The sequence below is a fragment of the Equus caballus genome, chromosome 15 (assembly GCF_041296265.1).
Source record: "Equus caballus isolate H_3958 breed thoroughbred chromosome 15, TB-T2T, whole genome shotgun sequence".
Classification (NCBI taxonomy): Eukaryota; Metazoa; Chordata; class Mammalia; order Perissodactyla; family Equidae; genus Equus; species Equus caballus.
The window spans coordinates 32,020,487-32,092,575 of NC_091698.1; the positions used below are offsets into that span (position 1 = coordinate 32,020,487).

The 72,089-nt window shown below is 37.0% G+C and overlaps 1 gene segment (V, D, J or C); it reads left to right on the forward strand.

Moving 5' to 3' along the window:
* The first annotated feature begins 27,148 nt into the window (after positions 1-27,148).
* On the forward strand, positions 27,149-35,767 carry LOC102150142 (immunoglobulin kappa variable 2-28-like). The segment is given in 3 exon segments: positions 27,149-27,221; positions 27,625-27,750; positions 35,412-35,767. Coding segments are annotated over 3 exon segments (507 nt in total).
* The last annotated feature ends 36,322 nt before the right edge of the window (positions 35,768-72,089 follow it).

Below are 72,089 nucleotides of genomic sequence, written 5' to 3' on the forward strand. Positions count from 1 at the left end.
CCTGGATCAGGCATGCTGATTCAGACCCTGGTGGGTGCCATTGAGATTCATCCCTTGGCCTGTTAGCCCAGGGGTCTGCCACACTCACTAGAGCACAGATTTAATCCAGTTCAGCCAGGAAAGGCAGGCTGACCTAGGGACCAGCCCCAGCAGCAAGCCCTCAGGCTCCTTTTTGGCCTGCATTGACTGGGTGCCTTGATCATCTACAAGCAGTTGAGTGTGTCCACCTCTGTGGGGCAGGGCCTGTGTAAGGACCAGGTGAACTGTGGGAGGCATTGGTGGAGAAGTGGGGGCCTCTGCAGTGCAGTGTTGGGGTATGCTCCAGGAGGTTGGGAAGTGTGCACAGACCAGGACTGTGTTGATGGTGTGTGTGGTCCTGTGGGGGGTGAGGCTTATCAGAGGCAGAAGACCTGTGCTTCACAAATAGTCATAAAAAGGATCAGCCCCACCTTCCAAAGTCTGAAACAATTGAGTACTCCCATGCCTAGGGCCAGCCCCACTCAGCTGCACTCCTAAGAGAACTGACAACAGCCTTGTAGGCCTGAGGCCTATTGCAACTATAAGCCCCCGAGCCTAGCAACCAGCTACACTGCATACCAACCCAACTAAGAGGAAAATTGCAACAGGCCTGTGCTGATAGACTTTGTAGCCAATGGTGCTGAGGCTCCCAAAATCGGATTTACAAACAGCTGGCCAGGGAAGGAAAGACTAGATTCCCTGGGTACCTTCAGTAAGAGCAACCCTGCCACAGCAGAAAGGCACAAGTACCTCACAAAGGGGTCACTCCTGGATCATTTGGACTGGTGAGGAGAGAGAACCACACTGCTGGGATTCATAAGACATCTCATACATAAGGGCACTTCTCCAAGATCAGGAGACTTGGCTGACTCACCTAACACATAGAAACAAGCACAGAGAAAGAGGCATAATGAGGAGACAAAGGAATACTTTCCAAGCAAGGGAACAGGACAAAACCCCAGAAAAAGGACTAAATGAAACAGAAATAAGCAATCTACTCGACAAAGAGTCCAAACAAAATATCATAAGGATGCTCACAGATATTGGAAGAAGACTGGATGAACACAGTGAGCTCATCAGCAAAGAACTGGAAAATATAAAAAAGAACCAATCAGAAATGAAGAATACAATACTGGAAATGAAAAATTCACTAGAGGGACCCAATAGCAGAGTAGAGAATGCAGAAGAATGGATCAGCGAGCTAGACGAAAGACTAGAGGAAATCACCCAAGCTGAACAGAAAAAAGAAAAAAGAATTAGACAGAATGAAAACAGTACCAGGGAACTCTGGGACGATATCAAGTGCACTAACATTTGGATTATAGGTGTCCCAGAAGGAGAAGAGAGAGACAAAGGGGGAGAAAACTTATTTGAGGAAATAGTAGATGAAAATTTTCCTAACCTAAGGAAGGAAACAGACATTCAAGTATAGGAAGCACAGAGAGTGCCAAACAGGATAAGCCCAAAGAAGCCCACAACAAGACATATTATAATTAAAATGTCCAAAATTATAGAGAAAGAGAGAATCTTAAAAGCAGCAAGAGAAAGGCCACAAATGACATACAAAGGAAAGCCGATAAGGCTATCAGATTTCTCAGCTGAGACCTACAGGTGATAAGAGAATGGCACGACATATTTAAAGCACTAAAAGAAAAAAATCTACAGCCAAGAATACTCTATCCACCAAGGTTATCATTCAGAATGGAAGGAGAGATAAAGAGCTTCCCAGACAAGCAAAAATTAAAGGAGTTTATCACCAAGAAACCAGCTCTACAAGAAGTGCTGAAGGGACTTATTTAAGTGGGAAAGTGATGACCACAAATAGAGATTTAAAAAATTATCAAAAAAAAAAATCCAGGCAATAAAATCACTTGTAACTGTAAAAATATAGTAAAGGTAGCAGATCAAGTACCTGTGAAGATAATGTGAAGATTAAAAGACTAATGTACTAAAATCACCTATTTCAATGATAAGATGGTAGCAGGTAGACACACACTAAGCAAGAGCCTATATGATTTGAAAAACATAAAATGTGGGAGTAGAGGAGTGAAAAAGTAGAGCTTTTAGAAAGAGTTCAAGCTAAACAGTCTATCAACTCGATATAGACTGTTATGTAAATAGAATATTAAATAGGATCCTCATGTTAATCACAAATCAGAAACCTATAATAACTAAGCAAAAAAGTAAGACAAAAGATGTCAAACATATTATTAAAGAAAGCCATCAAACTACAAGGGAAGAGAGCAAGAGGAGAAGAAAGGAAAAGAGAAGAGCTACTAAAACATCCAGAAAAAAAGTTTAAAAAAGTAACATAATGGCAATATATATTCATCAATAGCTACTTTAAATGTCAATGGACTAAATGCTCCAATCAAATGCCATAGGGTGTCCAATTGGATAAAAAAAACAAGACCCATGTATATGCTGCATACAAGAGATACACTTCAGACCTAAAGACACTCAAAAACTGAAAGTGAAAGGATGGAAAAAGATATTCCATGCAAATGGCAAAGAAAAGAAAGCAGGAGTAGCAATACTTACATCAGACAGAATAGACTTTAAAACAAAAACTGTAACAAGAGACAAAGATGGGCACTACATAATGATAAAGGGAACAATCTAACAAGAAAGTGTAACACTTGTAAGTATCTATGCACCCAACACAGGAGCACCTAAATATATAAAACAATTATTAACAGACATAGGAGGAGAAATAGACAGTAACACAATAAGAGTAGGGGACTTTAACACTCCACTTACACCAATGAATAGATCATCCAAACAGAAGATCAATAAGGAAACAGTGGCCTTAAATGACACATTAGATGAGATGGACTTAGTAGATATATATAGAACATTCCACCCCAAAACCACAGAGTACACACTTTTCAAATGCACATGGAACATTCTCCAGGATTGATCACATATTAGGCCACAAAACAAGTCTCAATAAGTTTAAGAAGATTAAAATAATACCATGTATCTTTTCTGACCACAAAGGTATGAAACTAGAAATCAACTACAGGAAGAAAACCAGAAAAGCCACAAAAATGTGGAGATTAAACAAAATGCTACTGAACAACGATTGGGTCAATGGAGAAATAAAAAAATTCCTGCAGACAAAGGAAAATGAAAATACGACATGCCAAAGTCTATGGGATACAGCAAAAGCTGTTCTAAGAAGGAAGTTTATAGCAGTTCAGGCCTACCTCAACAAAGAAGATAAATCCCAAATAAACAATCTAACAGCACATCTAAAGCTACTGGAAAAAGAAGAACAAACAAAGTCCAAAATTAGCAGAAGGAAGGAAACAATAAAAATCAGAGCAGAAATAAACGAAATAGAGAATACAACATAATAGAAAATATTAATGAAACCAAGAGCTGGTTCTTTGAAAATATAAACAAAATTGACATACCCTTAGCTAGACTCACCAAGAAAAAAAGAGAGAAGGCTCAAATAAATAAAATCAGAAATGAAAGAGGAGAGATTACAACGGACGCCTCAGAAATACAAAAGATATTAAGAGAATACTATGAAAAGCTATACGCCAACAAATTGTATAATCTAGGAAGAAATAGGTAAATTCTTAGAAACATACCACCTTCCAAAACTGGACCAAGCAGAAGTAGAAAATTTGAATAGACTGATCACCAGTAAGGAGACCAAAACAGCAATCAAAAAAACTCCCAAAAAATAAAAGTTCAGGGCCAGGTGGCTTCCCTGGTGAACTACCAAACATTCAAAGACTTAATACCTATCCTTCTCAAACTCTTCCAAAAAATTGAAGAGGATGGGACGCTTCGTGACTCATTCTATGAAGCCAACATTATACTGATAAAACCAGACAAGGACAACATAAAAAAAGAAAATTACAGGCCAATATTATTGATGAACATCGATGCAAAAATCCTCAACAAAATACTAGCAAATTGAATACAACAATATATTAAAAGGATCATACATCATGATCAAGTGGGTTTCATTCCAGGGATGCAGAGATGGTTCAACATCCACAAATATACCAACATGATACACCACATTAACAAAATGAAGAATAAAAATCACATAATCATCTCAATAGATGCAGAGAAAGCATTTGACAAGATACAGCATCACTTATGATAAAAACTTTAAATAAAATGGGTATAGAAGGAAAATACCTCAACATAATAAAGGCCATATACGACAAACCCACAGCAAATGTCATTCTCAATGGAGAAAAACTGAAAGCTACCTCTTTAAGAACAGGAACCAGACAAGGATGTCCACTGTCACCACTCTTATTTAACATAGTGTTGGAAGTTCCAGCCAGAGCAATGAGGCAAGAAAAAGAAATAAAAGGGATCCATATTGGAAAAGAATAAGCGAAACTTCACTATTTGCAGACGACATGATTTTGTATATAGAAAACTAAAGAACCCACTAAAAAACTTTTAGAAATAATAAATGAATACAGTCAAGTCACAGGATACAAAATGAACATACAAAAATCGGTTGCGTTTCTATACACTAACAACGAAGTAGCAGAAAGAGAAATTAAGAATACAATCCCATTTACAATTGCAACAAAGAGAATAAAATACCTAGGAATAAACTTAACCAAAGAGGTGAAAGATCTGTACACTGAAAACTATAAAACATTGTTGAAAGAAATAGACAAAGACAAGAAGAAATGGAAAGATATTCTATGCTCTTGAATTGGAAGAATTAACATCGTTAAAATGTCCATACTTCCTAAAGCAATCTATAGATTCAATGCAATACCTATCAAAGTTCCAACAACATTTTTCACAGAAATAGAACAAAGAATCCTAAAATTTACATGGAACAACAAAATCCCCAAATAACCAAAGGATTCCTGAGAAAACGGAACAAAGCTGGAGGTATCACACTTCCTGATTTCAAAATATACTACAAAGTCATAGTAAGCAAAACAGCATGGTACTGACACAGAAACAGACACATAAATCAATGGAACAGAATCGAGAGCCCAGAAATAAACCCACACATTTATGGACAGCTAATATTTGACAAGGGAGCCAAGAGCATACAGTGGAGAAATAGTGTTGGGTAAACTGGACAGCCACATGCAAAAAAATGAAAGTAGACCATTACCTTACACCATGCACAAAAATCAACTCAAAATTGATTAAAGACTTGAATGTAAGACCCGAAACCATGAAACTTCTAGAAGAAAACGTAGGCAGTACGCTCTTTGATATCGGTCTTAGCAGCATATTTTCAAGTCCCATGTCTGACTGGGCAAGGGAAACAAAAGAAAAAAAGAACAAATGGGACTATATCAAACTAAAAAGCTTCTGCACAGCAAAGGGAACCATCAACAAAGTGAAAAGACAACCTAACAATTGGGAGAAGATATTTGCAAACCATATACCAGATAAAGGGTTAATATCCAAAATATAGAAAGAACTCATACATCTCAAAAACAAAAAACTAACAAACCAATTAAAAAATGGGCAAAAGATCTGAACAGATATTTCTCCAAAGAAGATATACAGATGGCCAACAGGCATATGAAAAGATGTTCAACATCATTAGCTATCAGGGAAATACAAATCAAAACTACAATGAGGTATCACCTCACACCAGTCAGAATGGCTGTAGTTAACAAGATGGGAAACAACAAGTGTTGGAGAAGATATGGAGAGAAGGGAACGCTTGTACACCGCTGGTGGGAGTGCAAACTGGTACAGCCACTGTGGAAAGCAGTATGGAGCATCCTCAGAAAATTAAGAATAGATCTTCCATATGATCCAGCTATCCCACTGCTGGGTGTTTATCCAAAGAACTTGAAAACACAAAGGCATAAAGATACATGCATCCCTATGTTCATTGCAGCCTTATTCACAATAGCCAAGACTTGGAAGCAAGCTAGGTGCCCATGAAGGGACGAATGGATAAAGAAGATGTTGTATATATACATAATGGAATACTTAGCCATAAGAAATGATGAAATCCAGCCATTTGTGACAACATGGATGGACTTTGAGGGTATTATGTTAAGTGAAATAAGTTAGAGGAAGAAAGTCAAATACCATATGATCTCACTTATAAGTAGAATATAAAAATGACGACAAACAAACACATAGCAACAGAGATTGGATTGGTGGTTACCATAGGGACAGGGAGGGGAGAGGGCAACAGGGGTGATTAGGCTCACATGTGAGGTGATGGAGTATAATTAGGTTTTGGGTGGTGAACATGATGTAATCTACACAGAATCTGAAATATATTACGATGTACATCTGAAAGCTATATAATGTTATAATCCAATGTTACTGCAATAAAAAAAGTGTAAAAAACAATAACAATATACTACTTCACAGGTAGTCCGAAAACCTTATAATAATCCTAAATCTACTCCTGTCCCTTTAATCAATGCTGTCACTCACTTCACTTATATTAAGCATACATAAGTACACATATATGTGCATGTATTATGTACATTTTTGTTTGTGTTACGTATATATATTATGTAAATGTGCATATATGATATATATATAAATTTACATAAACAAGTGCAACGAATTGTTGATATTATTATTTTTTCTTTTTTTATTGAGTTATTGATAGGTTACAATCTTGTGAAATTTCAATTGTACATTAATGTTTGTCAGTCATGTTGTAGGTGCACCACTTCACCCTTTGTGCCCACCCCCCACCCCACCTTTCCCCTGGTATCCACTAAACTGTTCTTGGTCCATAGTTTTACATTCCTCATATGAGTGGAGTCATACACAGATTATCTTTCTCTTGCTGGCTTATTTCACTTAACATAATTCTCTCAAGGTCCATCCATGTTATCGCAAATGGAATGATTTTGTTCTGTTTTGCAGCTGAGTAGTATTCCATTGTATATATGTACCACATCTTCTTTATCCATTCGTCTGTTGATGGGCACTTAGGTTGCTTCCACGTCTTGGCTATTGTAAACAGTGCTGCAATAAACATTGGTGTGCACAGGACTTTTGGGATTGCTGACTTCAGGCTCTTTGGATAAACACCCAGTAGTGGGATGGCTGGATCGTATGGTAGTTCTATTTTTAGTTTTTTGAGGAATCTCCATACTGTTTTCCATAGTGGCTGCACCAGTTTGCATTCCCACCAGCAGTGTATGACGGTTCCTTTATCTCGCAACCTCTCCAACATTTGTTGCTATTAGTTTTAGATATTTTTGTCATTCTAACGGGTGTGAGGTGATATCTTAGTGTAGTTTTGATTTGCATTTCCCTGATGATCAGCGATGATGAGCATCTTTTCATGTGCCTATTGTCCATCAGTATATCTACTTTGGAGAAATGTCTGTTCATGTCTCCAGCCCATTTTTTGATTGGGTTGTTTGATGTTTTGTGATTGAGTTGCGAGAGTTCTTTATATATTAAGGATATTAAGCCTTTGTCAGATATATGACTTGCAAATATTTTTTCCCAGTTAGTGGGTTGTTTTTTTGTTTCAATCCTGTTTTCATTTGCCTTGAAGAAGCTCTTTAATCTGATGAAGTCCCATTTGTTTATTCTTTCTATTGTTTCCCTTCTCTGAGAAGGCATGGTGTCCGAAAAGATCCTTTTAATACTGATGTCAAAGAGTGTACTGCCTACATTTTCTTCCAGAAGCCTTATGGTTTCAGGTCTCACCTTTAGGTCTTTAATCCATTTTGAGTTTATTTTGGTGAATGGTGAAAAAGAATGGTCAATTTTCATTCTTTTACATATGGCTTTCCAGTTTTCCCAGCACCATTTGTTGAAAAGACTTTCTTTTCTCCATTGTATGCACTCTGCTCCTTTGTCGAAGATAAGCTGTCCATAGATGTGTGGTTTTATTTCTGGGCTTTCAATTCTGTTCCATTGATCTGTGCACCTGTTTTTGTACCAGTACCATGCTGTTTTGATTACTGTAGTTTTGTAGTATGTTTTGAAGTCAGGGATTGTGATGCCTCCCGTTCTGTTCTTTTTTCTCAGGATTGCTTTAGCAATTCGGGGTCTTTTGTTGCCCCATATGAATTTTAGGATTCTTTGTTCTAATTCTGTAAAGAATGTCATTGGGATTCTGATTGGGATGGCGCTGAATCTGTACATTGCTTTAGGTAGAATGGACATTTTAACTATGTTTATTCTTCCAATCCATGTACATGGAATGTCTTTCCATCTCCTTATGTCGTCATCCAATTCTCTCAGAAAGGCCTTGTAATTTTCATTATATAGGTCCTTCACTTCCTTAGTTAAATTTACCCCAAGGTATTTTATTCTTCTTGTTGCAATTGTGAATGGTATTGTGTTCTTGAGTTCTTTTTCTGTTGGTTCATTACTGGCGTATAGAAATGCTACTGATTTATGCAAATTGATTTTATACCCTGCAACTTTGCTGTAGTTGTTGATTACTTCTAACAGTTTTCCAATGGATTCTTTGGGGTTTTCTATATATAAGATCATGTCGTCTGCAAACAGTGAGAGTTTCACTTCTTCCCTCCCTATTTGGATTCCTTTTATTCTTTTTTCTTGCCTGATTGCTCTGGCCAGGACCTCCAGTACTATGTTAAATAAGAGTGGTGATAGAGAGCATCCTTGTCTTGTTCCTGTTTTCAGGGGGATAGGGTTCAGTTTTTGCCCATTGAGTATGATGTTGGCTATGGGTTTGTCATATATGGCCTTTATTATGTTGAGGCAGTTTCCTTCTATGCCCATTTTGTTCAGAGTTTTTATCATAAATGGCTGTTGGATCTTGTCAAATGCCTTCTCTGCATCTATTGAGATGATCATGTGGTTTTTATTCCTCAGTTTGTTGATGTGGTGTATCACGTTGATTGATTTGCGGATGTTGAACCATCCCTGTGTCCCTGGTATGAATCCCACCTGATCCTGATGTATGATTCTTTTGATGAATTGCTGAATTCTGGTTGCCAAAATTTTGTTTAGAATTTTTGCATCTATGTTCATCAGTGATATTGGCCTGTAGTTCTCTTTTTTCGTAGTGTCCTTGTCAGGTTTTGGTATCAGCGGGATGTTGGCCTCATAGAATGTGTTAGGAAGTGTTCCATCTTCCCTAATTTTTTGGAATAGCTTGAAAAGGATAGGTATTAAATCCTCTCTGAAAGTTTGGTAGAATTCCCCAGGAAAGCCATCTGGTCCTGGGGTTTTATTCTTTGGGATGTTTTTGATTGCTGTTTCAATCTCTTTCCTTGTGATTGGTCTGTTCAAATTGTCTGCCTCTCCTTGAGAGAGCTTTGGGAGATTGTAAGAGTCCATTAATTTATCCATTTCCTCTAGGTTATCCATTCTGTTGGCATATAGTTTTTTGTAGTATTCTCTTATAATCTGTTGTATTTCTGCAGAGTCTGTTGTTATTTCTCCTCTTTCATTTCTGATTTTGTTTATTTGAGCTTTCTCCCTTTTTTTTCTTTGTAAATCTGGCTAGTGGTTTCTCAATTTTATTTATCTTCTCAAAAAACCAGCTCTTTGTCTCATTGATCCTTTCTACTGCCTTTTTCGTTTCAATAGTATTTATTTCTGCTCTGATTTTTATTATTTCTCTCCTTCTGCTGACTTTGGGCTTCATTTGTTCTTTTTTCTCTAGTTCAGTTAGGTGTGCTTTAAGGTTGCTTATTTGGGATTTTTCTTGTTTGTTAAGATGTGCCTGTATTGCGATGAATTTTCCTCTTAATACAGCTTTTGCTGTATCCCATATGAGTTGGTATGGCATGCTATCATTTTCATTTGTTTCCAGGTGTTTTTTGATTTCTTCTTTAATTTCTTCAATAATCCATTGCTTGTTCAGTAGTGTGTTGTTTAGTCTCCAGATCTTTGTGCCTTTCTCAGCTTTTTGCTTGTAATTAATTTCTAGCCTTATAGCACTATGATCTGAGAAGATGCTTGTTATTATTTCAATTTTTTTAAATTTGTAGAGGCTTGCCTTGTTTCCCAACATATGGTCTACCCTAGAGAATGTTCCATGTACACTTGAGAAGAGTGTGTATTCAGCTCCTTCAGGGTGGAGTGATCTATATATGTCTATTAAGTCCAATTGTTTTAGTTTTTCATTCAGCTCCACGATTTCCTTGTTGATTTTCTGTCTGGATGAACTGTCTATTGATATGAGTGGGGTGTTGAGGTCTCCTACTATTATTGTGTTGTTTTTAACATGTTCCTTTAGGTCTGTTAATAGTTGCTTTACGAATCTTGGTGCTCCTGTGTTGGGTGCATAGATATTTATAAGCATTATTTCTTCTTGACGAAGTGTCCCTTTGGTCATTATATATTGTCCCTGTGTGTCTCTCTTTACCTGTCTTATTTTGAAATCCACTTGGTCTGATATGAGAATTGCAACACCTGCCTTTTTTTCCTTGCTATTTGCTTGAAGTATTGTCCTCCACCCCTTCACCCTGAGTCTGTGTTTGTCCTTGGGGCTGAGGTGTGTTTCCTGGAGGCAACAAATTGTTGGATCTTGTTCTTTAATCCATTTTGCCACTCTGTGTCTTTTTATTGGAGAGTTCAGTCAGTTCACATTGAGAGTGATTATTGATGCATGTGGACTTAATGCTGTCAATCTGTCGCTCATTATCTTGTTTTCCTGTGTTTCTTTTCCTGTGTGCTTTAGACTACCCATTTAAAACTGCAATTTCTTATGCTGGGTTTCTTAGATTTTTCCTTATCTATGATTTGTGACTCTCTTCTGTACTTTATTTTAGTGTCTACCTTGAAGTTTGTATTTAGAATCTCGTGTATAATATAGTCTATTCTCTGGTGGTCTCTTACTTACTCGACCAATACTGATTTAGACCCTTTGCTCTTCCCCTCCTAACTAATTATTTTCACTTTTTATTCCAACTCATCTTATTAATTTGTAGTTAGAGTGCTAAGATCGTCCTTGTTTTGGTAGTTTCCTTATTTTTACCCTAATGCTATAGTTGAATATTTGCTATCCTGTTCTGGTTCTATCCATCAGTCTCCCTAGTCTGTGGCTTGTGTCCCCTTTCTCCCTTTTTTCTTTTTTCAAGTATGAGAGCCTTCTTGAGGATTTCTTGTAATGGAGGGCTTTTAGTTACAAATTCCCTTAACTTTTGTTTGTCTGGAAAAGATTTAATTTCTCCCTCATATCTGAAGGAAATTCTTGCTGGATAGAGTATTCTTGGCTGAAGGTTTTTATCCTTTAAAGCTTTGAATATATCACTCCATTCTCTCGTAGCTTGTAGGGTTTCTGTAGAGAAATCTGCTGACAGTCTGATAGGGGCTCCTTTATAGGTTATTCTCTTTTTTTTTCTTACTTCCCTGAGTATTCTTTCCTTATCATTCCTATTTGCCAACTTTACTATTATGTGCCTTGCGGTGGGTCTTTTTACATTGACAAATCTAGGAGATCTAAAACCCTCCTCTACACACATTTCTCTGTTGATCCCTAGATTTGGGAAGTTCTCTTCAATAATTTCATTAAGCACACTTTCTGCTCCATTTTCACTTTCCATATTCTCGGGAATTCCTATGATCCTTATGTTCTTACTCCTCATTGAATCCATTATCTCTCGGAGATTTTCCTCATTTTTTTAAATTCTTAGTTCTCTTTCTTCCTCTGTCTGGTGCCATTCAGCCTGTCTGTCCTCGATTATGCTGATTTGCTCCTCTAGGTTGTCTACACAGGCATTCAGGGAATCCGTATTCTGTTTTATCTGGTCCATTGTGTTTTTCATCTCAAGTAATTCTGTTTGATTCTTCTTTATGATTTCAATGTCTTTTGTGAAGTAACTCCAGAACTCGGCTTGTTTCTCTATCTTTCTCTCTACCTCATTGAGTTTTTTAATTATAGCTGCTCTGAATTCATTATCACTTAGTTTACCTAATTCCAAGTCCTCAGGACTTAATTCTGTGTTTTTATTGTTTTCCTTCTGGTCTGGGGCTTTTATAAATTGCTGGATGGTAGAGGAGCGGTTTTTTCGCATGGTGGTAGAATTCAGTTGCAGTTACAGCCTGTCGCCACTAGATGGGGATCGAGAGCGGCGTGTTAGCTCTCCGCCTTGGGGCAAGATGGCTGCACCCACTGGCTTTGTTAGGGGGGAGGGGCTGTTACTCAGACGCGCTGGTCTGGGTTCAGATCAGTTCTGTTCTCTGGTCTCCCAAGGCCCTTGACTTATAGGGTCCCCCGGACAGAAGCTTTCCCCCCTGCCAGCAGGTCTCCACTGAATCAGCGGCAGGAGGCCTGGATGATCCCCCGGTCGCGCGGCCCCTCCCCCGCTCCTTCCCGACCCATGCTGCAGTCATCGCAGACTCTAGGGGAGGGAGCGATGTTCTCTCCTACCGTTCCAGCGCCTCTGAAGGTGTAAGCAAGGTTATGATCTCCGCCTTCTCCGTATTGTAGGTCTCTAACGAGCTGGCATTATGTTTATTCTCTGAAATTCAGTTCTTCCAATCTTTTGTTGTATTTTGGAGGGGAGAGAATCCCGGGTCAGCTCACCCCGCCATTTTGCTCCGCCCACTCTGTTGTTGATATTATTTTTAACCAACTGTTTTCTGTTAGTTCAATTAAGAATAAGAAAAATAAATGTTCTTATTTTACCTTTGCTTATTCCTTCTTCAAGCGCTCTTCCTTACTTTATGTTTATCTGAGTTTCTGACCTACATTATTTTCCTTCTCTGTAAATAACTTATTTCAACATTTCTTACAAGGCAAGTTAAGTGACATCAAATTTCATCAATCGTTGATTGAAGAAGTCTTTATTTCTTCTTCATTTTTCAAGGATAATTTTGCAGGGGAGAATTCTAGTTTAGTGTTCTGTTTTTTCTTTCTCAAGTATTTTGCTCCATTATCTTCCTGCTTGCAGCTCTCCTTAGGAGAAGTTAGATGTAATTCTTATCTTTGCTGCAGTAAGGTGTGCTTTTCTTCTGGCTTCTTTCAGGATTTTTTTCTTTATCTTTGATTTTCTGTACTTTGAGAACTATATGCTTGGTATAAATTTTGTTTTGTCATTCATCTTCTTGGTGTTGTCTGAGTTGCTGGATCTGTGATTTGGTGTCTGTTATTGTTTTGGAGAAATTCTCAGTTATTATCATTTCAAATATTTTTCCATTCCTTTCTTCCTTTCATCTCCTTCTGGTATTCCTATTAACATTATGTTACACTCTTTGTGGTGTCCCATAGTCCTTAGATATTCTGTTCTCTTTTTTTCAGTCCTCATTCTTTTTGCTTTTTGGTTATTCAGGATTCTATTGATATACCCTCTAGTTTAGAGATTTTTTTTTTTATCAGCCATGTCCAGTCTACTAATAAACCTATCAAAGTCATTCTTTCTGTCAGTATTTTTTAACTCTAGCATTTCCTTTTTGTTCTTAGGATTTCCATCTCTTCGCGTACATTGTCCATCTGTTCTTGTATGCTTTCCACTTTATCCATTAGAGTCCTTAGCATATTAGTTATAGTTGTTTTAAATTCCAATCTTCTAATTCCAACATCTCTACCATGCCTGGTTCTGATGCTGCTCTGTCTTTTTAAATTATGTTTTTAGCCTTTTGGTAGGCTTTGTATTTTTTCTGAATAGCAGGATGCGATGTACCCTGTAAAAGAAGCTGCCACAAATAAGCCTTAGTAATAATAGTAATCATCTCACCACCAATTACTTCCCCTTGTTGGGGGAGGGGAAGCGTTCTATAGTCCTCTGATTAGTTCTCAGTTTGTGAACCTATTCCTCTGGACTGTGAACCTCACAAGCATTTCTCAGTTTTTTTCTCCCCCTTAGGATGGCTACAGTGGGCTACGGTTGGGTAATTTTTTGCCCCCAAGTCAAGCTCCCCTCTAATAATAGTTTAGCAGGTTAGGGTCTGGTTAACTAGTCTTGCCTCAAGGCAGACCTTAAGAAAAACAGATTTCTCTGGCATATAAATAGTTCTTTTTCTGCTCCCACTGCTAAAAGCAGGAGGTGATTTTCTCTGATATTTACTGTAGGAATCTAGTTGAGCTCATGAGGTAAACCTCACAATATTGTAGGGGCTCCTCCTAATACAGCATCTCCCTGGAATTTTCAACTCTCAGACTTGTGCACACTGAGCCTCCAGCAATTTGTCAGTTGAACTTCAGGTGTTACACTGGCACCGACCTCTGTGGCAGATTCTTCTCCAGTAAAAGCTGAGACGCCCTGGATTCGCCTGTTTGACTCTCTAATATGAAGCAGAGCTTTTCCCTGAATCCTCCTCTCTGTGACTGATCCATGAACATTTTTGGTTTTTCAGTCTCTTCAGCTTTTTACCTGTTGTTGGATCAGAGTGGAGACTTTCAAGCTCTTTACTTGCAGAACTGGAAAGCAGAAGTCAGGTTTTGTTTTTGATGGTGCATGTAGAGTATCATTTTTCTTATGTGACAGCAGAAGTGATAGATCTACACTTACATTTTCAATCATGACATAATTTTGTTCCATTTGCCTCCTGAGTTCTGTTTTTTCTTCAGTCTATGAATTATGCAAAACACTATGCAGAAATTTTCTTCTGGAATCTGTATGACATTTTGTTGTATTGTTGCTTTGTTTCTTATTTTCATTTCTTTCTCTGTTTTTCTTTTTTCTTTCTTTCCTTCCTTCTCTTCCACTTTTTCATGGAAGTCTCATTCATTAATGGATTGTAATTAATAGTAATAATCAATGATGATAAATTACTTACGATTTTTGGTCAATGTCCATGACGTACTTTCATTATTAGTCCATCCATGGCTCTTTCTTATTTACTCACACACTCACTAATTCATTTATTTATTAGTTTTAGCAAATGTAATAAGCTCCTGTGACTCTATCAAAAAGATATGTTAGGACAATAACTTATATCTGGTTTAAGGTTGTCCACATCCATTATGCCTACCTCTCCACCATCAAGTTAATCACTATTCTGACTCGTATGTTTTTAGCTCTGCAGTTTCTTTCTTCTATATAGATTCATCAAAAAATACTTGTTATTTGCTTTACATTTTATAAAAATGAAATGGTAATAACAAGATCTAGTTTATCTTTTTCTTTATGCTTAATACTTTGTTTACCTTTTTTAAGAAGTCTTTTCCTATCTCTAGTGTCATGGAATATGTTTCTGTATTATTTCCTAGAAGCTTTATTTTTTTTTTGTCTTTCATATTTAGGTTTATGATTCGTTTAGAATTGATGTTTGTATATGGTAAATAGAGTAAGTTTCATTTTGCTGTAATATAAATATCCAATTTGTTCCGTCCAATTAATTTACCTTAAAAATGTCTACTACACCACGGTGGCAATTTCATTGTAAATCAGATGATTATATATGTGTGGATCAGTTTCTAAATTTTGTAACTCATTACACTGGCTTATTTGTCTAACTCTTCATTAATATCATACTATTTTAATTACTGTTAGTTTTTATAGGCTTTCATATTGGATAGTGTTAGTCCTCCACCTTTGTTCTTCTTATGCAAGATTATGTTGACTATTTTTAGCTTTTTGAATACATGTCCATATATATTTAAGAAATATTTTTCTAATTTCAACAACAATCTTCTGGAATTTTGATTGTGAAAGCATTAAACCAATTTGGGGATAATTATCATTTTTATAATATTAAGTCTCTCAATTTATGAACATGATATAAACTTCCATTTATTGAGGTTTTCTTTATTTTCTTTAATAACATTTTGTAATTTCTCTTTTTTTCTTAACCATATTTTATATAAATTTTTATTTTGGCATAATTTCAAAATTAAAAAAATGTTGCAAAAATAGTATAAGAAACTCTCATATACACTTTACTCAAATTCATTTAACATCAATAAATAATTTCCACTTCCATGTTTCTTTTGTATTTGTTAATTGACATTCAAGTTACTATTGATTCACAAAAAAATGATCCAAATTTTAATGGCATGTGAAAACCATTATTATTTTACCATTATCTCTATGGTTCTAGGTGTTTCGTGGGCTCACCAAGGTTTCCGCTGGGGTTTCTTACAATGATGCAGACAGGTGGTGACACAACTGGAGTCATCTCAAAGGTGGCTGATGCTGAAAGTAGGCCAAAACACTCCACATTCCTCCCATTTGCAAAATACACTAATTCTCACTCCAACACCCACAGCTGTTTTTCCATAATGGCAACAGGTCAAAGTCCAAGATCTCATTATCTAAATCAGGTCCTGGATGGATTAGTCTCCTTGCCCATAGTTCCTGTATAGAGTTTCTCAACGACTGTGATTAATGGTGAGACAAGAATAGGCTCTAGACACTGATGTAGACATTCCCATTTGAAAATAAGGCATGTAGCAGGCAATATCTCATGGACCATATAACAAAAACTTTCTCTTTGGACTTCCTGCTTCCAGTCTTTTTTCCAGGTTGTACTTCTTGTCCCTTTAAATATTTCAGCAAATAAAACCACAAATCATGAGTCTTCATGAATATCTCTATTGATGTAAGCTCTCATTCTGCTTTGAGGCAGTTGAAATTAAACTTCCTTCATGAATACTTTGCTGTTTTCACTTTATTCTGATTTTTTCTCCTGAATTTAAACTACACAGTATTATTATCCTCAAATATGGAAGGTAAGGCTGTTGTAAAGAATTTTCTAATTTCTTCTATGTTATTTCCCTCAACTCTGAATTCTCAAGTTCTGTTACTAAGGCAACCGACCTCACAATCTTGATCTGTCTACAACAGAACATTCCCAGGGTTAGGATCATAGCAGGAAAAGAGCTGTGTATTCAAGGAATTTGAACTCAAATCCAATTAAAAACTGTGTATATTCAATTATTATTCCTGATGAGCACTGCTTCCTAAGTTTCTTATAACATGGTTGTGGTCATTCACAGTAGTCACCATCAGAAAAAGATCATCTGTAACTGAGAACTGAGGAAATGTTCTAGTAATTTGGACAATTATGTGAGGAGCTCCACATAATTCCCTTACTAACTGAAGACACTAGGGGAGGACTTCCCTGTGTGAAAATTGTGAATTTATCTGCTCTAGAGCTGGAACACTCAAACTATTTCAACATAGGACAACTGTGCACATTTTCCCAGGAATACCCCGCCACATAACAAAGCCTTTATCCATGGGATCTTTCCAGGCTAAGAGTGTGTATCTACTTCAGCCATGGACAGAATGGACATTAGGAACTCAATTCCTCTTCCTGCAGCTGCTCTGGATCCCAGATGAGGTAGAGATTACAAGGAGGTGCCATGTGATGATAAAAATTGTTTTCTTCTCATTATAAGATGAATTATGACAACTCTTTAGGGTCTGTGACGTGCTACTTCTCACAGAACATTCACAGTCTTAAGTAACATGAAAAGATAATAGAGTGTGATATGTTTAACTTTAATGATATTTGTGTTTAAGTGCTTTTTTAAAAATTTCAGATGCCGGGGCTGGCCCCGTGGCCAAGTGGTTAAGTTCGCGTGCTCCGCTGCAGGCGGCCCAGTGTTTCGTTGGTTGGAATCCTGGGCGTGGACATGGCACTGTTCATCAAACCACGCTGAGGCAGCGTCCCACATGCCACAACTAGAAGGACCCACAACAAAGAATATACAACTATGTACCAGAGGGCTTTGGGGAGAAAAAGGAAAAAATAAAATCTTTAAAAAAAAAAATTTCAGATGCCAATGGGGACGTTGTGCTGCCCCTATTTGCAACTTTCAGTCAAGGCTTCAGGAAAGGGAGTCACCATCAGCTGCAAGTCAAGGCAAGGCATCAATAGCTATTTGAACTGGCACCAATAAAAACCAACAGGCTCCCGAGCTTCTCATTTACATTTCTTCTGTGCCCTTGACTCCCTGCCTGGTTTAGTGATGGTGGGTCTGGGATAGATTTCACCCTCACAATCAGCAGCCTGGAGGCTGAAGATGCATCGCATATTATTACTGTCAACAACACAAGAACATGGAGAACTCTCAAGTGTGACAATCCTAAACTGAGAGTATACTGACCCATCTATTTCCTCTAGTCCAGGTCACTGATTTATAGTTGGGAAAATCTGGTAGGAAACTCAGTAAAAGGGATTTTGAAACACTGCCTTCTCCCACCACAGAAGACAGAGATTGAAGCTACACACCCTTGATTGGAATTTTGTCTCTTCTGTCTAATAGATTTGTGAATTTGGGAAGCTATTTAGATCTTCTCTTCTTGGTTTTTCCATTCATAATAAAGGAAAATAAAGGAGTGACTACATCAGAAGGCTGTTAGAAAAATTATATGAATGAATACTTATAAGGTATTTATAATATTGACTGATGTAGCAAGCACTCAATACATATTATCATCATTTTGCTTCATTTCATATTTATGTAAATCCAATTTTTTCCACAATACTTTTTTCTTTCAAATTATTCAGTAAATTGAAGATTCTTTTTCTGAAACTCCTGTTTTATTAAATTGTGGAACAGTTGACTTCATACCAACCTGCCAAGAACAACTATAAAATGCTGGACAGAATATAAAAACAAAACAAGAACAAAAGACACATATATTTGAAGACAACAGAGCAGGGTCATGTGATACAAAGTCTGGCTCCACTTTTGATGTTTGATCATCCACAGCTTTCATCCACATCCCACTTGGGGGATATGGCATTCCCTTCTGCCCTAAATTTGTGCAACTGCCAGTGGGACATTCAAACATCTCAAATCCCCAGCACATCCAAGGAAACTTTTCTCCATTCCCAACTTGTTGCCACTATAAAAAACCAAACCTTCGCCTCTCTCAACCCAGTCTGGACCAGCTTGTGCACACCCTGCTTTCCCCAGGATTTCCTCACGTGAGTAATAAATTTTCTGCCAAATTCTCTTATATGTAGTGTGTCAACAGCCTCAACATAATACCTATTAATTAACAAAGGACGCACTGTCATGGCATGACAAGAAAGTATGCATTTGAGGAGTCAAGAAAAGAAGAAGAAAATCTGTTATGGACAGAATATTTAAGTCCCCCAAGTTCGTATGTTGAAGCCCTAACTCCCTGTGTGGCTGTATTTAGATATGGTGCCTCTAAGGAAGTAGTTGAGGTTCTATGACATCATAAAGGTGAGGCCCTGAGGGTTAGTGTCCTTATAAGGAGATGCCAGAGAGCTTGCTCCCTCTCCACTACATGAGGACACCGGAAACCGCCCATGCAGATACCCAATCTCAGACCTCCTGCCTCCAGACCTGCGAGAAAATCAATTTCTATTGTTTAAGCCACTCCGTCTGTGGTATTTTGTTCGAACAGCTTGAGCACACTAATAACAGAAATTCAGATAGATGAGCCCTATTTTTTTCTCTTCAATGTACTTTGAAGCATTTGCTGGCTCTAAAACAGCTGCTCAGATAAGCTGAAAATCTGAAAGAAAGGAGATGATGAGACCCTCAGAGGTAAGCAGAGCTTTCAGTAATCTCATATGGTCATTGCCAAGAATCTTTCTCCAAGGACTGCAAAGAAGGAGGGATCCTGACAAACACCAAGGTCTTCAGATGGATGTTGGTAGAGCTATACCCAAGCAGGAGGGATGAATCAGGAATAACAAGGCTTCATCTGTATTGAAGCCTAGACTCAAAGTAGTGCAATCCCTAATTGAATGAAGACTAAATATGGCTAGTGTTTCAGTCTGCCAGAATCAAAAGTAAACCCTTTCTGGAGGAGAAAAATCTCCTAGAATCATCTCCAGATGTTTTAGGGAAAATATGTGCATAAACCTACATAACTATTAAGTATATAAAACATAGACTGACTTTCAGTAAAAATAGTCAGATAATACCAAGGGGAAAACAGGCCATTGAAACAGACAAATACTTTGGTATTTGCAGATATTGGAGTAATCAGACAATATATGATTAATACGTTAAGTGACAAGATGAATAAGTTTAACGAAGAGCCAGCACATATTAAAAGTAAGAAGTAAAAATTCAAGAAATAATATATATATAAAATAAAGAACTCAAATAAGTTTAGCAGAAAATTTCACAGAGCTGAAAAGTGAAATGGTAAAGAGGAAGATAAATATACATCAGAAGCTTGGAGCAATAAATAGATGAAAAAAACTATTCAAGTCTGCAGGGCATAAAAGATATAATGAAAAAATCAAATGTATGTATAACTGGAGTTCAAGAAAATGAGAGAATAGAGACAGAAGATAATATTTGAAGACTAAAAGGTGGGAAATTTCCAAAACTAATGATAGGTTGAAGTACTGTAAAAATCCTAGAGAAGATGAAAACCAAAAATAAATAAACTGATAAAATAACATCTAGGACCCTCTTAGTCTCAATCTTTAAAAGATACAAACAAGGAAAACCAGACAGGGAGGTGGGCAAGAGAGAGCAACAATAAAAATAGGAATAACTTCTTAATATTCACAGTAGGAGCCAGAAGACAAAAAATATATACTCTAAGTATGGAAAGAGAAGAGCTGCCAATTCAGTACTCTCTGTAAGAATAAACTTCATACTGAAGGCAAAATAAATATATTTCAGAACAACGAATGCATAAAAAATTAAACATCAGTGGATTTCCACAGATAGAAATTTTATACGGGGATTTTCAAGAAGAAGAAAATTAATTCCAGATATAAAGTCAGAGATTTTAAAAGGAATGAAGAGGAATAGAAATAATAACTATGTGGGAAATCTTACATAAATTTTGACTGTATAAATAATAATATTATCTTGTGATATTTAAATATACGTAGAATTAAGATATATGTTCAATTAACATTTTTTAAAAATACAAAAATGGCAGATGGGGATGTAATTTGGGTTAGAGTTTTCCTGATCAATGCATTGTCTGCAAAGCAGTAAGATACTAAGTTATATAAGACATGACAAGTGACGGATGCGTGTTGTAATTTTCTAGGGTACTCAAAGTATAACAAAATAATATATAACTAAACAACTAATAAGAAAATGGACCAATACTGGAACCATATACCAAATCAGTTCCTGGTGAATTTTATGAACAAGATTAGATAAAAGTGAATAAAATTCCTGGAAAAAAGAGACAAACAATAAACAAAATCAAAAGATAACTGAGAACTAGGAGAAATTATCATTAATATGTTATACAATTTATACAATTTAAAGGTTAAAATTCTAATATATAAAAATTCTTTAAAATATGTAAGGCAAAAGATAAAAAAAAATCCAGTAGAAAAATGAGGAAATACAGAACTCACAAATCACCAAAGAGGACATAGAAACAGTCTTCGAATTCATGCGAAGAGGTTAAACCTCACTAATAATTAGAGAATGCAAATCAAAACTACTCTGAGATAGTATTTCTCATCTATTAGTTTTGAGAAAATTAAAAAATTTTGCAGCACATTTTCAGACAAGGTTATGGAGAAACAAGCACTCTCAGTGATAGCTTGTGCGAATGGAAGAGACTATGACATTCTCTACAAAACAATGTAAGTGTTTAGCTATTGGCCACAATCCTGTTTCCAGGAATCTCTCTGAAGGTACACCTCCAACACTGTAAGTACTTATGCACAAGGCTATTTATTGCAGAATAGTTTGTAACTATTTGCAAAATATTGACAACATAGAAAATGCCCATATATTAAAATGTGGTTGAAAAAACTATGGTACATCCACACAGTGGGATTTGTCTACACTGTAAAAGGAGGAAGATCTCCCCAACCTGATATGGAGGGACTTCCAGAACGTACTGTGAAATGTAAAAAGAACAGTGCAAACACATATCTATAGTGTGTTACCTTTCATGGTGTTAGCACATGCAGAGGAGATTAAAAAAAATAACAACACACCCAAATTGGGAGGATAAATCAGAGTGGGATTGGTTACTGGGGAGGGTAAGGTAACAGGGAGGATACACCAAAAGGACACTTGCATCTAAAGAATGAAGGTTCCTTGTGTTTTGCGGAACCAGAGAGCAAAGCAGAGAACAAAGACACTTCTCTCAGCCTTCAGACTCTGTATTCCATACTGTTTGAAACAATAATTTGAAGCTTCCTATATATTAGCTTAAAAACTTGGCTAGGGAAGATAGAAGAGAGTGTTCCCTCTCTCCATAATCATCTGGAAGGCACCCTGTGCTCCCGTGAGATTACTAAAAGGAGTGAAGCTGAGATCTAATCAAAACTGAGAACTTGGAGACCAATTTTCCTGTGCAGCCATCACTGTACCCATCCCAGGGGAGCTGAGGGATGTCAGTAGGACAGAGAAGAGAGAAATTGCCCCAGAGATTAATGCTGAGAGTGTGATGTAAGCACAGAATAACTGAACTGCTGTGGACCCCAATCCTGATCACACCACAGTAACTCCATTGCTATTAGAGAATGTTTAGCAGCAAATATTGAGTGACCTCTACAGCATTTGGATCCCAGATATGGGGGGTAAATACTAGTTCATAGACCATTGACGTCTAACTGTCTATCTAATGTGGCCAAAATCTTACATAGTACCTGGAAACCGATTATGATTTGTTATAGGCATCAGAAATAAAACATGTTTGAAAATTTGCAAGAAAAAAGTACACATTACTACAGAGAAGATGTTGACAAATAGGAAAAAACCTCAGAGTGTCTCCCCACAAGTGGCCACGAGAGGGAGGACGTGCAACACAGTGATCCAAGGAGGGGCTCTGAGTCTTTCTCTTGTAATAATGACCAAGAATCCAGACTGATTTTAGGTATCATCATCATCATCATCATCATCATCATCATCATCATTATTATCATCATCATCACTATCACCACCACTTCTTTATTCCATTTCAGAGCTTACCATTCTCATCTAGGAATAATTTCACAACTCCTCTTGTTGCCCATTCTTCCAGCAGACTTCGTGACCATAGAGAAAATAACACCTACACAACATTCAGAAAGGACATAATCAATGCTCTCCTTCGGAGGCCCGGGGTTCACTAGTTTGGATCCCAGCCATGGACATACACACCACTTGTCAAGCCATGCTGTTGTGGCATCCCACATACAAAATAGAGGAAGACTGGGACAGATGTTAGCTCAGGGACAATCTTCCTCACCAAAAAAAACCCCCCAAAACACGTAATCCTATTGACTAGTCAGATCAGAAATGGAAAACTTGGAAAAATACCTATTTCTAAAAATAAGTGCCAAATAGTTAGAGTAACACATGTAATCTTCAGTTGAGACACCACAGACTCAAGTTTGCAGAAATACGGTCACAGCCATGTGAATCCTAATATGGGATCAATGCTACCTCAATCTCCCCCGTTAGAAGTATCTCAGAGTGTGTTCTACATTTCCATTTGATTTCTGCAACCTTCTAAGTGGTACAAAATTCTACTTATTTTTCCAAATAGTTCACTCAGTAACAGTCATCCATTATGTTTTAATCTCATTTTAATAAATCTCATGTTTTAATAAATCTATTCTTCTTTTCCTTTCATCAGGCTATCAATATCCCAGTTGTAAATGGCCATATAGAAACATGTGTCATCTAAGAGTGAACATAATTTACTTCTTCAGTATTCTCTATTGGGCAGCAGAGTTTAAAAGTATGAAAATCTAAAAAAAAATAAATAAATGAAGGCAGGCTCAGATAGAGTAGACTATTTCTAACAAAGTCAGTATTTAATCAAATAAGAAGAGTGTTAAAAGGAACCATCTTGGTTATCTTTGCTGAATACATTCTTTAAAAAAGTATTTCATTACTTACATTTATTTATCATCCCCAATAATAAGATATATTGACATCATGTAACTCCAGATATAATACACAAAGAAGGATATACTCTTTCTTCTTGCCAAAAATGAAAATCTGATTCTAATCAATAGAAAACATCAAACAAATCTCATTAGAGGGACATTCTCCAAAGTTATTGTCCAATATACTTAAAAAGTTTCAAGAGGATAAAAGATACACAAAAACTAAAGAACTGCCAGGGATTGGAGATTAGGGATACATAACAACTAAATGCAATATAGGATCCTGGATTTTATCCTGGAACCTAAAAAGGGCATTGGAGGAAAAATCAGTGAAATCCAAACATAGATTGCTAATTAGTTAAAATTATTGAATTAATGTTAATTATCTGGTTTTGTTAACTATAGTATGGGTGTGTAAGATGTTAACATTAAGGAAAGCTGAGAGAAAGAAGGTATAGGAACAATCTTTATATTTTTGAAACTTTTTGCAAGCCTGAAATTATTTCAAAGTAAATTAAAATACATAAAAAATAATTAAAGCAGGAAAGTATATGAGTTCTTATTGAACAATTCCACAAGTGTCTTTCCATTTACCCTCCTTTACCTATTCGTAATTCTCGTCTCTTGTAGTGACAATCTTGGCTCTCAGTACCCACAGTATATTGACTTATTTGCTCAACCTTATAATATGCATAAAGTGTTTTGAAAATGCTTAGTGCACTAACTCTGAGAACAAGAAATCTAGTGACTAGAGTTCCATATTTGTTTAGAGGTCTGTTTCTCTCTATCCTGTGGGCATAGAGTTCAAATTCTCCAACTAAGTTTCCTCGTGTTAATCCATACTTTCATCCACTTTCAGTGTGTCTGTCATGTTCATTTATATTGATTCAGTTTCAGAAGGTATTTCTGGATATCCTTCCATGAAGAGTATCCTCTCTGAAAAACAAACTATGATTTGAAAACTTTCTGAAAAACTACTTCAAAGCCCTGTAATTTGCCAAAGGCATAAAACAAATCAAAAATGTTTATTCTTGAAAAGTACTAGAACTGTGTGTAAGGATAGGAGAGTCTGTGTCCTTTTTCCTGAGATGGTTTCCTTCTACTTCCAGCTCAGTCATCAAGAACTGTAGTTTTACCAATAGGAGAATGATAGGAAAACTAGCAACTAGCTGACAAAGGGAGTGGACTTGATTTGGTGGTGAAGCAAGATTCTTCAGTGTTTGCAGCTAAAGGGGGTCAACTCTGTCAGAAATAAACAGGGAAAACTTACAGCTTTGTTAGCCAAACATGATGGCCACAACTGGTGCAAGTATAGAACAGCCAGAAAGTTAATGGTGAAATCCTAGAAGTAATGCAGCCACAGAATTTCTGAGCTAACCTCTCTATTCATCATTGGCTGATGTAGAAGCTGCAGGTATCTATGGCAGAGACCCAAGACTGATCAATAAAAAGTAAAAATGAAGAAAGTTAAGAACTGATTCACTTTTACCACACTCCTGAGACCATGCAGGTACATTGGTAGAAGACACAAGCTATATGTGCTCAAAGTGTTTAGCAAAACTACTGCCCAAATCATTGGTGAAAACTAAGATATACAGATAGAGGGGCACTTCCTAGAAATCCAAGCTCAAAATAAAAAATAAGACACATTGAAACAGAACAGAGACATCAGTGGTCAAACACCAAGTGGTAGATAGATTCTGCAGTATAAGTTAAGGCAAGTTACCAAAAAGAAACCCAATAATCCTCAGAAAAATAAAACAGAATCCAGAGGTGCAAGACTATCATGTCTAACGTGTCCAGTTTTTAATCAAACACTCCAAAGAAATGGACCCATATAGAAAGGGGGGAAAAAGAATAAACAGTCTTTGGAAGCTGACTCTGACTATCCTAAATACTGAACTTAGCAAACAAATACTTCAAGGCAGCTACTATAATGATGCTCAAAAAATTTTTAATAAAACGACTATGCTTAAAGAGTTATAAAGGAAAATATGAAGACAATAACTCAATAAACAGAGACTTTAGAGAAATAAAAAATATTTGAAAAGACCAAATTTAAATTTTAGGACTAAGAAGTACAACGATGTAATTGAAAAACTCACTTGATAGTTCAAGCAGTAGTTTGAGATGACATAAGAAAGAACAAGTGTACCAGAAAGAACCAGTATCTTTATAGATAGATCAAAGGAATTATCTGACTTAAAATTGAAAGAAAAAAATTGAAGAAAAAATGAACAAGGCCTCAAATGAACAAGAACATTTATAGGTCAATGTGAAGAATTCCAGTATATGTGTAGTGGGAAACACAAAGGAGAAGCAAGAGAGAAAGAGATTGAAACATATTTGGAGAAATAATGGTAAAAACTTTTTTTCAAATGTAACAAAACACATTAGTCGATAGATCAAAGAAACTCAATGAAACTCATTCATGATAAACACAAAGAAATACATAACTACACACATTATAGTTAAAATGCTGAAAGACAATGACAAAGAGAAAAGCAACTAGATCAAGAAAAAAGACAAACATTATACACAGAGAAATATTAAAGCTGTTTGTTAACTTTTTCATTATGACCAACGGAGACTAGAACACAGTGGAATGAAATGTTTAAAGTGCTAAAGAAAACAAAATGTCAACCAAGAATTATGTATCCAGTGAAACTATCTTTAAAAACTAATGGCAAAGTAAAGACAGTTCTTGATAAACAAAATGAAGACAAGTCATTACCAGAAGATATGCCCTATAAGAAATTCAAGACGAAATCATTCAGCATCACAGGAAAGGGTAGCAAACAGTAACTCAAATAAACAGGAAGGAATAGAGGCCTCAAGAATAGCAAAGAAAAATGAAAGAAGCTAGAAACAAACAAAAACAGTGTTTATGTCAATTTATATGATGTTGAAATCCAGGAAAAGCAAACTATTGTAAGTGATCAGCATAACAGTTGCCTTGGTTGTATTAAGGGGCCCAGTTATTGACTAGGAAAGCCCCTGAGGGAGACGTGAAGAATTTGAAATATGGGTTTATATCTGGATAGTAAATAAGCATAAAACTTTATTTAGTTGCACATTTAAGATTTTTTCCCTTTACTTTGTATGTTTTTTATCGTAATTAAAAAATAAAAAAGACCAACCTAGGCTCTTAAACATGAACAAACAAATAAGAGGCACCATATATTCATGGAAACAACTCAACCTTACTAAAGAGAAGTGTAAAATATGCCTGGGAAAGTGCTGTAGAACTAGAATGGTGGTAGAGGAAAACAGAAGGAACCATTTAATATGTTCCTTTTCCCACTTAGGCAGCATAGATTTTATCTCCTTCATTTTCATTCCAAACATTGAACATATTTTATGTCACTTTGTATACAGGAGAGGCCCCCACCCTCCTGTTGGCTCTTTCCACACTGCTGCACCCACCAGGGGATTTGCATATTGTTCCCTAGGGAGGATCTTCCCTTGTGAGTCTGAGATAAAAGGTCAGCTCTAGTCTTATCAGGACTCATCAGTTCAACTTCTCAAAATGATGTTCGCTGCTCAGCTCCTGGGGCTGCTAATGCTCTGGATCCCAGGTAAGGACAGAGGGGAGATGAGAAAAGGAGCATAGGGTAAGAAACGTAGGAAGGGTGAGCTCTGGGGCGCCACTGATTCCCACGTAAATTGTATCTGCATATTATGTGGATATGTCCCTCTCTTCAGGATGCGGCATGAGATATTTAGACCTGTGATAGTGAGGAAGATTCCAGAAGGAGAAATGTGACGATGAACACAGAAAACGGGGGTTGGTGTAGGTGACTTCTAAGGACCCATAATGCCTTGCAATCAAGGGTATTTGTTTGAAATTGGATAGTTTTGGGGTATGAATCAAAATTACAGAAAACATGATTTTGCCTGAAATAAATAGCAAAAAATAAAATTATGAAAATTTCTTGCAATGTTTGTAACTGATTTTTTACCCTTCTCTCATTATTTTAGGATCCTGTGGAGACATTGTGATGACCCAGAGTCCACTCTCCCTGCCCGTCACCCCAGAAGAGCCGGCCTCCACCTCCTGCAGGTCTAGTCAGAGCCTTCTCCATAGTAATGGATACACCTATTTGGGTTAGTACCTGCAGAAGCCAGGCCAGTCTCCACAGCTGCTGATCTATTTGGTTTCCAGCCGGGCCTCTGGAGTCTCAGACAGATTCGGTGGCAGTGGGTCAAAGACAGATTTCACCCTTAAAATCAGCAGAGTAGAGCCTGAGGATGTTGGAGTTTATTACTGCATGCAAGGTATACAAAATCCTCCCACAGTGGTGTAGACCTGAACATAAACCTCACTGCCTGGTGTGGCCCAGCTGCCCGCAAATGTTGTTTGTCTGGGGAGCAGGCACAGCAGATTCTTTGAGTCTGTATAAGAGGAGATGTTGGAGAATTCAGAGGAATTGGTCACTGTGGAAAGATCTGTCCCCTGGGTGCCTTGGCTATAACTCTGGTGTCACCTGTTTATGGCCTTGTCAGTCCCTGCAGCTTTGGCATGACATAAGCAGCAGGGAGAAAGGAGAGTGTCCCATAAGCTCTGAGCCACTATTCATGACAAATGGGAGAACTGAAAACTTCATTCTAATCCTCTCTGCCTTGTGTCCAGTTGTACACTTAGGACAGCCAGAGGACTGAGCCAGATTAGTGGCAATGGAGATTAAATATACGTTTAGATTTAGCAGTTTTTCATATATATTTATGAGCATATTTGGTAATATGCAGAATTCGGCACTTTCCCACTTTCTCAACTCCTTACTTCTCCTTTTTATTACTTATCTCCCCACTCAATAAAGATGGTCTGGATAGCATTGTCCAGACAAAATATCCTCAGGGAAATCATGGCTGAGAACAATTAGAAAAAGTCTTGGTATTTGAGTGTTCAATTAAACTTTTGTAAATTCATAGCAGATGAAAAATCATAACACTAAAAGCCTTGATTCATCTCAATTACTTTTCACTGGAAGAAAATGTAATTTCCTGAAATTCCAAAAGTTGGGTTTCAAAAATAAAAACCATAAATTGAAAGATGTAAGGTACAGAATTTATCCCACATAGACCTGGAAGAATACAGATGACATGAGATTTTCAAAAGATATATTGAAACATTTTCATTGTGGAAATAAATCCCATTTGATCATGGTTTATAATCCTTTAATATATTAGTGAATTCAGGTTGCTAGTATTTCCCTGGGGATCAGTGCATCTATATTTATGAGGGATATTGGTCTGCGGTTTTCTTTCTTTGCGGTGTCTTTATCTGGCTTTGGTATCAGGGTAATGCTGGCCTCATAGAACTAGTTAGGAAGTGTTCCTTCCTAGTGGGTATTTATAAGATTTTTAGAAAGATTGATGTCAATGTATTTTTTTAAATGTGTGGTGGAATTCACCCTTGAACCCATCTGGGCCAGGACTTTTCTTGTTGAGAGGATTTTGACTCAATCTCTATAATAGTTATAGTCTCTGTTCTTCTATTCTTCTATACTATCTGTTCTATTTCTTCACTGTTCATTCTTGTTAGGTTCTGTGTTTCTAAGAATTTGCTCATTTCATCTAGGTTATTTAATGTGTTGGTATACAATTGTTCATAGTACTCTTTTAAATACATTTATTTCTGTAAAATCAGTAGCAATATCTCCATTTTCATTTCTGGTTTTAATAATTTGACTCTTCTGTCTTTTTTCTTGGTCGAGCTAAAAGTTTGTCAATTTTGCTGATTTTTTCGAAGAACAACTTTTGGTGTCATTGATTTTCTCTACTTTTAAAATTCTCTATTTTGTTAACATCTGCTACAATATTAATGATGTCTTTCCCTTTCCTAGTTTTGGGTTTAGTTAGCTCATCCTTTTCTAGATCCTTAAGGTATGAAAGTAGGTTATTGATATAAGAGCAATGATGAAATTCTAATCATCGAATTGAATATTCATCTGTAAGATAATATTTGAGTCCTTTGGTGTTTACATAAGACATTTTCAGTTGGAAAAAATAGCTGTACATCTTTCTGTCTCCTCATTGAAATAGGAAACAAGTGGCCATGTTCTACTGACCCAGTCCCCAGCTTCCATCTCTGCACTTTCAGGAGAAAATGGCACCGTGATGTGCAAGCCCGTGGAGACCCTTCTACCCTGCAGTGGACACATGGCCACCTGTGTTTCCAACAGAAACCAGGACAACCACGTCAACTGCTCTCACATGAAATTTCAACACTAACCCCTGGGAACACTTCAGTAGTTGTGGGTCTGGGACAGTTTCATCCCTATAATTACTGGAGTGGAGGCTAGAAATGCTACACATACTCCTGTGGGCAGGACACTCACTGGACCCTGCAGTGTGAAGGCCCCAAACACAAACTTCCCAAGGAGGCTCAGCCTCTCAGGGCAGCAGGAGCAGCTGTGGTTACCAGAGGACAAGATGATACCAGGCTGGGCTCAGGTGGAAATGGCTGTAGAGCCTTAAGGAAGAGACCATGGAAGCCTCAGTCGCAGCCACTGGACAACTCTTCTAGGTAAACAGAGGCCAGGGCATCTCCAGGACAGCCTCCCAAAACCTCCTTCTTCCTCCCCACATAGGATGCTCAGCCCCCCACACACTCCAGGGAATGGCAGCCAGGTCCTCCCTGGAGCACCCACTCAGGTTCTCTGCTGACCTCATGGCCATATGGAAGCTCAGTCATGTCATTGGGAGGAGACTCTAGTGAGGTCCTGACATCATTTGCTGCCACTTAATCCCTTAGGGTCCTGCTTCATGCCTTTGCCCAGTGATCACCACTCTCTCTAACCTTCAGAAGAATGGAGAGCTGACTGCACTGTACGATGTTTGGCTTTTGAGCAAGTCAAAGCAAACAAGAGTTTCATGTACAGGAAGCACCATAATAATATTGCCTAATATTTGACTTCCTTGTCACTGAATTCTGTCTTGGCAGTTGCTCAATGTGACCTTCCACTCGCAAACTTTTCTCTTGTGAAGATGTTAACAGACATTTATTTTTCTTAGAGATTGATTCCAATGCTAGAAGTCTAAACATGTGTGTTCATCACATTCTCACATTTCTATGAATGCAAAGCACTGTCTTATTTTTTTTCTTCTCTTACTAGTATGCGGAGATGAAAGCTGGTTTCATTATTTCAGAGCTTTTTTGCTAGTAGACATTTTTAGTGGTGTAAATTCAGGACTATATATTCATTGCTTTCTTGCATCTCACAAATTTTAGTATGTCATGTACTTGAAAAATGCTTTCTGATATTCCATTTTATTTCTTCTGTGACCAAAGTTTTACTTGGCAGTATGTTATTTAATTTCTAAATATTTGGGGATCTTTTCTAATAACTTTCTGTTATTGATTTCTAATATAATTCCCTTGTTTTCAGAGAATGTACTTTGTATGATTTGAATCCATTTAATTTTATTGACCTATCTTGTGGCACACCATATGGTCTATCTTAGCAAATGTTTTGAAAGAAATATGTATGTTTCTGCATTTGGTTGATTTTCTCTAAGTGTCAAAGATGTTGACATGGTTGATGGCATTTTTCAAGTCTTCTATGTCCTCATGGCACTGAGAGACGGAGCTGCTGGCACTGCAGGCTGCACCTGGTACAGAGCCCTTTGCCTCTTTGGGTCCCATCAAACCTGCCAGATTCCCACGTCACCTGGTCCAAAGGCCAGACCAGGACTCTTACACGTGGCATGCGTTATCTTCAGAAGGCAAAGGGGCCTGTCAGGTGATTCCTTCCTTTAAAGAAAGAACACCCATTAAACACACTGGAATGGAATGTATACCACCCCTCCCCACCCCAACCTATTTATGGGTCACTTGTGAGAGCTCTCTTGTCATTGAGGGAAAATATTTCATTTGATTTGATGTCAGATGTAGAGAGGAGTTACCAGAAATTCAAGCTGCATAGCACTTCCCTCTTGGGGAATTCAGCGACCAGACCACAGCTACAATGTTATCAGACAATCCAGAAAGAGCTCTCATGTTCACTTTTAGATGATTTTGTTTGTCTTGATACAATCTCTAGACTAGTGCTTAGTTAGGACATTCTAAAATTTGAAAGTGCTATTTCTGTATCTACTTCAATCTGGTGCTTTTGTCTATAGCGCACCTTGGGGGCTCAAGTCAAATTCTCAATAGACGTATTTATCCTGTTTCATGTTTTCATGTAAAGTTCGCTATATTTGTCTATCTCATTGAAGGTTTGAATGTTATGATGATGGTTAATCAAACTTTTCCTCCCTGTCTTTCCTTTGGTAGAGAGAGAGAAACAAAAATAGACTCTATAGGAATAATCTTTATACTTTTTTAAACTGTAAGTCTGAAATTATTTCAAAATAAATTAAAATATATAAATAAAAATAAATTAAGAGTATGAGTTCTTATTGAAGAATTCAACAAGTGTTTTTCTATTTTCCCTTCTTTACCTATTTATAATTTTCATCCCAGGTAGTGACAATCCTGGCTCCCATTATCCACAGTATATTCACTTATCTGCTCAATCTTAGAATACGCATAACGTGTTTTGAAAATGTCTAGTGCATTAACTCTGAGAATATGAAATCTGGTGACTAGAGATCGATATTTGTTTAGAGTTCTGTTTCTCTGTATCCTTTGGGTGTAGAATCCGAATTCTCTACTCAAAAGTTACTTGTGTTAATTCAGGTTCTCATCCCCTTTCACTGTGTCTGTTATTTTCATTTAAATTTGGCTCAGAATGTATTTCTGGATATGGTGCATGAAGAGTTTGGTTAATCCTCTCAAACAAACAAACCATAATTTGAAAACATTATCAAAAGCAACTACTTCAAAGACCCAGAATTTGCCAAAGGCATAAAACAATTGAAAAATTTTTAATCTTGAAAAGTACTAGAATTTTGTGTAAGGACAGGAGAGTCTGTGTCCTTTTGCCTAAGATGGCTCCCTTATACTTCCAGCTCAGTCATGAAGAACTGTAGTTTTACCAACAAAGGGTGACAGCAAAAACTAGTAACTAGCTGCCAAAGGGAGTGAACTTGATTTTGGGGTGAAGCGAGATTCATCAATGTTTCCAATTAAATGGGACGAACTCTGTAGGAAACAAAGAGGGAAAACTCACAGCTTTAAGAGCCAAAGATGATGGTCACAGACCATAAAGTTAATGGTGAAATCTTAGAAATAATAGAGCCATAAAATTTTTGAGTTAATGTCTCTACCCACTGCCGGCTGACTTAGAAGCTGTAGGTATGAATGGGAGAATGCCAAGAATGACCAATATAAAGTAAAAATGAAGGAAGTTAAGAACTGACTGCACCTTGACCACCCTCCTGTAACCACACAGAGGCCTTGGCAGAAGATACAAGCTTTACGGGCTCCAGGTGTTTGAGCAAAACTACTGCCCAAATCATTGGTGGCAACTAAGATGTACAGATCCAGGGGCAGTTCCTAGAATTCAAAGCTAAAAATAAAAAATAAGAAGAATTAAAAAAGAACAGAGACATCAATGTTCAACACCAAGTGGTAGATAGATTCTGCAATATAAGCTTAGGCGACTTACTAAACAGAAACCCAGCAATCTTCAGAAAAATAAAGCAGAATTCAGAGGTTCAAGACTATATTACCTAAAGTGTTCAGTTTTTAATCAACCACTCTTGAAAAGAAATAGAAAAGTGTGACCCATATGGAAGGGGAAAAAACAATAAACAATCTACGGAAGCTGACTCTGATTGATCCTAAATACTGAATTTAGTAACAAATACTTCAAGGCAGCTATTATAATGATGCTCAAAAAATTGAAAAAAAAGAAAACAAAAACTATGCTCAAAGACTTAAAAAGGAAACTATGAAGACAATGACTAAATAAACAGAGACCCTGAATAGAGAGATAAAAAGCATGAAAAAAGATCAAATGTGAATTTTAGGACTGAGAAGTGCAATAAGGCAATTGAATAATTCACTAGATAGTTCAAACAGTAGCTTGAGATGACGTAAACAAGAATCAATGTACATAAAGATAGATAAATAGAAATTATCTTACTTGAAAGAAAAAATATTGAAGAAAAAATGAACAAGGCCTCAGATATTTACAGATCAATGTGAAGAATACCAACATTTGTGTAAGGAGAGAGACAAAGGAGAAGAGAGAGAAAGGACTGAATCATATTTGGAGAAATAATAGGAAAAGCTTTTCAAATGTAATGAAATACATTAGTCTATAGATCAAAGAAACTCAGTGAAACTCATTCATGATAAGCATAAAGAAATACATAACTACACACATTACAGTTAAAATGCTGAAAGATAATGACAAAGAGAAAACCTTGACTACATTAAAAAAAAGACTTATTATATACAAAGAAATATTAAAGCCACTGATTAAATTTTTGATTATGGCCAACGGAGACTAGAACACAGTGGGATGATATGTTTAAAGTGCTAAAAGAAAACAAAAAAGTCAACCGAGAATTATATATCCATGAAACTATCTTTAAGAAATAAAAGCAAGTAAAGACAGTCCTTGATAAACAAAAATGAAGACAAGTCATTACTAGAAGATATGCCCTATAAGAAATTCAAGAGGAAAACATTCAAAATCACAGGAAAGGATGACAAACAGTAATTCAAATACACAGGAAGGAAGAGAGGCCTCAAAAATAGCAAAGAAACAAGAAAGGAGCTAGAAACAAAAAAAAAACCCACTTCAATTTATTTGATGTCGAAATCCAGGAAAAAGCAAACTATTGCGATAGATCAGGATAACAGTTGCCTTGGTTGTGAAAGGTGGAGCAGTTATTGACAGGGAAAATGCATGAGGGAGACGTTAAGAATTTGAAATATACTAGGTTTATATTCAGATAGTGAATAAACAAAACTTTACTCAGTTGCACATTTAAGATGTATCCTTTCATACTGTGTTTTATCCCAATTAAAATATTAAAAAGACCAAACCTAGGCTCTTAAACAAGCACAAACAAACAAATAAGAAGCACCCTATATTTATGGAAACAGCTCAACCTTGTTAAAGAGAAGTGTAAAATACACCTGGAAAAGTGCTGTAGAACCAGTAATGTGATAGAGGAAACAGAAGGAAACATGTAATATGCCCCTTTTCCCCCTTAGGCAGCGTAGATTTTATCTCCATTGTTTTCACTCCAAACATTGAGCATATTTTATGTCATTTTGAACACAGGAGAGGCCCCCAGGCTCTTGGCTGTCTCCACACTGCTGCACCCACCAGAGGATTTGCATATTGTTCCCTAGGGAGGATCTTCCCTTGTGAGTCTGAGATAAAAGGTCAGCTCTAGTCTTATCAGGACTCATCAGTTCAACTTCTCAAAATGAGGTTCCCTGCTCAGCTCCTGGGGCTACTAATGCTCTGGATCCCAGGTGAGGGTAGAGGGGAGAGGAGAAAGGAGAATGAGGTGAGGAGGATGAGCTCTGGAGGCACAAAAGCTTCCCACGTAAATTGTTTCTGCATATTAGATCGATATATCCTGCTCTTCAGGACATGAGATATTTAGAGCCATGAGAGTGAGGAAAATGCCAGAGGGAAAAATGTAGAGACTGACAGAAAACGGGGGACTGTGTAGTTGACTTCTAAAGACTGCAAGTGACTTGAAATCTCAGAGGTTTTTTGAAATTGGATAGTTTTGGGGTATAAATCAAAATTACACAAAACATAATTTTGCGTGAAATAAATAGCAAAAAGAAAATTATGAAAATTGCTTGCAATGTTTGTACCTGACCTTGTACCCTTCTCTCATTATTTTAGGATCCAGTGGAGATATTGTGATGACCCAGACTCCCCTCTGCTTGGCCGTCACCTTGGGAGAGCCAGTTTCCATCTCCTGCAGGTCTAGTCAGAGCCTCCTCCGTAGTGATGACTACACCTATTTGGATTGGTACCTGCAGAAACCAGGCCAGTCTCCACGGCTGCTGATCTATGAGGTTTCCAAGCTGGTCTCTGGAGTCTCAGACAGGTTCAGTGGCAGTGGGTCAGGGACAGATTTCACCCTTCAAATCAGCAGAGTGGAGGCTGAGGATGTTGGAGTTTATTACTGCATGCAAGGTTCACAAAGACCTCCCACAGTGGTACAGGCCTGAACATAAACCTCCTTGCATGGTGTAGCCCAGCTGCTCAGATGTGTTGTTTGTCTGGGGAGTAGGCAAGGCAGAGTCTGTATAAGAGGAGATGTCGGAGAATTCAGGGGAATTGGTCACTGTGGAAGGACCTGTCCCCTAAGTGCCTTGACTACACCTCAGGTGCCACTCATTTATGGCCCTGTCAGCCACAACAAGCCTTGGCATGACATAAGCAGCAGGAAGAATGGAGAATGGACCATGAGCTCTGAGTCACTATTCATGATGAACAGGAGAGCTTAAAAGTTCATGCTAACCCTCCTTGCCCTGTGTACAGTTATAAATTAAACTTAGCATAGCCGGAGAATTGAGCCAGATTAGTGGCAGTGCAAACAGAATACATGTTGAGATTTAGCAGTTTCGATGTAGATTTACGAGCATATTTAGTAATATTCAGAAATTGGTACCTTCCCACTTTCTCAACTTACTTCTCCTTTTTATTACTTATCTCTCCACTCAATAAAGATAGTCTGGATAGCACTGTCCACAAAATATCCTCAGGGAGAGTATAGCTGGAAACAATTAGTAAAAATCTTGGTATTTAAGCTCCCAATGAAATTTTTGTGATTCATAGCAGATGAAAAATCCTCATACTGAAAGTCTTGATTCACCTCAATTACCTATCTCTGAAAGAAAACGTAAGCTCCTGAAATTCCAAAAGTTGGGTTTCAAAAACAAAAAGCATAAACTGTGGATCGTAGAATTTATTCTGTATAGACCTGGAAGAATACAGGTGGCACTAGATTTTATGTATACATAAGCAAATTTACATTCCGGCAATAACTTTCACTTGACGTTGCTGTATAATCCTCTTATTGTTGTGGAATTCAGTTTGCTAGTATTTTCCTGAGGATTTTAGGATCTAAATTGATGAGGGATATTGGTCTGTAGTTTTCTTTCCTTGCAGTATCTGTGTCTGGCTTTGGTATCAGGGTAATGCTGGCCTCATCGAATGAATTAGTAAGTGTTCCTTACTCTTAAATTTTTTGTAAGATTTTTGGAAATATTGTTGTTAATGTAATTTTTTAAATGTTTGCTGGAATTCACCATTGAAGCCATCTGGACCAGGACTTTTCCTGTTGAGAGGTTTTTGGTTCAATCTCTATACTAGCTATAGCTGTTATCTGTTCTTCTGTTTCTTCGTTGTTCATTCCTGTTAGGTTATGTGTTTCTAGGATTCTGTTCATTTCACCTAGGTTATTTAGTGTGTTGGTATAGAATTGTTCATAGTACTCTTTTATAATCCATTTATTTCCGTAAAATCACTAGTAATATCCCAAATTTCATTTCTGATTTTAGTAATTTGAGTCTTCTCTCTTTTTTCTTAGTCTGTCAAGGTAAAGGTTTGTAAATTTTGTTGACTTTTTCAAAGAACCAACTTTTGGTGTCATTGATTTTCTCTACTCTTAAAATTCTCTATTTTATTAATATCTGCTATAATATTTATGATTTCCTTCCTTTTCCTAGTTTTGGGTTTAGTCTGTTCATCTTTTTCTACGTCTTTAAGGTATAAAAGTAGGTTGTTGATTTAAGAGCAATAATTAAATTTTAAAAATTCAGTTTAATATACATTTGTAGGATGATATTTGAGGCTTTTTAGTGTTTGCATAAGACTTTTTCAGTTAGAAAAATAGCTGTAAACCTTTCTGCCTCCTTATTGGATTTGCAAACCAGTGACCATGTTCTACTGACCCAGTCGCCAGCTTCCATCTCTGCACCTTCAGGAGAAAATGGCACCATGATGTGCAAGTCCAGGGAGACCCTTCTACCCTGCAGTGGACACATGGCCACCGGTGTTTCCAAAAGATACCAGGGCAACCACCTCAATTCCTCTTACATAACATTTCAGCCCTAATCCCTGGGCACCCACCCAGTTCAGTGGCTGTGGGTCTGGGAAAGTTTCATCACCGTAATTACTGGAGTGGAGGCTAGAAATGGTACACGTACTCCTGTGGGCAGGACCCTCACTGGACCCTGCACTGTGATGGCCCCAAACACAAACCTCCAAGGAGACTCAGCCTCTCAGAGTGCCAGGAACAGCTGTACTGACCAGAGGACAAGATGATACCAGGCTGAGCTCAGGTGGAAATTGCTGTAGAGCCTTGAGGAGGAGGCAATGGAGGCCTCAGTCACAGCCTCCAGACACCAATTCTGGGTAATCAGGGGCCAAGGCATTGTCAGGACAGCCTCCCAGAAACTCTTTCTTCTTCCCCATTTAGGTCTCTCATGCCTCACAGACCATCCAGGGACCCGTGGCTGTGTGCTCCCTGGAGCAACCACTCAGGTTCCCTGCTGACTTCATGGCCATATGGAAGCTCAGTCATGTCACTTGGAAGAGACCTTAGTGAGGTCCTGACATCACCTGCTGCCTTCAGGGCCCTGCTTCATGCCTTTGTCCAGTGATCACCACCCTCACTAACCATCAGCAGAATGGAAAGCTTCCTGCTGTGTATGATGTTTGGCTTGTGAGCAAATCAGAGCTCAGTGGAGTCTATTATATGTACAGCATCATAATAATATTGTCTAATATTTGACTTCCTTGTCACTGAATTCTCTCTGAGCAGGTGCTCAGTCTGTCTTTCCACTTTCAGACTTTTTTTACTTATGGACTGATTCTAATGATGGAAATCTAAACGTGTTCATCATATTCCCACATTTCCGTGAATGCAAAGCCCTGTTTGTTTTATTTTGTTCTTCTTTTCCTAGTATGTGGAGATGCAAATTGATTTCAAAATATCTTTGCTAGAGTACCTTTTCAGGGTGTAAATGCAAGACTATATATTCATTACTTTCTTGCATCCCACAAATTTTGATATGTCATATATTCTTTGTATTCAAAATGCTTTCCAATTTCCCATTTTATTTCTTTTTTGACCCAAGTTTTACTTGGCAGTGTGTTATTAGGTTCTAAATATTTGGCTATTTTTTTGATAACTTTTTGTTACTGATTTCTAATATAATTCCCTTGTTTTCAGAGAAGTGCTTTGTGTGACGTGAATCCATTTAATTTTGTTGACATATCTTGTGGCTCACAATATGACCTATCTTAGCAAGTGTTTTTTAAATTTTTTATTTATTTTTTTATTTTTTTAAGATTTGCACCTGAGCTACCATCTGTTGCCAATCTTTTTTTCTTCTTCTTTTTCTCCCCAAAGCCCCCCAGCACCTAGTTGTATATTGCAGTTGTGGTCCTGCTGGTTGCGCTATGTAGAACACTACCTCAGCATGGCCTGATGAGTGGTGCCATGTCCGTGTCCAGCATCCGAACCGGCAAAACCCTGGGCCACCAAAGCAGAGCGGGAGAACTTAATAACCACTCGGCCAGGGGGCCCGCCTCTCTTAGCAAGTGTTTTGAAAGAAATATGTATGTTTCTGCATTTGGTTGATTTCCTTTAAGTGTCAAAGATGTCGACATGGTTGATGGAATTTTTCAAGTCTTTGATGTCCTCACGATCCCTAGAGACAGGGCTGCTTGCCCTGCAGGCTGCACCTGGTTCAGAGCCCTTTGCCGCTCTGGGTCCCAGCAAAGCTGGCAGATTTTCATGTCACCTGGTCCAAAGGCCAGACCAGGACTCCTAGATGTGGAATGTGTTGTCTTCAGAAGTCAAAGGGGCCTGTCAGGTGATTCTTTCTTTTAAAGAAAAAAAGACACGTTAAACACACTCGTAGGGAATGTACACTCCCCTCCTCCCCATGCTATTTATGGGGCATACGTGAGAGGTCTCTTGTCATTGAGGTAAAATATTTGATTTGATTTGATGTCAGATGTAGAGGGGTGTGCCAAGAACATCAAGCTGTATAGCGCTTCAATCTTAGGGAATTCAGCAGCCAGACCACAGCCACAACATTACCAGACAACCCAGAATGAGCTCTTGGGTTACTTTTAGTTAATTTTGGTTATCTTGACGCAGTCTCTAGATTGGTGCTTAGTTTGGACATTCTAAAACGTGAAAGTGTTATTTTTGTACTACTTTGATCTGGTGCTTTTGTCAATAGCACACCGGGGGGCATGCAAGTCAAATTCTCAATAGATGCATTTATCCTGTTTCATCTTTTCATCCAAAGTTTTCTATATTTGCCTCTCTCATTAAAGATTTTTTTTTCTGAGGAAGATTGGCCCCTAGCTGACATCTGTGCCAATCTTCCTTTATTTTTTTATGTGGTATACCGCCACAGCCTGGCTTGATGAGTGGTGCTAGGTCCACACCCGGAATCCAAACCGGCAAACCCCGGGCTGCCTAGGTGGAGCATGCGAACTCAACTACTACGCTACTGGGTGGGCCCCTGAAAATTTTAATGCTATGATGATGATTAATCAAACTGTGCCTCTTTATCTTTCCTCTGATACAGAGATAGAGACAGGAATAGAAATTCAATAGATAGGTAGGTAGATAGATAGATAGACAGATAGCAATATCTTTCTTTCTCTGAAAACTTGAAACTTTAACCTTGGGACAAATTCCATAACAAGTTTTTCATCAAGTCTAGTTTTTTCTCTATGAGTTATAAAGTTAATAGAACTATTATAATGACCACATTTAAGACTGTAGTTTGATTACATGGCAAATTACTTTTAGTGAACATTGAAACACAAAGCTAGATAAAAAATGCTATTCTTGTTTAGCGGTGCATTCAACAATATTGTTAACAAGCAAACATTTACTTTAATTTTTCCATTTGCTCAATAAACTTTTCTCTCTATTTTTCCTTAGATAATTTATTACAGGATATTACTATCCTGGGATAGTAGCTTAATGTAGATTCTCATAACTGATTACAGATTTCACTGAGGGCTCCTGGAATTCCAGAATATGAGAGAGCCAAACAGTCTCTGGGCTTGGATGTTGCTGTTTTCCAAGTCAAGAATACTAAAGATAAATAAGTTCTGCCCAAATAAGTTATTAACAAGTTATCATAGCCTCTAGAGCTTTGCTAAACTTTATAATTTCATCTCATGACTGTTCCAGTGAGCTTAAAATTATTTAATTTTTTCTATTCTTTTTAATTTTCCTTTATTACGGATCCTTCATTCTCTGCTTGGCATAAGATGTGTTTTTGAAAAGCCAACACATAAATATCTAGACGTACTGAAAAGTGAGGGCAATTGCCACTCATAGAGCACAGAAACTTTGGTCATCCTTGGCTCCAGGCCAAGAAAGACAGAGGTGAAGTTTACTACAGTGAGGCTGCGTCTGCATCATAGCAGAGAGCCACCATTTCCAGTTGTTGATGCAGAGACTGTACTGTCATCTTTAATCAGAAACAACTCCCATGGTGTGCAGGTGGAGAGCAGGCTTCTGTACATCTTTAATCTCATCCAAAGTGTGAGTTTTGGGTCTTTGGGCTCGCAAAGTCTACAGAACAAAGTTTACAGAGAGTATAACAGTATCACACTCTTCACCCCACATGCTCTGACCTCAGGAAAACAGACTCAGACAGCTCCATCTCCAAGACAGTCTTCCCAGCTCCTACAAATCACACAGGGCCTTCAAGGTTTGTGGAACGCAAATGAAAGTATCTGGCAACAGAGAAAAAACTGCAGTAAAACCCACCTGCCTAAGTCCTTCCTCATTCAGTTAACTTTGCTCAATTATAGACACACTCAGACGCCTGGTCTCCACCTGGACCTGATGGAGGTTATTCTTTCAACCCTTACAAACTCTTACGATGTCTGTGCAGTGTGAAGTGACTAGTTTTGGTTGTAGGTCATTTTTGTTGTCCAAGCCACAATATAATGTGTTAACATACAGGAGACAGATACTTGTTTAGAATTAAGAATATTGTACTTTCTGTCTATAGGGAATGTAGGAAATATTCAAAGATTTTTTTTTTTTTTTTTACCAAGAAGTAAGTTTTCAGACATTTTGTATTTTCTACATGTTTCAGGGAAACAGATTATGAGAAGAAATAACCAATCAAAACTGGAGAATTTTAAAGATTTTATGTTCATTTCATGGAAAATAGCATTGCTCTCTGAAATTCTAGGCTTGTAAAGAATACTTTGTAAAAGTAGTGTTTTCAAAAATTGGTTTGTAATAAAAGAAAATAGGAAAGGTTTCTCACTGTTACTCATTTTCCCACAATCTGCATTTCCTCTAAGGCACTAGGGACTAAGACTTCAACATAATTTTGAGGGATATGCATTTCAATTCAACTCATAAGAGTGAATAAAATAGATAAATCTATGCCTTTCTCTCTTCCCGCCCAGCTTTATTGAGAAATTATTGACATATAACATATGTAAGTTTAAGGTGTGTAATGTGATGATTAGATACAGGTAAATGTTGCAAAAAATATTACCATAATAAGGTTAATTAATATCTTCATCCCTTCACATTTCTTTGTGTGTGTGGTGATAATATTTAAGATCTGCTCTCTTAACAACTGACAAGAATATAATACAGTGTTGTTTATTGAAGTTACCATGCTGTGCATTAGATCTCCAGACCTTATTTATCTTACAGCTAGGAGTTTATACCCTTTGATCAACATCTCTCCATTTTCCCCACACTCCAGTCCCTTGTAACCACAAGTCTACTCTCTATTTTTATCAGTTTGACTTTTTTAGATTCTACATATAGGTGAGAACATACAGTATTTGTCTTTCTCTGTGACTTACTTCACTTGGCATAATGCCCTTGAGGTCCATCCATGTTGTCTCAAAAGGTAGGGTTTCCTTCTTTTTTATGGCTGAATAATATTTCTGCGTGTATGTGTACATCCTCTTTTATTTCACATCCTCTTTATCCATTCATCCCCTGATGGACATTTAGATTGTTTCCAATTCTTGGCTATTGTGAATAATGCTGCAATGAATGTGCTGGTGGCGTTATCTTTTCGAGATAGTGTTTTCGCTTCCTTTGGATGTATACCCAGAAATGGGATTGCTTGATCACATGATAGTTCTATTTTTAATGCCTTTTTAGAACACTTGTTCAAAATGCTTTAAGATTTATAACAGAGTCCTTTTTTTGTTTGTAGTTTTTGTTCTTGTTTTTTCTTTCAGTTGCTTACCTTTCTACTCCTTTCAGTAATGTGGTTAATTAGGAGGGCTGGAATTTCAAGACAACAGCCTCCTACCTAGTTATGGAAATGCCTATTTTCACTAACACCTTCAGAAACTGGGAGGAAGATCCAGAATTGCCTTGCTTAGCATCATGAAAGTTGATCAGGTCAAAGAAACTAAAAGGTTTTTGGGGTTTTCTTTAGCAGAATAAGATAAAAGAGTAGATCATATATTAAGTAGTAAAATATGGGACATGCATAATTCTACATCTACCTCTTCATCACAGTTTAGCGCCAGCAAACCCATTACTGCCATGGAGCTCAGAATATAAATATCAGCATCATTATTGCTTAATTATCTCTTTCAATCAAGTTTTAAGAATCTTATTCTTAAGATTTCCCAAAGGATATTTAGACTAAGCTTTTTTGGGAATCTAAATAGAATTGCATTTGTTAATTTAAATATGGCTTTGGGTTTAAATTAGCTAAGTTGAATAGGACTGCAAACTCTAGTTTTCAGACAAATGCAGTTTGATGTTTTCACCATTCTTCAAGAGCTGTTTAATTCAGCATGACCTGCATCAGGCTGGCTCATGAGAAATAATCTGATTGTTTCCCTGTTGAGTGAATGGTGGTGTAGTAAACTGGCACCCGTTGGTGGAGCAGCTTGGACCCAGCACCCTCTTCCATAGTGACCATCTTTAAATGAAAGCCCAGAAAATGATAATGCTCTGGATCCCAGGTGAAGGCAAAGGGGAGATGAGAAAAGAGCCTGGGGTGGGGAGGGTGAGCTCTCGGGGCACCACTGCTTTCCATATGTATTCTTTGTGCTTCTTTTATGCGTATAACTTGTTCTCCAAGATGGAGCATGTGCTATTTAGATCTTTGACAGTGAGGAAGATTCCAGAAGGAATAAGGACCAGTGATCTGGTGAAAACTTTGACACAAAAAGAGAGGGATGGTGTAAGCACCTTAGAGACCCTTTGTGCCTTACAAATATCTGGTTTTATTCAAATTGAATATTTTTGGTGTCTGAATTAAAATATTACACACACACACACACACATAGAGATTTAGCATGAAATAAATAACAGAAGGCGAATCATGAAAGACTCATAATGTTTGTATGTAATCTCGAACTTCTCTAAGAATATTTTTGGGCCCAGTCGGGGTGTTGTAATGATCCAGACCCCACTCTCCCTGTCCATCATTCCTGGAGAACTGGCTTCCATCTCCTGTAGGTTAGTCAAAGACCCCTGCATACTGATGGTTATACCTCATTTTATGGGTTCTAACAGAAGCTTGGCCAGTCTCCACAGAAGCTGATCCATGAAATTTCCAACCTTAGCCCTGGGGTCTTAGACAGGTTCAGTGGCAGTGGGTCAGGGACAGATTTCACACTTAAAATTAGCAGGGTGGCAGCTGAGGATGTTGGAGTTTGTTATTGCCTACAAACTCTGCAATATCCTCTCACAGCCCAGAACACAAACCTCCCTTCTTAGCATGGCCCATCTTTCCATATGGGTTTCTTATCTTGGATCAGTCTTGGCTGATTCTCTGAGTCTCTGTAAAAGTAAGATGTTAGAGAACTCAGGGGAAGAGATTGCAACTGGACCATGAGTGCCTCAGCTACATCTCAGGAAGCACATAATAAGACTCTGTGTGCTGCAACAACCTGGGCATGGCCATACCAGCAGGAAAATGGAGGGAGTCTGAGCAGCCAGACATGACAAAGGGAGAGCTGACTTGAAAGCTCATCCTATTCCTCACTGCCTTGCATATGTTTATCAATTAAATTTATTCGGCGTAACAGTACATTTTTTGGTATTTTCTTCTTTTAGTGGTTATGAGTATACATTCAGCAGGAATGTTATTTTATGATATTAAGACATGGTTTTCCTCATGTCCACCACTTTTGACTTCTAATTTTTCATAACACACAACACTCTTTAGAATGAGGGCAGGCACAGGATTTTATACTACTGTCCTCAGGGAAGTAGCCAAGAAAAACTAGTCAAATTCTTGTGTTGACCTAAAACAAATAACAGCCAGCTATTTTATCAGCTGAATGGGTTATTCAGGAATGATAAAGAATTGCAATTCAGAACATGGGGTCTATGGTGAACCACAAGATCCTGGAGAAACAAAGGAGAGAAACATTCTTTTATGAAGTCAGAAGGGGCTGTTTTAAATGAAGGGTCCATTGGAGGAGACTGGGTGTTCAAAGTGTAGCGGCTTTTTATTGGCCAAGTTACAACAGTCTCTCATAGGCTGAGCTGTTGCTGGGCGAGGAGGAATTTCTTCCTTCCTTCTGCTGAGGCAGTAAGTAGTATTACTTCCTGTCAGAAATGCCAGGTGTGTCTCTTCCTGTTGGGGTCTATAGTATGCCAGTGAGTGACACATGTGTGAGAGTCTAGCCACCATTTTGAATGAGGTTTCTGTTTATTAATTTTCATCACTTGTTTTTTTAACTACTAGATAGATTTTGGTAACTCTATTCGAAAACAAAGGCCTAGTATTAAAGTCTTTGAACAATCTGAGTCAAAACATATTGAACAATCTCAGACAAAACAGTGTTTTCTGAATTCCAAAAATAAAATTTAAAAATAAATAACCATGGGGCCAGCTCCGTGGCCAAGTGGTTAAGTTCGTGCGCTCCGCTGCGGCGGCCCAGGGTTCGGATCCTGGGCGAGGACATGGCACCACTTGCCAGACCACACTGAGGCGGCGTCCCACATCCCACAACTAGAATGACATGCAACTAAGATATACAACTGTGTACGGGGGAGGGGGGTGGTTTGGGGAGATAAAGCAGAGAAAAAAAACAAGATTGGCAACAGTTGTTAGCCCAGGTGCCAATCTTTGAAAAAAATAAATAAAAATAAGTAAATAAATAAATAAATAAATAAATAACCAAGTCTAGAAGAATTATCGAGCATAAAATATGTGCCACATTCAAAATAATTTTGATGATTATAAGATATGTAAGATAATATGTCAACTTTTGCCATACCAAAAACAAGAATTTTAAGACTTTCCACAGAGGGCAGTAAATGAGAACACGAAGGGAACAGGGTAGAGGTCAGCTGTTGATACAACACCCAGCTCTGTGTCTTGTTTTTGAGGTGGGGATGTTGGTGGGGTTGGGGTTGAGATTTGAAACCAGATGAAAACTCAGATGTATTTCTTGGGAAGAATCATGGTCTTGAAGGGACCACCCCCTGGCTTTCAAGGTTGTGCCTTGCCGCTGCTACAAGATTCATGGGGAGGTAGTGCATCAAGCAGGACTCTAGGTCTTTGATGACTTGAGGGTTAGTGAAGCTTCTTCCAAATGCATCTTAGGTAATAGCACACATTCCTAATAAACACAGTGAGACATAAGTGAGCTTCTGAAAGCTGATTCTACCCCCAAGATATCTGGGGATGATTTGAGAGAGAATGGTCATTCAAGAGTGACCATTTTGTTAAAATGAAGATGATGTTGGTGAGAAGGCAGAGCATGGGCAGTGAAGATCAGCAGGAGATACAAGGGTAGGAGCCCAAGTCCCATGTCTCCAACATAAAGGATGATCAGTGCACCGTTAGAGAGGAGAAGCGCCATAAGAATGTGGAAGGTTTCACTCTGCCTTTCTGACCTGGCCACTGAGCCATTTTCCCAGCCCAGACCTCAGCAAATATGCCAAGGACAAGTCCAGCCTTGTGTTAAGGGCTCAAGTCCTGTCCAGTCTATTAAGACAACTTCATGTAACTGCCAAAACTCAGCTGGATTCTTTTCCTCAGTGGAGTCCTCCTAGTTGGGTCGAGCCCAAATCTGTGTTCACACTCAATTTTGGCAAATTTCAGGAGGGAAAATGACAGGAGAACATCAGCCTACTTACAAAGGTTTATTCCCTCTAGAATTTTAGGTTATCTGGTCTTCATTTCTTCCATAGCAGTCTGGTGTCATCATAAACATGACTTTTGAATTTCCTTTTCATTTTCTTCCACATTTGTTGCAATGGCTATGTTGTTCTTCTAAAACCTACTACATCCTAGCTGAAAGTTAGTTATATGTAGAGATGCAGGCTTTGATATTGTATTGTAAAACATTAAACTCTAGACCAGTCTATAAAAGCACATGACATGATCATACAAAAGTTGAAAAAGAAAGGAAAAAAAACCTGAAGAAATATTGTTGATCACGTTATCACCAAAATTATGGTTGATAATGAATATAGTTTCTATACTCCAGTAAGAAATGTATAGAAATTTACGTTTTAAATATATTCTGTTTACAAGAGTGCTCTAATAATATATTTGATTTAATAATAAAATATGTCAGTTATATTATTATATTATGGTAATAGTAAATGAAGATTTGAATTAATAAAACAAAATAATATTATATTTTAGATGGTTGTTTCTTTTAAGATAATATATCCCATTGTGAGTGCAATTAAAATTCCAATGTATTATTTTTGTTGAGTTTAAAAGTGGTATGTAGAAGAATTGTTGTAGAAGATGAGAAAACCCAATCCTTCCAGTTAGAAAAGAATGATCTCAATATGCATTTTAAAAAGCATTAGGAGACCCAAAAAGAGAGGAAAGATAAAATGGGGGAAAAGGAATATGCAAAGAAATATGGTTTGAAACATTTAAAAACAATAAGTGATTAGATATCAGAAGTACTGTGTAAAAGGAATTCTAAAGATAGTTCTGTTGACAGAAAGAATATGATCTTAGAAAGAAACATGTAGAAATATGAGATAAGAACACTGGGAAGAGTAAATTTATAAATAAATATAAATTAATATTAGCGGCACAGAAGAACAAGTGCAATAACTTGTGGAATTTGAGATACATATGTATAACTGGAGTTCATGAAGAACACACACCAAAAAAGACATAGGGAAAACGGAATTAAAGGATTCAATTGTTTCCAAAAAGTGGTAAAATTTATATTTGTACTGTGTACCTAATAGTCAAGGATACCTGTTGTATAATAAATGAGTTCATAATCAATAAGTTAATATAAGAAAAATTATGTATTATGCAAAATGCTGTACATTATACAAAACAGTTTCACAAATTGGTGAAAATTTTGATCAATTGATGCAGTCGTACATTGTATATGGATATGCAAATTGGAACAAACACTTTGGATAACTTGGCAGTTTCAAATAAGATAAACACAAGTTTCCTATGACAAGCAATTAATTCCAAGGTATAAAATAAAGAGATGTGAGTGTATGTATCCCACAAATGACATGTAGATGAATGCCAATAGTAGGGTTTTTTTAAGGCAAAAGATGGAATACAATCTAAATGTCTATCAACTGTAAACCTATTCCTAAATTGTGGACTACTCACAAAGCAAATACACAGTAATAAGCAGGACCACTTACTAATAGACACAACAAAGTGGATGCATCTCAAAGACATAATAATCTGAGACAAAAGCTAGAGATAGAAGAAGCCTACTTCAATTTATATGAAATTCAAGTCCAGGAAAAACAAAAGAATGTGATAGATTTCAGAATAACAATTACCTTGGTTGAAGTTTGGGATAGTCATTGACTGGAAGGGTACATGATGAAGACCTCTGGAAAATTTGAAATATTCTGCATTTTGAACTGGCTAGTGAGTATACATAAAACTATTACTTGCACGTTTAAGATTTCTGCTGTTTACTCTGTGTGTGTTTTGTCTCAACTAACACAAAAAAATGGCTAAACATACACCCTTGTAAAGATACGTGAAGAAGACATAAGAATCAACTAATATTCATGGAAATGCTATCTTATTTTAAAAAGCATAAAATACTGGAAACTAGAAAACTGGTAGAGAAAACAGAAGGAAACATTAAAATATTTAGAATATTATCCCAAAACAATTAAATGTAACTGTATAAAATACAACAGAATATTAAAAAATATGCAAGCTTTTGAAATTTCAATTAAAATAATTGGAGACAAACTCAATAGATCGCATAAATAGGAAAATATATATAGATGCAGATATTTTTAGTGAGCTGGAACAGAAAGTCAGTGGACTGTGTCAGAATGATTTAAAATAAAGATTGAAAGAAAAATGTAAAACAAGAACCAAAAATCAGAGACTTAGTGGTAAGTTTTAAGGATCTACCACCTATGAGCATGACACATGGAGAGGACAGAGAGAATGCTGAGGAGAAAATGATCAAAAGAACTAATAGAAGAAAATTTCGAAGAAGTGAAGAAAGTGTTTTTCTGAGTTTCCAGAACAACAACAACAACAAAATATTACAAACATTCAAATTATTTAAATATTCTTATTCTAACCATTAAATTATCCTAATCATTATCTGATAAGAATATCAGACAAAAACAGCTTGCATATAGGGAACTAGAGATTAAATATACTTAATAGTAATGAAAATGATGCTTCAACCTGATAATCAAGAAATGGCACATGAGAATGTGTGCCTTCCTGGGCTCTTCTGATACATGTACTCTCACACAGTGACAACTCTTGGCCCCACAGAATCATCTGTGATCAAGAGCCTCTGTCAGGACGTATGAGGAGTAGCAAAGCAGCCAGACTGACCAGTCAGCAATTCCTGTTAGCAAATACACAATCAGTTGTAACTACAGTCATGAAAACGTGAATGTAGCTCTGAAAACAATGTAGGAGCTCAGATCCCACATGCCACCAACACCCTAGTTGGAGTTTCCACAACAAATACAGTCTCAAGTCAGGGGTCAGTATTTGGGACCCTCAGAGAGACAATTACTTGAAGAAAATATGCTTAAGTGTTTCAATTTTTACCAATGTTTTATAAGTTTGTGACCTTTATGGAAATGTTGAATGCAAAGTATAAATAAAAGATAGGCTCAGTCATCATGCCATAATAACAAGATATTTAGAACCTCACAGAAATGTAGACTTTTCTTAATTGGTTTCTGAGGACAGACAAACGGATGTGATTATCTCCAATGCAATGATGTGAATATTTATTTTTAAATGTTAACATGGTCTTACAACAAAAACCAACATATATTTTGCTGACCAATTTACCTTCATAAATTTTAGAATTAGCTAAAATTAAACCCAGAATTCTTCAAGAATGAGTATATATATTTGTGTATGTGTATATATCTGTACATATACATGTATATTTCCTACCCATATCGTGATATTTTCTGTACAGTTAATCCTAAAAGAAGAAGATGTGAGCCCTAGAGAACAAATGTCATCTATTTTTGAATATCCTTCTTGGGTAATAAAGAGAAACAATTACACATAAGCTGATCACCGAAGAAAAACCAGCTCTCAGATAAGAACCCAGGCTTCTCTCTGACTGAAATTCTCTTGCTTTGTCCCTTAGATAGTCTGAAGCTTTAATAATAGGGTGTTCAAACTCACTGACTCAGTCTCTCACCTCCTGCTGCTCTGGGTCCCTGTGAGGAAAGGAGGCATGGGTGGTTCCAGTTCTTGGTGGACACTCATTACTAGATGTTCCTCATGCCACTGTGGAGTGTGGCTGGTGACCCAACAAGAAGTCAGATCTCACTGCCCAGATATCCAGACCAGCCTGGCTCTGCTGGGGGTCTAAGAATGCTACCTTATTAACAATTGGATTACATTGGTTCTGTTTTTCAATGAAGCCTCAGCGGGGGACATCATTCTGACCAGTCTCCATCTGCCTGTCTGTGTCACTGGGACAAAATGGACCTGCTGGGCCAGTTAGGGAATCAGTGATGGTTTAGGTGTTGCCAACTTGAGCTGAAGCAGAGCTCTCTGTGGTAATTTATGAAGTTCCTGCCAGACACCCAGCAGCCCCAGATGCCTTCTGCAGCTCTTGGAATGGAATGACTTTCACTGCCGCAGAGGCAGTGTGGAGCTCAAGATGTGGCCAGTGTAAGTCAGGACTGCCCTTGTGGTATAGCTCTGGACAAAAACTGATGTTTACTGGATGTTCAGAGCCTCTTGGACATAGCAAAAACTTTCTTTCCTCAGCATCTGCTGTTTATTTTCATAAAAGCAAACCTCTGTGAAATAATTGGAAAATCATTTGTCACATACCTGAGTGAACAAGCTGCACATCCTTATGCTTCTCCCAAACTCTACTCAGCACTTTCAGGCCGGATGTTCTTCTGAATATTAGAGAAAAATGATTTATTGCAGTAATATTTATATTTCTATGATTAATAAGAAAACCTGCCATTGGTTTTTAATATTTTGACTATAAGAGAAATGCCCACAGAAGGCAATTGTTAAGATGCTTATTATCAAAACACTCTCCTCTCAAAAAAGTATTGTATCATATGGACTTTCAAGTGTTTTTTTTTATTTTCTTCTCCTGTATATGTGTAGGTACACTGGTCAATAACCCTGTAATATAATTGATATTTCACAGAATTCAATTTACAATCACCATATTGTGAATAGTCTCTGTGTCATTCAATATCCTCTTTACTACATGCCTACTATTTCATTACATTGGTATATTTTTTTTACTAGTCTTCAATTGATAGAATATGAAGTTTCTCTCTTTATCTCAGTAATATGAAAAGTACAATGATTTATTTCCTTGGAGGTAAGTCACTTTTCTTCCTACTCTTTGCCAGCCCAGGAGCAGAAATAAGATATAGGAAAAATGAGCCACTGAAAGTCCCAAGCCCAGATCGTATCACTGGCTTCCTGTCTGTGTCACCACCCTTTTTGCTAATGATCAACTTTCCCTTTGCTGTGGAGGACAGGATAGCATTGGTGTGAATGTCATTGTGTCACTCAAACATCCTGATTCTTCATCCACCTAAACTTAGAAGTTTAGGTGAGGAAATAGCACACTCACACCTTTGGATAATTAACACTTATCACTATCTTTTCCTTCTGGAGCTTCTTCTTTTATATCCAGTGAATTTTGTTCTAGATATACTATTGCTGATTCTGAGAAGACAAAGAGCCCAATACTTTTTTCAATATAATTATTTTCTCCAAAGATTCATAGGGATTCCCAAAAGACTATATCTAAGAATAATAATAGAACATATTTGTTAGCTCTCATTATAAATCCCCAGGTAAAATGAATTGGAAACATTTAGGGATCTTTGGAGAACAGTCCTACATACTTTTCAAGATGCAGAAATCCATTAATAAAAGTGTGGCAAAATTCACATTTTATTAGCAGAAATCTCCTGGTATTATTTTATTTATTTTTTGTATTTATTCACTTAAACAAATATATATTTACCATCTACCAGGAACCATCATGTCTGATAATCTTTGAATGCAACAGTGAATCATTTAATATTGTTCCATGAACAAGGAATTCACCATCTCTCACATTCCTTCAAAGGCCTTGCAAGGTGGAACAAAATATATGTTGAATAAAGCAATGCAATTTTCATAATAAATATTATTATGAATTGATAATATAATATATTATTATATTATGAAATTATTTTGCAAATAGTATTATAATTGTCTGCCATCTCCAGAAGATTGAACAGCCACATTGCCAATTGTCTAATCAATACAAGAAACAATGTGTTATCCCCAAGGGCCTTTGCATATTTGCTTCCATCACACAGTTTATCCTCTAAGGTTATGAAAGAGGTGTCATGTTCTTCTGTTTGGATGTGACAAACTGGTCACCTGGAGAGTAATGGTGTCAACGGCTATATTGTCCAAAATACAAACTTAATGTCACCTCTGAGTCATAGGGAGGCAAGAAAAACTAGGAATTTATTTGACTTTAATAAATATTTGTATATTATCGTCTTTCAATATCATCTTTAATTCTTCCTTTCTGCCTTATTTTTATATTTTGATTAGATAATTTCAAAAACCATTTATAAACTATGAGTTAATCCCTTTGACATTAATACCTCTAGAATTACTATGTGCTGATGCCATTCCAAGCATTCCTTGTGAATCCAGTGAAAAGAGTTTTATGACCCAAAATGTATGCACATGGGGAATTGAGTAAAAATATACATCAAACTATAAATTACAAAAACTGGCTCAACATGAAAATAAAAACATGACTATTGCATAACCATTAAAATAAAGATATCAGTGCTTAAAAATATTCCCACAGGTAAGATAACAGATGTGGTTAACATTATAGGTAAATTCCACCATGTTTTTGAGAAAAAGAGAATTCAAATTACATACTGATTCTACCTGAAAAAACAAAATCACACACACTTGATCTTAGCCAAAAAGCCGAGAAGTGATAACAAAATCAATATATATGACACCATAATTCTTATAACAAAATCAGAAATAGGAATATTACCCAAAAAAGTGACTAGAAAATCACATTCTTTAATATAGATGTGTAGATCCTAAAGAAAAATATCAATAAACTGAAAGCAAGAATATTAAAAAATAATACATGAAATAACTATAGGTACTCCAAATGTCTACTGTGCTGCAGTAATGCAAGGTCATTTTGACAATAAAAAATTACATTTAAGGTCACTTCAGTACTTTAACAGGATAAAGAAAATTTTGTAAATATCTCAATAGGTTTGGTCAAAAGAAAAAATACAACTATTCATTGTTTTCAAAATATATGTGTGTATGTGTGTGCGTGTGTATATACCCAAAACTTAGAAAAGCAATCTCTATGACTGATAAACAGTATCTACTAAAAGTCTAATGCAAATCTCCTACTCAATGGAGAAGTGCTAAGATCATTCCTTATGACCAGAAACAAACGTTCTGACGTCAATGTTTTTGTCCAATATTTTATTACATGTGCTAGATAGTCCTAGGAAACTAAGCAAATAAAAATAACAATTGTGATGACTAAATAGAAGGCAAAAACTGTCATGATTTGTAACTTATATAACTGCTTATGGAGACAAAAGTCACCAAAACATAACAGAAAAAAAATTAATAATATAGTTTAGCAGTTTATTGGCTATTACATCAATTTGCATAAGTCAATTGCATTTCCACACACTAATACCAATGGTTAACATATGAGATTTAGGAAATTATATCATTTGTACTAGTAATAAATTTATAGCATGGTCACATTAACAAATAGAAAAACATGGAAAGTCACTGTGATAAAAGTGAAATGTAGGAAAGAGTAAAAGAAGACTTAAAGTTACTAAGGTTTATGGACAGGAAGACTCATAATGTAAAGATATTAGTTCTCTTCAAATTGATGTATAAATATTCAATAGAAAACAAAGTAAAATATTACAGAGATCTTTTCAAAAGAAAATCAGTACACGGTCTCTAAAATATCTATGGTAAAGCAAAACGTCAGGAAGTCCAACTAACTCCTAATGAAAATGACGAGGTGGTAAAACTTGCAACAATAAAAATTAATAAAATTTAAAAAAACTTCCAACAGTATATGAAAGAATAATTACAGTAGTATAAAACTAAGATTGAAAGATATTGAGCAATTGATAGAAAATGATAGATAAATAGAACAAAATAGAGAGTGAGACACACATCCATACATTTATGCAGAAGTTGTGCATGATAATCTTGGCATTCTAGATCAGTGGAAAAAGGGAAGCCTTGTGAATACTTGACTATTTATACAAAGAAAAAATTAAAATTAGATCCAGTTTTATGTCAAACTATTCTCAATTAATGATAGATTAACAACGAAAGTTTGAAATATAAAAATGTACAACTAACTAAGGAGAATTTGTTATATACCAGGAAGGTAATTATTAAACTACTCAGAAAAATGAAGAGCATTTTATTTTGATAAATTAGACTATAATAAATATATGAACATAGTTTAATAAAAAGACAACATTTGGAACAGAAGAAAATGATCCAAAACTGGAAAAAAAAATATTTACAACATACATTACTGTCATACGTTCGGTATAATGAGATGTATAAAGAAATCCAGAAAACTAACAATCGAGTAGAAAAATAAGTAAAATGACACGCAAAGTTAACCAACCTCAGTCTTGATGAGTGGGGGTCTGTGCCATTGGGCCCATGTTCATTAGTCAAAGAGACTGAAAACTCTAAGAAAGAACCAAACAGAAATTCTGAAGCTGAAGACCTCAATAAACAAGATTAAGAATAAAGTAAAGAGCATTGGAAATAGAGAAGACTATATGGAACAGAGGATTAGTGAGCTTAAGGATAAAAATCTAGAAAGGATTAAGGTGGAAGACGAGAGAGAACTAAGACTTAAAAGAAATTCTGTGAGAAATATCTGACTCAATTAGGAGAAGCAACATAAGTATAATGGGTATCCCAGAAGAAGAAAGAAAGACGAGGGTATAGAGCTTATTTAAAAGAAATAATAGCTGAGAATTTCCCAAACCTGGGGAAGCAATGGACGTACAAGTAGATGAAGTTAATTGAATACTTAATTATCTTAATGCAAAAAGACCTTCTCCAAAACAAATTATGTTAAAACTGTCAAAAGCCAATGACCAAGAAAAAATATTGATATCAGTCAGGGAGAAGAACACAATAATCTACAAGGGAACTCCCATTAGGTTATTAGCAGATTTCTCAGTAGAAACCCTGCAGGGCAGGAGAGAGTGGAATAATATATTAAAAATATTGTAAGTTAAAAATTGTGAGCCAAGACTATTTTATCCAGCTAAGTTAGCTTTCAAACATGAAGAAGAAATAAAGGCTTTGCCAGACAGACACAAGGTAAGGAAGTTCATCGTCGTTAGACCTGGCTTACAAAAAATATTTGAAAGAGTTCTCCTACCTGATACAAAAAACAAAGATATACAAATCATTAAGGAAGGGGACAAATAGATAGGCAGAATTGGAAAATTGCAACTCCGGATTAGAACAGGTTAATAAACACTTAATTATGACACAAAGGTTAAAGGGAAGGAAAGCATTAAAATAAACATAAACATTTCAATTTGGTGATGAACTCACAATTCAAAAAGGGATAATTTGTGACAACAAAAACATAGACGGGGAAGAGGAAAAGGACAGAATCTGCACAGACAAATGAAGATAAGATGCTATCAGGAGAAAAAGGACTATCTTATCCATGAGATTTATATAAAAAAAATCTCATGGTAACCACAAAACAAAAATTCAAAGCAGATTCATAAAACATAAAAAAAACGAGGAACTGAGAAACATTCCAAGAAAACCACCAAACTAGAATGACAGGCAGAAACACAAGGAAAAAGAAACAATGGAAGTATAGAGCAACCAGAAAATGAAAGATGAAATAGCAGTATCAAGTCCTCCTATATCAATAATCACCCTAAATATAAATGGATTGAATTCACCAATCAAAAGACACAGAGTGGCTGGACTGATTATAAAACAAAACTCGACAACACGCTGTCTCCCAGAGATGCATCTCAGCTCTAAAGACAAACATAGGCTTAGAGTGAAGGGATGGAAGATGATACTGTAAGCATATGGCAACCAACAAAAAGTGGGTGTAACTATACTTGTATCTTAAAAATAGACTTCAATCAAGAAAAGAACAAGAGACAAATATGGACGTTATATAATGATAGGACAATTCATCAAAAAGACATAGTATTTATTAATATATATGCACCTAACATGGGGGCACCAAAATATATAAAGTGATGATTAGCAGATATAAAAGGAGAAATTGACAACAGCACAGTTTTAGTAGAGGACTTTAATACTCCACTTATGTCAATGGATAGATCATCCAGATAGAAAGTCAACAGATGGCCAACAGGCATATGAAAAGATGTTCACCATCATTAATTGTTAGGGAAGTGACTAAAGCAAACGAGACTGACATATCACCTCATGACCATCAAAATGGCTTTTATTAAAAAGACAAGAAATAACAAGTGTTGGAAAGGATGTGAAGAAAAGGAAACCCTGGTACACTGCTGGTGTGAATGTAAATTGGTGCAGCCACTATGGAAAACAGTATGGAGATTCCTCAAAAGATTAAAAATAGAACTACCATATGATCCAGGTATTCCACTCCTGGGTATTTATCCACAGAACACAAAAAAATAAGTCAAAAAATATATATGCGGGGAACTGCCGTACTGTTTTCCATAGTGGCTGCACAAATTTACATTCCTACCATAGTCACAAGCGCCCCTTTTTCTCCACCTCTTCACCAACATTTGTTATTGCTTGTCTTTTTGATTATAGCCACGCCAACAGATGTGAGGTGATATCTTATTGTGGTTTTCATTTGCATTTCCCTGATGATTAGGGATTTGAGCATCTTTTCAAGAGCCTGTTTAACATCTGTGTGTCTGCTCTGGAGAAATGTCTATTCAGCTCTTCTGCCCATTTTTTAGTCAGATTATTTGTTTTTTTGTTACTGAGCTGTGTAAGTTCTTTATGTATTTTGGATATTAACTCCTTATCAGATATATTATTTGCAAATATTTTCTCCCATTCAATAGATTGCCTTTTCATTTGTGTGTTTTTAAAAAGTTGATCTTTTCTTATAGTGATAATCGACGTACTCCTGAATCTTAATCTTGAAAATTCCAGCGCTCCTAACTAGTCCTGCAAGTGAATGAACTCAGAAAGATAAGCAGCTGAAAATTAAAGAATCAAAACCAAAAATTAAACAAATAAGATAATATCATACATCCTAAAGTGAATTTAAAAACTATTTACTGAAGGTGTTAAATTAAGAATCATACTACCCGTTATCCTACATGAAAATTTGAATTGTGGAGAAATGACTAAAAGTGATTAATCTATCATGTTTCCTTTACTATTTATCAATTTTTGAAACAGTCCTTTTTACAAAGTATTCTTTAAAATGCTTGAATTTCAGAGAGTATTACTATTTTCTGTGAAACTTAACATTAGTACTTTGAAAGACTCATATTCTACTTGGTTGCTTATCTCTTAATATCTTGTCCTAGATATATAGATATATAGATAATTTTCCCTACAATTAAAAGCAATGGAATAAAATCTCAAACACCCATTGTGCCCAGAGCTTGATTTGTTGAGGGACATTCTATGAAATAACAAGTGCGTAACCTTCCAAAGAACAAGGTCATGTCATTCAAGGAAAGACTGAAGAACTGTTCCAGACTGATGGAGACTAAAGAGGCAACTAAAAGTGACAAGGGATTCTGGACCCAGTCCTTTTGTTACCATAGACATTTGGGAGACAATTGTCAAAACTTGAAATGGACCTGAGGACTAGACAGGTTGATGTATTAATGCTGATTTCACAACTGTGTCTGAGTTATGTAGAAGAATGTATTATTTGTAGGAAATACAGAGTAAAGTCTTAGAGGGTGGGGCTATCAGATCTTCAACCTACTCTCAAATGGTTCAAGGGAGAATAGCTACTTTATGCTTTACTTGCAATATTTCCGTGTGAAATTGTTTCAACTTATAAAAAAATATTAAAAGCAGTTCTCAAGATCATCCTAAAGTTACTGTAAATCATTTTGGAATTTCCTGACCCATCATTATGATGATTAAATGGACAAAGTATTTACCGCAGATGCACAGAGATAAAACCATGTTCCTTAAAGGCTGTGTATCTCACATACACACATCATTGTGCAAAGCCCTAGGTCTCTCTCTTTTTTTTTTTTTAACTTACCGTGAAATATACTTTTTACTCTGGACTAAAAGAGAAAAATCTTAGGGCTTTATCAATAATTCATAAAATAATTAGACTTGGGGTTTGCCCAGGGAAATTTACCTTTAAAAATAAAGAAAACTTAGAACATTATAACTTGTTGCAAAGAAAGATATTTACAACCGAAAACGTCTTCTATCATATTTGTTCTGAGAAACACAGCAAAGTAGAATTCATGATGAAACTACTGCTGATTTCAACATTATTTATCCAGTTTGGCTCTTTGTTTCCATCAGGTGAGCAGCTATTGAGGTGCAAGGAAGCTGAAGGAAGGGTAGGGGTGGAAATTAGCATCTTCGTAAGATGCCCAGCTCCAGAGGAAGCCAGCTGGGTGTTTAACAAGTAGGGCAGTAGAAATTTGGGGCTAATTAAAACAACCACGGGACACTCCCTCCCACGTCAGCCATGGCCAGTCTCCAGCATTTGCAGAGTTGGGGTCAGGGACTTGTTTTGATTCAAATTTAAAGCAGGACACCCCCATGTGGCTCAGCAGCTGCCTCACCCAGGCCCATAGATCTCTTTACTATCCACTGAACTAGTGGAATGCACCTTATTCTTGTTTGGGGAACTTCGTATTCTACTTTCTTCCCTCCTTGTTTCTTTCTGTTTTTTTTTTTTTTTTCCCTGAGGAAGATTCACCCTGAGCTAATACCTATGTCAATATTCCTCTACTATATATGTGAGTCACTGCCATAGCATGGCCCACAATGAGTGGTGTAGGTTCACATTGGAAACCAAATCCAGGCCGCCGAAGTGGAGCTTGCAGAGCTTAACCACTAGGCCATGGGGCCGGCCCCTCCCCTCTGATTTTATTGCCATGAAGACTTTAATTAGTGATGCTGGACTTGATTATCTATAAGTAAATAAGTAAACAAATATCAGTTTCTTATTGTAGCTAAAGAGAATTGCTGCCCCTGGATTTGGAGCCTGGATTAGGATAAACTTGATAAACCTTGCATCAGACAAGGCCCTCTGAGAATTCATTCTCTCTATGTGGGCTGAAGATCAAGACCATACCATCTGGAGAATTGCTGTGAGTTGCAGAGAGGACAAGGAAGATGAGACAAAGCTGGCTCTGCTATGACCGCAACAAGACCAAGGAGTCCCTAAGCCTTCACGTGCTGGCTGCAAAGAGAGAGAACCTGTGTCTACAACACACAGTAGGAAAGCCCATCAGTGCACAGCAGTCCTGGAGTCACATGTGTTGATGACGTCTCATGGACTGACTCATATTGTTAAATGTTACTCAATGCCTTTTGATAACTGTGCTATCAAATGCATTTTGAATATTTCCATTAAAATCAGAATTCTTTCTGTTTAGGAAATAAAGATGATCTAATTTATGATGACAAATCAATTGTGAAATACATGTGAACATCTGTTTAATTAAAACTTACAGACCATTGCTGCTACTCATTTTGCTACTATCATTTTTATTAAGAAGTGTATGTGTGTGTGCATCTATGTTCAAATCCTTCCAGTCTTCTATTCTCATTCCTCAGTAAGATCATGTTCTGTCTCTTGGTTGTGATTAACATATAAAAAATGAATGTAGACTTCAGGTTAAGGGTTTTTAATGCTTTAAAATTAAAATCACTTTTGACAATCTTATGAAATAGTAAACTTATTCCCCCCAAATTACTGATCTATACAGTATTTGGCCTACATATTACTAGAGTTCTCCAGGATAAGAACAAATCTATTTTAAACAACAATTATTTTACATTTCCTGGGACTTGACATTTTAGGGTGAAAAATAAAATGGTGATGTTTCCAATTATATTACCAAAATAATATTCTTTACAATTAGAGTGTTGGGGGAGCCAGCGCTGGTAGTGTAGTGGTTAAGTTCAGCACGCTCCACTTCAGCGGCCAGGCACGGACCTACACCACTCATGGCTGTGCTGAGGCAGCAACCCACATGCAAAATAGAGGAAGATTGGCAACAGATATTACCTCAGGATGAAACTTCCTCAGGAAAAACAACAACAAACAAGCAAAAGCCCCCAAAACTGGAGCATCATTTGGCAAAGTTTGAGTTGCAATTAGCAGAAACTTCAGTGTACCCTGCACTGAATGGAAGAGTACTTAAACAAAAGAAAAGTCCAGAGTGGCAGGCTGAAAGAAAGGCTGAATCCAGTGGCTCGTTTGTATCACCAAGATCCAATTCCTTCCTGTCTCTCCAGTCTGCCCTCTGTTGTGTTAGTTTCTTATTAAGGGTAACATTAGCATGGATGCTAACAGATCCCGGGATTATGTGCTCCTTGATCCTATATGTGTCCATTCCTCACATTCCGTCAGGTTTCTGAGATCCTCTGCATGTGGTCAAGCTTAGGTAATGACCATCCTTTTACAGGTCACTGCAGATCATTGCAGTCAAGCAGATGGCTTCTCTGAAAGCCTAGTCCTCTGTCCTGCATTTCACCCCTGGAATTGGTTTGAAATCAGCATTCCCGAAACCAGTCTATCAAATAGTAGTTGAGAGGTTTGAAATGGCAAAATAGATGCTTTGGAAGACAGAACACAAATGTCAACTCTTCCATCTGCAATCAAATGTCTGAGCTAAAGATTACAAAAGGAAAAGATAAGTAAGCGCCTCAAGGAGGGGTGACCATAAATCCAAGGGATGTAGAGGATACATCCTTTCTCTCCCTTAGTTCAGGAAAAATCACTTTCCAAGAAAAAGTGGAGAAGAGTAAAGCAGAAGGTTATCTTCACTAGAAACGAATATTAAACTTATTAAAAATGCTGTACTAAAACTGGATCCAGCTGATTTTGTATGTAGTGTCAGAGCATGGATTCTTGTTACTGATCTGTGTGTTGGGTGGCTTCATCTGCAGGGAAATGATGAATTGAAAGTGCCCTGGCCATGATTAGAAGATGATTTGGATACCTGGCAATTAATGAGATTACAATTAAGTTAGTTATTCAAGAAACACAAGTTTTTAACCAGTTGCACCAATTTGTTCCCCTTTGCTCCAACTCTGTTTATGCTGAGGGATGAGGGTACGCTAAATGGACCTGGACACCCATTGTCCCATTCACCCTGAGTAAAGACATTGCTTCATGGGGTAGATCTCAAAGGAATATGAGAGGAGTAGCAGCAAAAATGCTATTTCTTTTTTACTGTCTGCTGCTCCCATTAATGAAAGCTCTGTGAGGTCAGGTGTCCTGATGGAGTTATCCAAATGCCCTATGCCTAGGAGAGTTATGATACTGTTATTCGTGTAATTTTATAATTATTTTTGATTTGGAATAAGAATAAATAAAGAGCTGCTCTATCACAGATCAGGAGCTAAAGATATTTCACCTCTTACCCCCAGGAGGAGCTGTGACACCTTAGATCAGTTGGTGACAGGAATTTGAGAGGACTTTGATATTTGAGAAACTGACTTAGAGATCAGTGACAAGGGTGGTTCATAAGCATGTGGTGATTCATTTTCTGAGATAGTGTTTGTGTTGAGGGAAATATCAGAGGTCTGGTTTGGATGTATTGAGATGCTCATGAGATGTCCATGAAGAACTTCAAATATGTATTTAAAATTCAAACAAGAATCTGAGACAGAGATATAAATCTGTGCACCATATCTTCCTTCTATCGAGTGACATGAATGCTTTTCATATACTGACACATTTATGTTTCAAATAAGTTCTGTATACATACTCAACATTACACTTATTCTCTTATAAATTATGTTTTCAAGTTGAATTTAGCTGATTTCAAAGAGTAGATTTGATATTAAAAATGTTACATTTGGGAATTTTGCTGAACTGTATTGAAACTATAGTTTTAGGTTATTTGTAGGTCTCCTGTAGGTCTACAGTCACATTTCCTGGGTAAGGAGATTTTTGTCTCCTTCTTTCCGTTGTTTGTCTTCACAACTCACTGAACAGGAACTGTTGCTCTCATACTCTCTGCTGCTTTGCATAGGTAACACTGGTACCAGGCTGGCTGCTCAGAACTCTATTAATGGGGTTTCCTGGAGATGGGGCCTGAGTGAGTCAGACGGGCCAGCAAGCAGCAACATGGTGCCACAGCCCCAATTCCGCATCTTCTTGATGCTCTGGGTGTCAGGTGAGAGGTTTAGAAAAGAAATATCTTTAGAAAATTGGAGAATGATTTTTATATGCAGAATGAAACATCTAAATCAGTCCAATTATAAGATAAATAATGAAACCTACATTGTTAGATATATATTTTAATATATTAGTGATGCAATGTATAGTCCCTGTCCATTCCTGATTGCAGGTGTCTGTGGGGACATTATGATGACCCAGTCTCCAGGCCCCCTGGCTGTGTCTGCAGGAGACAGGGTCACCATCAACTGCAAGTCCAGCCAGAGTCTTTTATACAGCTCCAGCCAGAAGAACCACTTAGCCTGATACCAGCAGAAACCAGGCCAGGCTCCTAAGCTGCTCATCTACTTTGCATCGAACTGGGCCACAGGGGTCCCTGACCGATTCAGTGGCAGTGGGTCTGGAACAGATTTCACTCTCACCATCAGCAGGCTCCAGGCTGAAGATGTGGCACTTTATTACCGTCAGCAGCTTTATAGTAGTCCTCCCACAGTGCTTCAGGCTCGAGCAAAAACCTCCTCCCCAGAACCATGGGTCAGTGAGTCTTTGCTGCACCAGCTGCTTCCTTGCTGAAACTGTTTCTCCCTTAGCTGTATGAGATGCCACGTTTTCTGTCTTAATTGTGGAAGAATGTGCAAGTCTCAAGGGAATATTGAGTGGATTAGCTTGTTCTGCATTTCTTGCACAATGAAGATGCTCTATGAAGACTGTAAAATGACCTGCTGTGGATACTTTTCAATGTTGTTCAAGATTTTTTGCATCACCTGAATCTGTGTTGTCTCTATAGATGGGTTCCTATTACTGAGCCAATCATGGCTTCAACAGCATCTTGTGGAGAAGGGACCAGGCTGCTTCACAACCTCGTGGATCACCTATCTCTGCCCTGGACCTGATGACACTGAACTTCCCCTTTCATTCCTTTGTTGTATACACCTGTTCTTATTACTCTCTTACCTTTGGAGCTTCCCAAGGTTCAGTGCTCAGTATCTTGTTTGCAGTCACTTCTTCATCAGACCTTGGTCTACTTCTCTACGTCAACCACTTCCCAGATGCTGTCCTAGTCAGTGTCTCCTAGTCTGACTTTCTGCATTTTCACCTCATGGCCTTTGCTCCCGACTGGATTCTTTCCTCTGTTCCATCCCTCTTGGTCATATCTATTTTCCAAATGTCGGTCTCATATTTCACTTCCTCCTTATAGTCTTTTTCTATAAGTATAGCCCATGATGCTTCCAGCAGTCAGCCCTGTTAACACTGGGAATGTGTGCAACCATCTCCATGACTTTGTTCTATTAATAATAGGTCACCTATTGGCTTTGAAATTGAAATCCAATGGACTGTTTTCCATCCTTATCTTGCTGGAGCTCAATTTCCTGTTTGCACACTTATAATCATTATATTTATTGTGTGCATACCATGTTAGGATACTCTTCTAAGACAATGACAAAGGGTAAACATTTAGTAGGAAACATTGTGATTCTTGTGTCTTTGGGACTGTGGTGAAAAAGTGGTCTCTAAAGGTCCATTTGCTGACTGGTACTTCAGACAATAGAAGAATTACATGAGGTGTAAAAAATCTGGATTCCACATCTCATGTCTGGGAAGCTCATCTATAAGATGAGTTTATGTCTGGAGAAAACATATTTTTCAAAAACTCCTATGACTAAAGTTCAGCTAGGTCTGTTAAACACTAGTTGCTAACAAGAAATGTTAGTTTTGGAAGAAGACAGATATGAGTTCAGATCCATTTTCCAGATTTATGACTAGCAAAACAATAAAATAGAATTATTTTCTGTGCCTCACTTTACTTAATATGAAAAGTTATGTATTACACCATTTCTCAGATAATGAAAATGATTAAATGAGATACCACACAAACTTAGTTTTACAAACTCTCTTTCAAGTTCACCAAGATTTAGTGCACCGTCACCAAGGGTTAGGTTTTGTTCATCAAGATTTAGTTCCCTTTATGTGCTATCAATGTTCTACATTTGCAAGTCAAATTCTTTGGCTTATAACATAATTTATTCTTCTAGCTCCCTAACTGGTAACTTTTCTTCTTTGAGCTGTTAAATATGGTGAATTGTATTGATTGATTTTCAAATACTAAATCAGCCTTGAATTCTCAAGATGAACCTCATTTGGTCACGATGCATTATTGTTTTTTGTATATTCGTGGATTCTCTTTCCTACTATTATGATAAGGATTTTTCTGTCTACGCTTATTTGGGATACAGTTTATAGCTTTCTTTTCTCCCAAAATCTTTGTCTGGTTTTAATAGCAGAGTAATGCTTTCCTCATCAAATAAGTTAGGAAGTGTTTCTGCTCTTCTATTTTCTGGAATGGTTTGTGAATATTGGTAAGTTTATTTCCTAAATGTTTGGTAAACTTTGCCTGTGAAAACATTTACGGCTGGAGTTTTGCTTTTTTTTGTTCTTCAGGATTTTAAAATCTCAATTTAATCAACTTCAGTAGATATAAGAAAATTTGGGTTATCTAGTTCTTCTTGAGTTAGAATTAATTTGTTTCTTTTTCTTTTTATTTCCAACTTTATTGAAATATAATTGACATATAACATTGTGTAGGTTTATGGTGAACAATATGATGATTTGATACATGTATATATTGCAAGATGTTTACCATGATAAGGTCGGGTAACACATCCTTCACTTTACATAATTACTATTTTGTCCCTGTTGTTGTTATGGTGAAAACATTAAAAGTCTACTCTCATAGTAAATTTCATTTACAATACATTACAATTAACTATAGTCACCATGCTGTACATTAGACTCCCGAAAGTAATTAATCTGATACCTGAAAGTCTCTACCCATTGACCAAAACCTCCCCATTTCCCCCATCCCTTGGCCCCTGGCAACCACCATTCTACTCTATGTTTGTATGAGTTTGGCATTTTTAGATTCCACAGATATGTGAGATCACACAGTATTTGTCTTTCTGTGATTTATTTCACTTAGCATAGTGCCCTCAAGATACATCCATTTTGTCACAAATGACAGAATTTCCTACTACTCTACGTCTGAAAAATATTCCTATTTTAAAAATCTGATTGTTTTTTTGCTGTTGAGTTCTATGAGTTCCTTATATATTTCGGATATTAACTCTTTATCAGACAGATGGTTTGCAAATATTTTCCTCCAATCTTTATGTTGCCTTTTCATGTCACTGATTGTTTCTTTTGCTATGCAGAGGCTTCTTAGTTTGATGTGGTCCTACTAGCGAACTTTTGCTTTTGTTTCCTGCACTTGTCGTGTCATATCAAAAAAGTCTTTGCCAAGACTAATGTAAAGGAGCTTTTCCCTGTGTTCTCTTCTAGTAGTTTGACAGTTTTGGGTCTTATATTTAAGTCTTTAATCCATTTTTGTTCTTCTTTGTACGTGTTGTAAGATAGGGGTCCAATTTCATTTTCCTGCGTGTGGTTATCCATGTTTTCCAACACCATTTGCTGAAGATACTATCCTTCACTTGGTGAGTATTCTTGGCTCCCTTGTCAAATATTAGTTGACCGTCTATTCCTCGGTTTATTTCTGAGTTCTTGAATCTGTTCTATTGGTCTATGTATTTATTTTTATACCAGTATCATGTTATTTTTATTACTGTAGATTTGTAGTAAAGTTCGAAATCAGGAGTTGTGATGCCTCTAGCTTTGTTCTTTCTTAAGATTTCTTTAGCTATTCAGAATCTTTTGTGGTTTCATGTGAATTTTAGGCTTGTTTTTCCTATTACTGTAAAAAATGTCCTTGGAAATTGGATACAGAGTGCATTGGCTTTATAGATGACTTTGGGTAATATGGCCATTTTAGCAACATTAATTCTTCGGATCTATGAATATGGAATAACTTTCCACTTGTTTATGTATTCTTCAATCTTTTATATCCTTATCTAATAATAACCAGTGTACAGATCTTTTAACTCCTTAAATTTATTCCTAATCATTTTAATTTTTTTGATGCTATTATAAAAAAAATTGTTTAAAATTGTTTTTTCTTCAGTTAGTTTGTTGTTAGTGTACAGAAATACAAGTGGTTTTATGTCGATTCTGTATCCTACAACTTGAATGAATTTTCTTTTACTTCTATTAGTGTTTTCATGGAGTCTTTAGGGTTTTCTGTATAAGTTCATATCATCTGCAAACAGAGACAGTTTTACCTCTTCCTTTCCAGTTTGGATGCCTTTTATTTCTTTGTCTTGTTTAATTTCTCTGGCTAGGAGTTCCAGTATTATGTTCAATAGGAATGGTGATAGTGGGCATCCTTGTCTTGTTCTTAAATATAGTGGGAAAGCTTTCAGTCTTTCCACGAGGATGACACTGCTCTGGATTTGTCATATGTGCCTTTATTATGTTGAGGTACATCCTTGTATAGCCAGCCCTGGTGGTCTAGTGGTTACGATTTGCTGCTCTCACTGCATAGGCTGAGTAGATTTCCCTGTTAGGGAGTCACACCACCTGCCTGTTGGTTGTTATACCGTGGTGGCTGCATGTTGCTGTGATGCTGGAAGCTATGCCACTGGCACTTCAAATACAAGCAGGGTCACTCATGGTGAACAGGTTTCAGCAGAGCTTCCAGACTAAGTCAGACTAGGAAGAAGGACCTGGCCACCCACCACTGAAAAAATTGGCCACGGAAACACTATGGATAGCAGTGGAGCACTGTGTACTGTAGCACCGGAATGTGAGAGGATGGTCCCAGAAGACTAAGCAAGGTTCCACTCTATTGTACGCAGGGTTGCTAAGAGTCAAATCCACTCAACATTTCTTCTATATCCAATTTTTTGAAAGTTTTTATCCTGAAAGCATGTTGAAATTTTGTCAAATATTTTTTCTGCATCTATTGAGACGATCACATAATTTTTATCTTCAATTTGATTAATGTGATGTTTCATATTGTCTGATTTGTGTATGATGAGCCATCCTCATATCCTAAGGATAAATCCTGCTTGATCATAGTGTATGATCCTTTTAATGCACTGCTGAATTTGGTTTGCTAGTATTTTGTTGTGAGTTTTCGCATCTATATTCAGCGATGTTGGCCTTTATTTTTCTTTTCTTGTAGTGTCTTTCTCTGGCTTTGGTAGCAGGGTAATGCTGCCCTCATAAAATGAGTTTGGAAGTGTTTTCTCCTCTTCAATTTTTTGGAAGAATTGGTGTTATTTCTTCTATAAATATTTGGTAGAAATCATCATTGAAACCATCTGGGCTTTTCTTTGTTGGGAGATCTTCGATTACTGTTTCAATTTGTTCACACATTATTTGTCTGTTCAAATTTTCTATTTCTTCATGATTCAGTGTTTGCAGGTTGTGTGTTTCTAGGAATTTATCCATTACTTCTAGATTATCCAATTTGTTGGCATACAATTGTGTATGGCAGTCTCTTATGATAATTTATATTTGTGTTGTAGCACTTGTAATATCTGCTCTATCATTTATGATTTTACTTGTGTCTTCCTTCTTTTTTCTTAGTTAATCTAGCTAAAGGTTTGTGAATGTTATTTTATTTCTTTTTAAAGATTTTATTTTTTCCTTTTTCTCCCTAAAGCCCCCCGGTACATAGTTGTGTATTCTTCGTTGTGGGTTCTTCCAGTTGTGGCATGTGGGACGCTGCCTCAGCGTGGTCTGATGAGCAGTGCCATGTCCGCGCCCAGGATTCGAACTAACGAAACACTGGGCCGCCTGCAGCGAGCGCGCGAACTTAACCACTCGGTCACGGGGCCAGCCCCATGTGAATTTTATTTTTTCCAAAAAGCAGCTCTTAGTTTTGTTGATCTTTTCTATTGTCTTTCTAGTCTCTATTTTGCTTATTTATGTGCTGATCTTTGATATTTCCTTCCATCTGCTAATTTTGTGCTTAGTTTCTCCTTTTACTAGTTTCCTGAGGTGTAAAGTTTGGTTGTTTATTTGTGACCTTTCTTTTCTTTTATATATATATAGACATTTATTACTGGAAACTTTTCTCTTGGCACTGCTTTTGCTGCATTCCACCACTTTTCATATGTTATGCTTCCATTTTTATTTGTTCCAAAGTATTTTTTGGTTATTTTTTATTTCTTCTTTGATTCATTGGTTGCACAGCTGTCTGTTGTTTAATTTTCACTAATTTGTGAATTTTCCAGTTTTCTTCTTTTATCAGTTTACAATTTCATGCCACTCTAGTCAAACAAGATACGTTGGTATGATCTCATCCTTTTACATTTGCTCAGGCTTATTTTGTGATGATGTATGGTCTATCCTGGAGAATGTTCTCTGTGCACTCAAATGAATGTGTATTCCACTGCTGTTGGGTGGAACATTTTCTGTATGTTTCTTAGGTCTATTTGGTCTAAGGTATAGTTCAAATCCAATGTTTCCTTATTGATTTTCTGTTTGGATGATCAATCTATTTTGAAAGTGAGACATTAACGTTGCCTATTATTACTGTTATTTTCTATTTCTCCCTTTACATCCATTAGTATTTCCTAAATATATTTAAGTGGTTTAAAGTTGAGTGCATGTATATTTAAATTGTTATACCCTTTTAATGAATTGACCCTTTTATCTTTATTTAAGGACTTTCTTTGTCTCTTAGTACAGCTTTCAGCTCAATGTCTATTTTGATTGATATAAGTATAGTTATCCCTGTTCTCTTTTGTTTTCTATTTGCATGTAATATCTTTTTCAATCCCTCCCTTTGAGCCTTTGTGTATTCTTAAAGCTAAACTGAATCTTTTGTAGGCAGCATCTAATTGGGTCTTATTTTTAATCCATTCAGCCATTCTATTCCTTTAATTAGTGAATTTAATCCATTGTAGATAAGGATTTACTAATATCGTCTTATTAATTTCAGGCTCTCCTTACTTTCAGGATGAATAAGGAGAAAAGAACCAGTTTCTGCCTAGATGACCAAGAAGCCTTCTTCTGACTTCCGTATGTGTGCCCTGAGCTTGTTCAGAGGCCTTTAAAATGTAGGATAAGAGGACAGTTGCAGTGGGAGTGTCATCTATACTCTCTTCAGTATCTTCAGTTGACATCAGGGTGGTTCTAAGTTGTAAGATGTTGACAACAGGCCATGGTAGCCTAAACATTGTTCTGAGTAACTTTGGTACTTCTATGTGTTGAGGATGAGTTGTTCCTCTGAAATGATCATTGAGAAGGAGAAAAAGAAGCCTATAATTTAGTTTCTATTATCAAGTTTTTCCAGGGCATTTTAAGGTGTTCAACCCCTGCCTGTTGTCTCATTCATTTATTCCCACTGGTCAAAGTCTAGACATTAGTGAGCAGACAAGATACTTCTCTCTCTATGTTCACATTAAACAAAGGGAAAGTCAAAGACACCAACGATTAAACATACACAGATCAAATTGATCACAGTCAGTGGTACATGCTATGAAGGAAAACAGACCAAGCAGTATCCACATTAAATGGGTCTGAACAAGGTCAGGAGCTTCACGGAGCAGATTTTCAGAGAGGACCATTCTGAAGAGGTACCATTGGGACATTGAATGAATGATGTGAAGGAAGTGGGGTACAATTTTGCCTGGCAGAGGGAGGTTGCAGGACAAAGGCCCAGAAGCAGGACTGAGCTTGGCAGGTGTAGACAACATGGATGCAGAAGAGTCCAGGTGGATACAGAAGAGTCAGGGAGGAGAATGTGGTTCACAATGCCCCTCTGTCCTTTCCCGAGAGGTATCATCATGGAACTCCTGGGTAAATCACAAAGGGTAGACAGGACTTGACGTTTCTCAGAGCTTCACTAGAAGATTATCCCTCCAGGGGGAAATCAACATCCAATATGCTGTTCCTGGGAGTAGGGAAGGCCAAGTCATTTAGTGTGAAATTAAATTATAACAGCAAAATTCTTTCCCCACAGTTGAAAGTCGATAAATGTTTGTCAGTGGAATGAATAGCAGCTGTTATTAATATTTCAGCTCATATTCCTTCTTGAACAAAAGGCAAATTCTTCCTCTTTCATGAGGAACTTTGGAGAGGTTTGGTTTTACATCTTTCCCTTTGAAACCTCCCCAGGTGAAAGCAATCCCTGTGCTCAATGCTCACTTCTCCCAGAGGGGCTGCTACAAGTCCCTCATTCGTTGTTCCTTGCTTTGCATAGGATCCCGCCATCCAGAGTTTCTTGGAAGCTAGCGTTGTGTTCCTAGTGTCTGACAAAAATATCTGCAGCATTAGAGTGACGAGGGATCTTGTGGTGCAAGCAGGGAGAATAAGATTTCTATTTTGGCTAGAGAAGTCCTAGAGAGACCTGCTCTGAATGCCAGAAAGATGAAAGGACACTATGCCTGTTCCCTGCTCTGCTCACTGAGTAACTCCTCCCTGAACTTCCCATGAAGTCATCTCCACATGTCAAAGGGCTATGAGACCCTCAGCAAGTCCTGCCCTGAGCAGTTTTGCTGTCATGACTCTTGTATAGGAGAAAGTCCAATGGCCTATTCAGAACACTCTCCCTCTATTCAAACCTCATCATCCATCATTCCCCAGCCCACTAACTCACCAGCCCTCTTTCTCTACTCGGTATGTAGTCTCCATGGTAGTGGGATACTTTGGCCACGTTGGCCTGGCAGCACAGCTTTACAGCAAAGGATCCAAGGCTTCCTGCAATTTGGAATTTGGAAAACAATTTGGATCAGTGTTTTTTAGGAAAAAATTCTTAATTACTGTTCTATCTAAAGGGGAGTCAAACTATAGTCCATAGGCCAAATCTGGCCTGTTGCTGTTTTTTTTAAACAGCTTTATTGAGATATAATTCAAATATTATAGAGTTCACTCACTTAAAGTGTACATTTCAGTGTTTCTTTTTTTGGCATAGTCACAAATTTATCCAACTATCACCACAGTCAATTTTAGAACATTTTCGACTCCTCAAAAAGAAATGCCATACCTTTTAGCTTGGTAGTGTCCTACCCCCTCCCCAAGTCCCTAGCCTTAAGCATCACTAATCTCCTTTCTGTCTTTATAGATTTGGCTATCTGAAACTCTTCATGTAATGGAATCATATAATCTGCATTATTTTGTGACTACTTCTTTTCCTTAGCGTAATATTTTCAAAGTTTTTCTATGTTGTAATGTGTATCAGCACTTCAGTTCTTTTTCTGGCTGAGTGTTATTCCATTGTATGGATATTCCACATTTTATTAATCCGTTCATTTGAGGGTCACTTGGGTTTTCCTCCTGTTGATCTATTATGAATAATGCTGCTCTGATCATCCATGTACAAGTCTTTATGTAGACATGTTTTCACTTCTCTTGTAACTATACAAGGGAGAGGAATTACTGAGTTATACGGTAACTCTAAGTTTAACTTTTTGAGAGACAACCCAACTGTTTTCCAAAATGATAACATCATTTTACTTTCCCATCAGCAATGTGAGATTTTCCAAATTCTCCACGTCCTCACCAACTGGTATTGTTGTTTGCAATTTTGAGTATAGGCATCATAGTGAGTGTGAAATTGTTTTATTTTTATTTCCCTAACAACTAATGGTATTGAGCATCTTTTCATGTGGTTATAGGCATTCATATATTTTCTTTGCAGAAAGATCTATTCAAATGCTTTGCCCATTCTTAATTGTGTTGTCCTTTTAATTTCAACTTGCAATAGTTCTTTGTATATTCTAAATACTGTAATCTTATCAGATATATGATTTGCACATGTTT